The sequence below is a fragment of the Sycon ciliatum genome, chromosome 5, assembly GCF_964019385.1.
Source record: "Sycon ciliatum chromosome 5, ocSycCili1.1, whole genome shotgun sequence".
NCBI lineage: Eukaryota > Metazoa > Porifera > Calcarea > Leucosolenida > Sycettidae > Sycon > Sycon ciliatum.
In genome coordinates this window covers 14,099,409-14,165,003 of record NC_088647.1, presented here as the reverse complement: position 1 = coordinate 14,165,003, position 65,595 = coordinate 14,099,409, and the positions used below count along the sequence as shown (strand labels likewise).

At 46.7% G+C, this 65,595-nt stretch overlaps 3 protein-coding genes and 1 long non-coding RNA gene across 5 annotated transcripts in view; 2 read left to right on the top strand and 2 right to left on the bottom strand.

Annotated features, from left to right (window-relative positions):
• The first annotated feature begins 5,531 nt into the window (after window positions 1-5,531).
• On the top strand, window positions 5,532-22,509 carry LOC135817721 (basement membrane-specific heparan sulfate proteoglycan core protein-like). 2 transcript variants are annotated; one of them, XM_065330957.1, is made up of 13 exons: window positions 5,532-5,791; window positions 8,662-8,692; window positions 10,023-10,119; window positions 10,607-10,818; window positions 11,166-11,441; window positions 12,235-12,477; window positions 12,946-13,227; window positions 13,656-13,844; window positions 14,740-14,850; window positions 15,080-15,358; window positions 15,551-15,736; window positions 16,493-16,728; window positions 21,310-22,509. In XM_065330957.1, exons 1-13 carry the CDS (start codon window positions 5,657-5,659, stop codon window positions 21,646-21,648), a joined length of 2,616 nt encoding a protein of 871 aa, XP_065187029.1. In that variant the 5' UTR covers window positions 5,532-5,656; the 3' UTR covers window positions 21,649-22,509. The 2 variants fall into 2 exon arrangements, with proteins under 2 accessions (XP_065187029.1, XP_065187028.1); XM_065330956.1 differs by having other exon boundaries at window positions 12,211-12,477.
• Window positions 22,510-22,812: 303 nt separating this feature from the next.
• Window positions 22,813-45,645, bottom strand: LOC135817720 (ATP-dependent translocase ABCB1-like). The gene is made up of 27 exons (XM_065330954.1): window positions 45,255-45,645; window positions 42,099-42,216; window positions 41,510-41,767; window positions 40,967-41,100; window positions 40,314-40,485; window positions 39,652-39,776; window positions 39,314-39,430; window positions 37,786-37,840; window positions 36,957-37,181; window positions 36,176-36,301; window positions 35,808-36,014; window positions 35,368-35,538; window positions 34,548-34,709; window positions 34,117-34,159; window positions 33,660-33,850; window positions 32,940-33,125; window positions 32,283-32,399; window positions 31,909-31,986; window positions 31,355-31,438; window positions 29,346-29,549; window positions 29,007-29,107; window positions 28,124-28,264; window positions 27,701-27,857; window positions 25,583-25,780; window positions 25,009-25,215; window positions 24,647-24,793; window positions 22,813-24,081 (listed from the first exon to the last, which is right to left on the bottom strand). The coding sequence occupies exons 1-27, from the start codon at window positions 45,503-45,505 to the stop codon at window positions 23,866-23,868; spliced, it is 4,191 nt and encodes a 1,396-aa protein (XP_065187026.1). The 5' UTR covers window positions 45,506-45,645; the 3' UTR covers window positions 22,813-23,865.
• A 3,773-nt stretch (window positions 45,646-49,418) lies between these two features.
• On the top strand, window positions 49,419-51,277 carry LOC135816622 (uncharacterized). The gene is made up of 3 exons (XR_010553417.1): window positions 49,419-49,852; window positions 50,336-50,407; window positions 50,889-51,277. It is a non-coding gene; the product is annotated as an uncharacterized LOC135816622 (long non-coding RNA).
• A 2,770-nt stretch (window positions 51,278-54,047) lies between these two features.
• Window positions 54,048-65,595, bottom strand: part of LOC135817719 (uncharacterized) — a 15,128-nt gene continuing 3,580 nt past the window's right edge. The window contains exons 2-9 of the mRNA XM_065330953.1: window positions 62,712-62,983; window positions 61,754-61,905; window positions 60,364-60,512; window positions 59,218-59,280; window positions 58,088-58,123; window positions 57,408-57,494; window positions 55,372-55,460; window positions 54,048-55,130 (exon numbers count right to left, since the gene is read on the bottom strand). Coding sequence (XP_065187025.1) covers window positions 54,635-55,130; window positions 55,372-55,460; window positions 57,408-57,494; window positions 58,088-58,123; window positions 59,218-59,280; window positions 60,364-60,512; window positions 61,754-61,905; window positions 62,712-62,983 — 1,344 coding nt within the window. The 3' untranslated portion in view covers window positions 54,048-54,634. The remainder of the gene's footprint in view (window positions 55,131-55,371; window positions 55,461-57,407; window positions 57,495-58,087; window positions 58,124-59,217; window positions 59,281-60,363; window positions 60,513-61,753; window positions 61,906-62,711; window positions 62,984-65,595) is intronic.

The window sequence follows — 65,595 nt, the reverse complement described above, 5'->3', positions numbered from 1 at the left end:
GGAGGAGGAGGAGGAGGAGGAGGAGGAGAGGAGGAGGGAGAGAGAGAGAGAGAGGAGAGAGAGAGAGAGAGAGAGAGGAGAGAGAGAGAGAGAGAGAGAGAGAGAGAGAGAGAGAGAGAGAGAGAGAGAGAGAGAGAGAGAGAGAGAGAGAGAGAGAGAGAGAGAGAGAGAGAGAGAGAGAGAGAGAGAGAGAGAGAGAGAGAGAGAGAGAGAGAGAGAGAGAGAGAGAGAGAGAGAGAGAGGAGAGAGAGAGAGAGAGAGAGAGAGAGAGAGAGAGAGAGAGAGAGAGAGAGAACCCCGTGACGGCCATTGGATTTTGATGAGCACTGGATAGACTATTGAAAAGAAGAAACCCGTAATATTCCAGGAGTCAAATACCACGACAATGTACATGTACGTTTAGCTGTAAGCAATTCCCATTTGTCGAAATGCATGAATCACTGTAATGTACATGTACATACAGGGAGTAATTACAGGTACATGTATAATATCGGTATTTTACTACTCCCTGATTTGTATTTGTAGTACAAGTCAGGCACATGTATGTACATGTACATGATTGTATAGTAAAACCTCTCAATTCGACCTCCCTGTTAGGGCGACCACCTGCCCAACAGGACCACTACAACCAGGCCGGACCAAGGCCAGGCAGGGATGTCATTCCCAGCCAAATGACCCTGGATATGGAGACCACCTGTACACGTGGACTATAAGTCTACATGACTGTGTAAGGTCCCTTGAGCGGTCAGCTTTTACGACAGGTTTAGCTGCACAGTGCCAGTGGCGTGACACACGCAGCATTCACACGATTTGCAGAGCACCGATCAGCTACCTGCCGCATTCCTTGCCCGGCGAGACGACGATAACGTTGCAGCTGAGCACGAACTGGAGAGTAGAGTGTCTCTGTCTTCTCTGAACTCAGCTCAGTGTGGTGTTGTGCGAACGAACGAGGTACAGCAAGAATGGCAGTATCATTGTAGCCTGAGAGTATTCGCGACATGAACGAGCACTACAAAGATAAAGACAGCGGCCAGCAATTGACGGGCATGATGAACAACTCCCAATTTCGATGTGACGACATTTCCGCTCACCTCGCGGCGGCCCCAGTGTGGAGTGTCAGCCAAACGTCTATCTCCATTTCGAAACAGGGAAAGACGCTGTGACCTCCTCTGCTTGCCTTACATGTACATGTACATGTACATAGTCATTCTACTACTAGTACTAGTAATAGTAGTATATTTTACTCCCTGCTGTCGGTCTTGACGCTCTACTCCTCTAGATATACCGCGCGCGTCTGCCATGCCAATGCTACATCGTATCGGACGGGCCGCGGGATGATCGGTATCCTCATTCCAACATGGCATCAATTATTTATTGTTGTAAATAATGAAGTGAGTGTGATGCTGATTCATTGACAATCACTCGTGCGTGCCTCTTTCGAGCGGACGTTTGATAAAAGTAGAGACAGGGCAACTGAAGCAATGCTCAAAGGATCATGGCTTATCTGCTCGTCCAGAAGATACATATACAATGTTCTCATTCTGGATCAAAAGCCATGCCCACGGTCAACTGGGTACTCACAGCTCGGAGTGAGGGTAACAAGGATGCAGTTTACAGGGTTATGCCTTACGGGCCGTTACACGCCCGATTGGTTGAGAGACTCACCTACTCTCCCCTGACTCACTTGTGAGGTCTGCATTCGCCACTCAGGTGTGCAAGGCATAGGCATAGTGGTGGCCTGCGGAAGCGAAGGCTAGTTTGTGTGTTTCTGAACATTCAAGCGATGCCAACGCGAATCCCGCGAATTATCGCTATCATAATTATAGTATGCAGGTAACGCAGGTGACACCGTCATGATGGACACGAAAGGCAACATGACGCCTTCCACTGTTCTATCAACTCACTGGAGTCATGATCAAGGCTTTGGGTGTGGTGAAACGACCGGCAAGTATTAGTTGGCAACATACACAGTCATGTACATGTACATTGTACATTGTAGTACTTCGAAGTACATTATTGGTGCACATCCCTGCCCTGGCGAAACGAATGCTATGCAAGTAACAAGGACGATCTGCATCGGTCTTATAAAAATTAATAATGTCTAAGCATTTCACGAATACACAGTGGAGATAAATAAAGCTCCTTAGAGTATCACCCTTTTCATGATCTTCAGGCAACTGTTGACTGTTGTTGTTCTTTTAGTCGCAACACAAACAGGCAACTATGCCTTCTTACATGTGTGCGGCTGACTACATGAAGAAAATATTATGCAAGAAATGGAATGGAATGATGTTACGAACATACGACGATGCAGTTGCGAACATTATCTCAAGAAGTGTGAGTCTCGCTTGCACGAAGCAAACCACTTCATGATATGACTGTTGGTCCAGAACAGGTGCCTTCCAAATCTCCCCTTCTCCACATCTCCAGCCATCGGCAGCCTTGGCTCATGCCTGCTCTAACGTTTGGTGGTGAAGTCATCCCCCAGCAGCAACAACTGAAGCTCCTGGGAGTTACGCTTGACTCCATGCTCAGCTTTGGCGCCCGCCTCCGGACAGTTGCCGCCCGGGCGAACTCACGCATTGGACTGGTGTGCAAGGCAGCTCGAGTCCGGGACGGGACGGTCCTGGCAAGCTTGTCGTGTACCGTAGCTTGGTAAGACCACTTCTAGAGTACGCTCCCCTTGTCTGGATGGGAGCTGCTCCCACCAACCTCCAGCACCTAAGGCGCGTTCAGCGACGGGCGCTGCACATCCTGGCGCCCAACGTGCTGCTGCAGAGCCTCGAGGCAAGGCGGACATTGGCAACATTGTCATTCCTGTATAAGTTGCTGTGCCTGCCTGGTCCCCTCTACTCATATCAATGGTTCCTCCTCGTCTCGATACCCTTGCTGAGCCCGTAACTCGAAGGCAATGTCAGAAAAACGCTGGTCACCCATATCAATTCGCTAACACTCTCCCCTCAACTGCTCCCAATTCCCTTGAGCGCACATTTCCGCTCAACATCATTGACTCCTCGAACACGCTCCCGGCTTCTCTTATTCACCAAACCCCCAACCCTCAAGAGCCTCCGAGCTTTTAAGGAAAATGTGCACCACTATCTTCGCCGTAGCCATTGGCTTCGGGCCACTGACTCTCTCTCTCTAGGAACAGATATCAGTATGCGTACTCCCTTCTGGCATTAAACTATTTACATTTATGTGCTCCCGCCCTCCATCCCTGATCAGTCCACTGCACAGGGACCTCGACAAGACTGTGCAGTGATTGCGGAACTCTGGGGACGGGGACTTGGGGAGGCTAAGGAGGATGGCAAGTAATCGGAAGGAGTGGGCTCGAGTCACCAGATGTATCCTCGGAGACACTCCCAATCACCAATCACTGATGTTATACTTTGCTTACAGAACTGATATCATACCGGAGTCCTACTTCACGAAATGGTGGTAGCGACTTTGGCGATGATTTTTAAGGAAAGGGTTTGCTCCCCACACTGGAGCTCACGCTTTTCCGCTGGCTTGACACTTCATCTTGACAGACTCGCGACTCGACTGTCATCCAGAGCACACGAGAAGTCCATGGAACCTTCGACCCGGCGAACCTGCGAGAAAGCACCACTCCCTGCTCAATACACAGTGTTTCGGGGAATTCACCCCTCATCAGTTGAGCTTGAGTAGGCCGAGGAAAATTATGCCCGAAGAGCACCACTTATATAGCGCTCTCCAGGAACAAACATCACCAGGGATACAAACTTACAGAGACGCTCCATTTCCAGCGCGACAAACAGCTCGTGGACACCAGATAGCAGCGTGAGTCAGTGTCGCTCCTGGACGGTAAGACTGACGGGTGGTAGAGGAAATGTGGTGGAGGAGATGTAGAAAGTGGTGGAGGAAGTGTGGTGGGTAAGGAGGAGGAGATGTAGGAAGCGGTGGAGGACATGTGGTGGGTAAGTGTGGCGGAGGAGGAGAAGCAGCAGAAGGTGTACAACGTACATGTACTTGTAGATGAGGAGCTGGCGAACAAGATCAGTCTCCAGTTCGTCACAGTCAGCTGAGTCAGACTCAGGGGACAGTTACTACTACGCTCATAACTGTAGTAGTGTAGGTCTACTAACAAGTAGTCTATAGTCTAGATGTCATTCGGGTAGGATGGCGATCAGGAGCATTCGTGTATTCCTAATTCTACCTTGACAAACACAGAGATGCCGACATCAGTGAAATCACTCACGGCATCGCCTCGAGAGAGTTTTCTATGAGGCATGCGACAGCCTCCGCCGATTCTCGACGTCTCCCGTCCACCCATCGTCATCACTTTCCTACAGCTACTACGCGTTTATTGTACACAGTCGTGTACATGTAGTAGTTTGAATGTGGCACACGTACCTGTGCAATTATGTACAATTGTGCATGCAATTGTAACGATACAAATGACATTATGTACTTCGAAGTACAATGACTATTTATGTACATGCGTAATACGTAAATGTGCCGGTATGGACGGATCAGAACTCCTGGAGGCTACATACTAGTACTGCATACATGACTGTTGAGTGTTGTACATCATTGTGCATGTCAGCCATGTTGTCAGCCATGTTGTCAGCCATGTTGATAATACTGCAGGGGCGTAGAGGTACGAACCGAGCAGGGAGTCGTGATATGATACCGTGTATACATGTACCCTGATAGTGATAGTGATACGATTTCCATATCGATTTGCCTAAAGGCAACAGGATGCGTTCCACGAATCGCATAAACGTTGCGCTTTGACTCGTTCGAGGAAGGGATAATTTTAACTAGAATGTAGAATGATGCCACCATGGCCCGGGTCACTGTTTGTAGTGTCGCTTCTTTGAGTTCTTTGTTTGGTGAATACGGCAGTATTGGCACACCTGACATCTAATTCTAAACATTCAAAGTCGACCACAATCCGTGCGATTCTTGCTGCATGTACTACATGTAATGATGTAGTAAGCTGCAAGCACACGACTGTACTGTAGCCTTAGTGTAGGTATTACTGAGTCTGTAGTTGGGTCAGTGTCAGAGCAACAATGCCAACAACGTCAACGGCGAAAGCCGACTACACAGTAGATCTACACTGGCCACTTTTGGTATGTCAAAGTATTTCGTGTGATTCGGCGATCAGGTCGAAATATGGCTCGTCCCCACGCAAACCACGCAAATCAGCTGCTTCATCAGTCATCACACGACATCATCACACGACATCATATCAGTACTGAGTTCGTGATTCACACAGTTCAGTGCGTGGCTCTGTATGAGGTTGTGGCTAGGCTGTGCCTGTGCTCAGTGTGCTGTGGCTCAGCCGATCGGGTTCGAAGGTCGACTCGCAGATCGGGCAGAACGCATGCGCAGCGGGTGATCGAAAACTGACACCGTATCAAAAGACTACAGTAAGTGAGTGATACCGATATCGCGAGGTGAGTAGACCTGATGAGGAGTGCGGTCACATGCGGCGCTTGGCACTTGCACTCGTAGATGGTCTACTTGAGTGTGGATCGCACGATACATAACGCAACCAAACTGACGCACCGAATCAGATGTGTCAGGACTTCCACATGACCAAGATTGGCAAGAAGGCTCATTTCGTCTTCGGTTTGGATGTGGTTGGAGTAGCAGACGGTTGTCGTCTTTGTTTAGCTCGTAGAAGATGGAGTTCTTGTGTTCATTGCTAGTTTCCGATCCCAGCAGCAACCCGAAATGTAGTGGGCGTACTCGACCGCTGCTAGTGATAGCAGCACTGCTAGCGATTGTTTCTTGTGATCAAGTCGCCTCTCAAACTCCGGTACGTATCATCATCCGTGCGGTATACTGACCGCCTGCGTGCGTTCATTTCGTGCACGGGTCTGCATGAGTGAAGTCAGCTGGATGCTCCCATTAGTATTCTAAAAATGCATTGTGATGAGTTTGGCAAGGGTCTTTTTATGTTGCACTTGAGACTTGGTCAAGCGACCATGCCTGAATGCACAGTCAGTTTGAGCTATTTTCAGTTGCATACCGTGGGATTCCGAGCATAACTGTGCTTGGAGCATTGCAAAATTCTACCGCTCCTCTCCATTCTATACCGCATTATTGTGTTTCGTCTCTGGCAATCGTGTTGTGTTGTGGGTGCAGTATCTCTCTCAGCGTGTTACTGCTTCCGCGGTGCTAGCTGCAGCATTACATGGGTTGAAGGCGAAACTGGCTCAAGTGCTCACTGTCTAGCGTCGGTGTCCAAAGAGTGACAGTGAGAGAGACTGAAGTAAAACCGGCCGTATTCATCCCACTCACCGGCACGTCTATTTACTAGAATACTACTGCCGCTGCTGCTGCTGCTGCTGCTTCTGCCGCAGTTCAGGCTCCATCACAGCCTGGTTACGTATCAGCGCAGGCATACCATCACGAAGCGCAGTTTAGAAGCTTTCTCTTCTTCTTTTCCACAGCACTCGCTTCAGCTCGCCTTGCGTTCACTGTGACGTCTTTGGCTAGGGGAACGTTTTCGCTTCGCATCCATATCGAGCCATCGAACCCCATACCATTCGTAGAAACAGGTAACCTTAGAGGCGATTTTGTTTCACCATGATACGATGATACACGTACATCGCCACGTGAATGCCATAGACCTGTCACACAATACAGAGTACTCACAACTATTTTCGCCCGGCACCCTAGTACCCTCTCAGCTGAGGCCTCTGCCCAATGTTCCTCTTCGCGTCCTCTTCATTCCCGCAATGGAAGCGTGGCTGACGGCACCCCCGCGGACCATTTCGAGTGCGCAGCCCAGTGTCACTCTCTTATCGCAGTATCGTGGTCAGGGCAAGCTGGAACGCGGTCAAGCGCAGAGCCTCTGCTATGACTTGGCAACCTAGTACAGACTGTCAGTAGTAGCAATCAGTGCGAATCTTACGCACGGACATGTAGATGAAGGGAGAGACGATGGGCGGATGTATCCCCTGCGTAGAAAACGACAAAAGAAGCTGTCATTGATCATCGGCGAGTGCGCGAGTTGTTGGGTATTCGCAGCAGCCGGCTAATAACTTAGCTATTCAAATAAGACAGCAGTACATGTACAATCATGTAGTATCTTGTCATTGTTCCCATACCCTAGACTAAAACTACAATGCACTTGCATAGGTATGTCATTGAGAATTGTATTGTGTTATGTCTGAAAATCATACCGATGAGGCTCCCCTATCACTATAACACAACAAAACTAAAGTCTAGCGCAGTCAAAAGCTTGGAAGTGGAAAATCAAGTGCTTTTAGTGCAGGGTACCTTGTAATTAGTCCTTCCACATTGCATAGCAGAGCCAGTGAGCTGGTACAGGAGGCGGAAACCTGCCATGTCCTGTGCTGATCGAAATCAAGCAGCTCTTCCTTCCTGTGTGCAGCCAGCACAGTGAGAGGCCTGCAAAGTAGTTCACATACCACCACCACCACGTACCAGCCGCAGCAGCAGCAGTTTGTCATGGTTTTCATTTAATGGCAATGCTCCCTGGCGGAGCATTGCTGCTGCATCCCAGTGATCAGGATGTCATGATTGTACTGCTGACAGTACTGCGCTGCACTTTGCCTTTTGGATAATGCCTGAAAGTCGCAAGGTCAGGAAAACGTACTTCTGCTTGTGAAAAGCAGGCCATCGATCCACCATTGGACACAGTACAGCAGAGTACAGTGCAGTGGTGGCTGTGCTAGGAACTACAGTCTACAAGCAACATGCAGCACTAGAGAGTGTACTTGCAGCTGTGGCAACAACTGACCTGCTATCCAATTTGAAATTATCATGATCAGAATTGCCCGTGTGCCCAAGCGGAAGCCCACAAATCAGAAGCACTGCCTGCACACTATGGACCATGGTTGTAAAGAAGAGCTTCAGAAACCACAACTGTTTGTTATGTCACAAAACCACAACCCTTCCCGACAAAGAAGCTCCACCATATTGTTTGACTAAACATACTTGAAAACATTGTTTTGTACGGCCCACAACTAAGTGGTGTGAGCACTTAAGGTCTTTAGTGTGTTGTGCATGCCTGGGTATTGCTGTGGAGTATGATGTACTCGATGCATACAGTAATCATGTTCATGTCTCACACTCGCACATATACATGTCATGTGATCAGTACAGCAATCATCACTTGCATTACTGCAGCCAGTGTACAAGTAGTTGTGAGGAGACACAGGCGACTTCCTCATGCACAGTATCCCCCCTAGCCCAGGGCTATTTGCTGTTTAGTCTACCTTGCATCATACTGAAGTACTTGTATGTGGTGAATCATCTCAATTTCTACTGCAGTCTACACTGTGCATACCATAGCTCATTCTGTGATCTTCAAACCAAAAGCAATGGTCACAGTGAAGGTCACAATTGCCGCTTCAGTGAAAGTTTGCGTATAGACAATGTGAAGAGAATGTGTGCTTTCTTCCCTCCTGTTGCTTTGGTGTGCAAATTATGTACAGAACTATAAGTTATTGCTCAGCGAATTCTGTCTGTATGTTCATGCTGGCTTCAGGAGAAACATTTCTAATTCTTGTGAAGTCTGCATGCATCTTCAAGAACAGAAAACCCACGCCTTCACTCGTGTGCCGGTACGTGTGTGCGGGTATGTACGGGCACGTGTGTGTGTGTGTCGGTGTGTGTGTGTGTGTGTATGTGCATGCATTCTGTTTCATCTTGTAGGGTGCACCGGATCCTGCCTCGCCGACAGAAGGTAAGCAGAGCCATCATGATTGTCTTCCCAAGTCAGTTTCTCTAGCGGGCTTGTGCTTGCTGCCGATCTGAAACCTGGCCAAAGCCCATCCTGTGCCTCATGCGTCCATTCCTCAAATTGAGCTGTTTACTCATTTATAAACGAATGAGCGGTACTTATGATGTGTGCAAGGTGTGGCAATCTCACGGTCTCGATTTTCACGACGGTGGCAATTACGCTCTAGCGTACGGGTCAAAAGAAAAGTTACCCTTTCAAGACTATGATTTGGTATTGATGACCGAGCGTGTTATGTAGCATTACAGTGTTCTACACTTAGCCTGGCATTGCCCTGTAGTCTTGTAGTCTTGTAGTCTTGTCCAAGAGGCACATGCATGTAATTGTCTCCAGTGTTGCTAGTAGTACCTTGTAGATGTAGACCAATCCAATGATGAATTAGGTATCAGTATGCTGCAGCATGTTGTGCTGTGGGCCCTGCCCCAGAATAACTCAAGACTTTCCTTGATTTCATGTGACCAGTGGCACGTCATGGTTCCAAATCGAGCCTTACCATGCGAATCATGGAGGCATACTTCCTGCCCTTGTGTTGTGTGAGCCATGGTGCTGCACCATTCTGAGGTGCACATGTCACCAGGGGCTCTTCAGCATTCCCTCCATGTGCACCTGCCCAGCATGTAGTCATTGTTGAGTGCAGCTGGCTGTCAACACTCCCAGTCCAAGCCCTACAGCATTCCCCTGATTACAAGGTAGAGATTTGGAGCCAAACAGGCATACAGTCTGCCAGCCTGCTACACTTCAACACTCCAACTTCGGCTAAGTACTCATGCCATTTCACCTACAACCAGGTAACCTTAGGCATTGTATTGCCAAGCGTGACATCTTATCTATAAGAATGGTAATTATGGAATGACAATGCCCTGTCAAAACTAAGGCCTGAGCCTACAGTGTATAATATCCCCCCCCCCCCCCCCCCCCCGTGTGCATGCCAGTACCATCATGATGATGTGTATTGCTATCATCATCACCCAATGACTATGTGTGTGTGATCTACACATCCAGGGACAGTAGAGAGTAGACTAGTGCAGCTGTATCCTACAGGGATGAAGCATAACATCACTGTCCAGTCTCAGTGAAACTTCATGTAACATACCTCAGTGGATATAGAATCAGTGCTTTATAGCCAGGGCGCTCTATGTCCGAGTTCCCAAGGTCCCCTTTTGTTGCTGCTTCTGCTGCTGCTGCTGCTGCTAACCATTACTGCGGCCGACCGGCACCACCACTGCTGCTACTGCTGCTACTGCTGCTACTGCTGGTGATGATGTGTGCTGTACAGAATGTCCCAGGATTCAGATTGGCTGTGACCCTCACTCTGCATGCCGTGCACGTGGGGGCGGTCCAGATGTGGAAGCAGTCGGCCAGCATCAAGGCAGGTGAGCGATCTGAAATCATGCAACACCAGTTGACCCTTGGCAGTATTTCGCATGTTGCTTTGCGATCCTTTCGCTACATCGTTCAGTTCGAACGCTCGCAGTCATTTTCATGCATGCTTATTGCTGACCAGCATGCAGGAGATGACTAAATATGTGATGTACACATGCCTATCTAACACTGTCCAATTTTATGCAGTAGAACCTGCTGTTAGAGACCACCTATCTAATGAGACTGGTCATTTCAGAACCCATTTGTACCTGTGTTGAAAGACCACCTGTTTACAAAGACCAGGGTGGGGGAGAAGGCATTCTATGCACCTTGGTATGGTTGCTTAAAACATGTACTTACAAGTAGACGCCATTTTCAAGGGAACACTGTCTCTAGAAGCCTATTGACCATGCTTCCCAATATTGTTTGTCCTTTACAAAATCCAATCAGCTCTCCCAATTGAGTACCTCTCGGTGTTGTCTACTTCTGCGTGTCCAGGATCTCGTTTGTCTGCTCTGTACTTGGCACGCCGCAACCTGACATTTCCTGGAGCAGCGACAATGAGCAGCAGCTCAGCACGCGTACCCTGGGCAGCCTGTCCGTGCTGGAGCTGGAGAGATTGCGCAGTGATATCCACAACACCACATTCCACTGCCAGGGAACGAACACATGTGGAACGCGCAAGGCGTCGATTTTCCTCGGAGTTGGCGGTGAGAGGCAATGCCCCGGGCTGGTAGATGGGGAAGGGGTAAAATAATTTTGTTGCAACTTGGCGCTAGGAAATTTCACATTTCCAATCATGATCACTGATGTAGATACGGTCGACACACACACACACACACACACACACACACGCACACGCACACACACACACATGCACACACACACACACACTAATTAGATCTTCGGTGAGAGTTAGGAAAGGCTCAGCCACAAAACAGCTACTGGAACTTGAGCAGCAAAATCAGTGGGACCATCGGCTTCATTCCATATCTACGATACATATAGTATGGTAGCCATGTTTATAATGGCGTACTCTATACTCTGCTTTGCTCAGGCGTTGCACCGAGTGCACGGGCCGTGACACCGAGGATTGTACGATATGTTGGCGAATCGGCCACGTTTCGCTGTGACATCGACGGATACCCCAGTCCCATTCGGCACTGGACTAACGTATTTGAGCAGAGAGTCGTTGATGACAGCCGATTCGTCCTGCAGCCAGATGGGTCTCTGCAAGCATCACAGCTGACTGTGGATGACAACGGGGTGTACTTCTGCAGTGGCGAGAACGAGTATGGACGATCATCAGCTAGCGTTATGCTCACCGTGAAAGGTTAGTTTCTCTTGCTGTGTCCAAGCTTTGTGCATAATTTGCATAGGTGGTGTATCAAGCTGTGTCTGTACTGTAGGAAGAGATATGAAAAACTTCTATTTACATAATATCTTTACTGTAAGAATGGTGGCAATGATAGGATTTGTCCCAGCCATCTTGCCAGCAGCAAACGATTAGAGTCATCAGTGGGACACGGAAGTAGCCAGAGCTGGCCTAGCCTCCATTTCAATATGCTCTCGGGTGGGACTGTTGTGTTTGAGCTCAAGCTTGTTTTGATCTTGCAATGTGGCTGCCGAAGCCCAGGCCCCAATGAACGGTCTAGCATAATGGTTTCCAATGCCCCCCTCCCCACACACACAACAACAAACACTGGCTGACTTGTCATTGAATCACAGACATACCCTGGCAGTGTATCATGCCACTTTATGCATACAAATCTTACTTATTCTAACTTTTAAAACTGAAATGGTAACATTCCACTGATGTTCCCTTAGTGGTCTTCAAATACACTAATAGTTGATTGATGATGATGTCAGATGATACGGCTGATGACATTTATGCTGATGTCAAAGCTGATGCTGATTCTGCTGATGTTGATGCTGCTAATGCCATTGCTACTGCTAATGCTGCTAATGCTGCTGATGCTGATGCTGCTGATGCTGCTGATGCTGCTGACGCTGTTGATGCTGTTGATGCTGCTGATGCGTTTGACCCGCTAATCCACTGCATGCCAGCCCTGTGTTGCAGGGTATGTTTGTTGCGATTCCAGGTAGTATCCCGCTGGTCTTTGCAGTTATTCCCAAGGTCACCGTCGACTTTGGGACGCCGGCACTGATGGCATGCGAGGCAACGGGCACTCCACTGCCGTTCGTCACCTGGTACAGGACTGAGGATGGCAAGCGAGTTGGAAGCGCCGTCCACGAGGGACAATTCTTTGCGGTGGAGTCGACGCGCAAGGAAGATGCCGGTATCTACATCTGCAATGCCACGAACCAAGGTGGAATAGCGATTGGCAAAGTGGAACTGGTCGTTATTGGTACGTCACGATTGAAGTTAAAGTTCTGTCTATTGGAGTTTATAGAATTGCTATCAAGACCCACTGCACGCAATTACTAGTAGAGTGAAGCCTATCTACATGATGCCGACTGCTCAACTGGGGACTTTTCAAAGGTGGTTCCTGTGTAGAGGTCACTGGTGGTCTCCTCATCCAGGTTCATTTGACTGGAAATACCAAGCCTTGGTCCTAGATCCAGTGGTCCTCGGGGACAGGTGGTCACCTTATCCGAGTGGTCACATTGACAGGTTTTGCTGTACACCGGGTGGGTTGAGGTATCTCGGGGATCAGGGGAACTGCGGTACCTTTATCTGGGAAGGAGGGCTGATATAGGAAGATCGTGGCTTGGACAGCAAAGTGTGCTATCGCCGGTTCTGGATAGATACTTGGCTACGACCTGAAACTGATGGTGTTTAACCCATGTGGGTTGTTTTTTTTCATGATCTCCAGGTGAAAAGCCCACCAGCGACGCTGATCCGCGATCAGAGGTTGATGTTCGCTATCGTCAGCGTGTAGCGTTGTCGTGTGGCGCAGTGCAGGGCGTACCCACACCACGCATCACGTGGACAAGTCTTGTCGATACTCCATCATTCAATCTGAAAGATCGCGCAACGGAGATCGGCAGTGAATTGATATTCGAGTCGATACAGTACGCCGACCGCGGAGTCTTCATCTGCACCGCCACCAACACGCTGGGCAATATCACCGTCCAGATTGATATGAAAATCTTTGGTAAGCTCCTCGCAGCATCATTGTATCACCATATATGGGTACATACTACATAGGTAAACGTAAAAGAGGAATGTTGCTGTTGCTATCCACAGGTTTCAGTGGGACTGCACAATGTAGACTTTTGTGAACATGTTGTGTTTATCCTGGGCATAGTCCACAGTGGGATCGTTATGCGTATAAATGGATAAGGAAACACCTTCAGTGCACGCCAGTACCACAACAGCACAACATCAAGGCTTTCTGCTCCGTCGCCCATCCAGTCGGGAAGAACCGTATGATGGTCATTGGCCTGTTGCCCGTGTGTTGGTGACATCCTACCCATCCCGCCACCACTGTGTATTATCATATGATGTAATGGGACTGTTCATGACATCACTGACATCAGCATTATCCTTTTCAATGCGGTACGTGTGTGTGTATGTTGTCAGATGATGCTATGAGTGGCCCAGATCCTGCGCCACAGCACGTGACGAGTGGCTCGGGTGTTGAGTTAGACTGCCAGGCCAGCTCTCCCACCAATCAACCCATCTCCTACACGTGGACTTGGTCAAGTCAACGCTCGGACTCCCACAACCTTGCTGGGCCGATTCCATATGGCGCTAGTGTCACAAGGAGTGGTACGTACGAGTATATTAAATAGGTGTATTTATACTAAGAACGTACTATACTCACTATTCGTATTTCCCGCTCCTTCACCATAGCAATGAGAGCCAATCCAGTATAGAAGAGCGCATGCTCGAATGTGGATTCTCTAGTTCTGTATTTTTCTCTTGTCTACTCTCTTGTCTAATTTTTTTGTCCATATAATTATTCAGTGCTACAAAACCCCTGAGTACGATAAACTACATGTACGTGATACATGTTGTGGAAGTTACATCCGTTCATATCCTTGACTGGATTATGTTCATGCCGCTGAACATAATCTGAAAAAAATGCTTTAGGAGCTGCATCTGCGCTTTGATCCTTGAAGGGTGGTGGCGTTCCTACGGATGCGGAAAGCCCGGCTTCCAGCCGAGTCTCACGCGAACCGTGAATTTTTTTCAATGAGGTGAAGCGCCACAATATTTGAAAATAACACTCAGCACTCAGGGTGTGAGTCAGTCAGACAAGTGTTTCCGTTTCCATGGAAAGGATGAAGGGAAGATGAAGCTACTCCTAGCGTAGTGCATGTGTGTAAGGTGATGAGACCGGACAAGGTTGGAAGTCCCATCTGTTGCAGCCGCATGACCTGGATGATGTACCCGCGGCAGTAAATGTGTGGAGTCTATGAGTGAGAGGCACTAAATGGTCTATGCTCTCCAGTGGACTATTCTTTCACGGGAATTATACTTGTTTCAGAGTGAGCCTGATCTCTAATATATTCTCTATGCTTATTTCCCTCCCTCTCTCTCTCTCTCTCTCTCTCTCTCTCTCTCTCTCTCTCTCTCTTTCTCTCTCTCTCTCTCTCTCTCTCTCTCTCTCTCTCTCTCTCTTCCTTTCTTTATTTCTTTATTTCTCTCTCCCTGCCCGTAGGGAAGCTGCGCATCAACAGTGCTAGTCTGGATCATGGTGGTGTGTTCTGGTGCAAGGCCGAAGATGGGGTAGCTGTTCCTCTACGAAGATCAACCCAACTCTATATCTATGGTGAGAGGTACTAGTACTTGTTGAATGACGACACATGTGAACTGCTGCATGCCAACGGGTTTGGGGGCAAAGTTGGATTTGCAGCAAAAATTGAAAATGCACCGTGACTACCATACTAGTTTAGTAAATACAGCCTTAGCATGGGAATGAGTTGAAATTCCATGGATGGTCGCACATTAATTAAAGCTGGATACTGGTTTCCTCTGTTCAAATATGCACACTCCTGCAGGCGCCCCGGAGGTTCTGCTTGACCAGCCGGAGACACTGTACATATCCAGCGGTACAAGTACAGCAATACCGTGTTACGTGGCCGGCTATCCCACACCCAAGGTCAGATGGTTCCGGCACGATGGCAGGCCTGTACGATCGCCGCACCGGCAGAGAGGATCCACGCTGCACCTGCACAGGTTTTCTGCACACGATGCCGGCGCCTACACATGCGTGGCCAGTAATCGAATCCGATCGCAGAAGAGAGAAACTTCAAAGACCGTCAACGTTCTACTGGCTGGTAAGGCATGTGCTTTGCTCTATAGCTGTAACAAAACCAGGGATCAATGCATGACAACTAGCTAGGCACTCAGTGCAATGTCGGATTGATCTCCCTCATAATCGAACCTCTCTCTCTAGGTTCCCAGTCCGTGAATGGTGTCATGATGCCTGCTCAGATGCATTCAATGTTTTGCTCCGGTGTGGTTTATAGGTGAGCAACCGAGGTTCTTTGGAGATTCTTTTGCTGCCTACCCGACCATTCCATCGGCGTTCATCAGCTTCTCGTTACTACTGGGATTCCGCACTGCTTCTCCGGAGCGATCTCAGCTCCTGCTGTTCAACACACAGTCGGCGAGGGGTAGAGGGAAGAGGGATTTCGTGGCATTGTTCCTCCTTGGTAAGCAATGAGCAAGACTTAAGTCCAGTACCACTTTTAACGTAGGCCGTAATACTATTATGGTTATGTACAGTCAGACCTCGCTTTCCCGAACACATCAGCTTTCCACAAAAATGTCCGGATAGGCGAGGGAACCGGATAATCAAACACACATACTGTATGTATGCATGACACATGCTGTAAATCGGTAACCAACGATTTCCTTCCGGATGGCGAGGGATCCGGATAAAAGAGGACCGGATAAGCGGGATCTGACTGTACCCGTATCATCTTGTGGGTTTGGTTACCAGATTGGACAAAAATTACCCCCCCCCCCCCCCCCTCTCCCCACCCCTTTCCCCCAGGAGGCCCATCTGGGATTGGGTAGCTACTGACTTCAGTTAGGGAGGAAAGGGCAACAAGAGAGAGAGCCTGACTGCCTTCACTATGTCGAGCAACTAACTACTTGTTCTTGAAAAGAAGGTCTCTGACAGCTGCTGCCCCAATAGTCAAAATTCGCTATGGGGCTACCTTCACTTGCTAAGTCACATAGTAGATCTACGTGTACCGGTGTCAACAAACTCAATGTGGACTTCATGCGGAAAATTGAAGAACTTCTAATGCGAGTGGGAGTATGAATGTATGAAAAGTTAGTGTTGTATACAATCATGCTGGATGCATGTGATACAAGAAATGAATTACATGTAATCCTGCAAGGACGGCATCACACACTGTGTGTGTGTGTGTGTTCTGTACATTGCCATGCCTTACATACAGGTGGTCGAGTGCATGCAGCTGTGGATGCCGGTCACGGGGCTGTTCACCTGGCGCACTCAGCCAGAATACGCGCCGGAGCCTGGTACACGGTATCGATAATGAAGAAGCGACGGCAAGTCGTTCTGAATGTTGGCAGTGGCTCAGCCGTCTCAGCGCGCTTCGCAGGAAACCTCTACGGCTTGAACCTCAATGAGCCGATGTATCTTGGTGGCTATCCTGATCTGGCTGCACTGAAGGTATGGGGGATTTGTGTTGTTATGGGGGGTTTGTGTTGGTATGGAGGGTTTGTGTTGGTATGGGGGATTTGTGTTGGTATGGAGGGTTTGTGTTGGTATGGGGGATTTGTGTTGGTATGGGGGATTTGTGTTGGTATGGGGGATTTGTGTTGGTATGGAGGGTTTGTGTTGGTATGGGGGATTTGTGTTGGTATGGAGGGTTTGTGTTGGTATGGGGGATTTGTGTTGGTATGGGGGATTTGTGTTGGTATGGAGGATTTGTGTTGGTATGGGGGATTTGTGTTGTTTATTGTGGTCAGCTGTCTCCGCTGTCTACTGGTGTTGTGGTTTGACTTTCACCTGGATGTGATGTTTGGAGGTTCCTTGAGTTTGGGGTATTGTGTTTTGACACGTCTCGGCTCATCTTCTGTTTGAATCTTGCCATCCATTCGTCCTATGAGAACCTTCTATTTTTACTCTCTCTCATCTCTCTCTCTCATCTCTCTCTCCCTGTCTCTCTCTCTCTCTCTCTCTTTCTCTCTCTCTCTCTCTCTCTCTCTCTCTCTCTCTCTCTCTCTCTCTCTCTCTCTCTCTCTCTCTCTCTCTCTCTCTCTATATATATATATATATATATATATATATATATACTCAATCTGCGGACAGAACTGTTTCGTCCTTTGTGGACTCGTCAGCGCAGCACAGAGAAAATGAGGCCGAACCTGATGGCAATGGAAATAAAAATTTCCAATCAGGCCCGAACGTACCTTGCCAGAGTGCTCAAACTGACAAGTCAGTGAGCTCTGCATAACGCAAACAGCAAAGGCACTACCCCACGCAAGAGTGCTCAACTGCTACAAGAGCAGGAGCGAAATACTCAATCTGCGGACAGAACTGTTTCGTCCTTTGTGGACTCGTCAGCGCAGCACAGAGGAAATGAGGCCGAACCTGATGGCAATGGAAATAAAAATTTCCAATCAGGCCCGAACGTACCTTGCCAGAGTGCTCAAACTGACAAGTCAGTGAGCTCTGCATAACGCAAACAGCAAAGGCACTACCCCACGCAAGAGTGCTCAACTGCTACAAGAGCAGGAGCGAAATACTCAATCTGCGGACAGAACTGTTTCGTCCTTTGTGGACTCGTCAGCGCAGCACAGAGGAAATGAGGCCGAACCTGATGGCAATGGAAATAAAAATTTCCAATCAGATATATATATATATATATATATATATATATATATATATATATATATATATATATATATATATATATATATATATATATATATATATATAGAACAATAGAAGTATTTCTTGCGTCGGCAAAAAGTCTCTCTCTCCAATCTCAGCCGGAAGAAGTATATCGGCATCTCCGAAACCCCGTTCAAACTCCGGTTCAACAACCACACGTCATCGTTCCGGAATGCCCCACACAGAAACAGCACAGAATTGTCAAAGCATGCATGGGCATTGAAGGAGGCAGGTGAAGACGTCAACATCTCGTGGAGAATCAGGCAGAGATCCAGCGCCTACAAAAGAACCTCGAAGCGGTGCAACCTATGCCTATCGGAGAAGATCGCCATAATGAAGAGTGACAAGGCATCGCTCCTCAACACCAGATGCAGCCTGGTCACAAAATGTCGCCACAGCACCAAGTACCTCCTATCGGAGGTGACCTGAACTGTAGACTGCGCTTGCTATCTGTTACACATATACAGAACTCCTGCTATCTAATGTGCATGCATCCTACTTCACTTTATGCACACCACCCGGCCTGCGCGATTGCTCACACTACCACACTTGCCACATTTATCTTCACCTGTGATTCCCACCTAGACTGGCTAGCGTGCTTCTTTTCTCCACCTGTGATTCCCACCTAGGGTGCTTCTTTTCGTCTTTTCTGGTATGTAAAGGGATACTGATGTGAGAGAAGAGTAAGTTGCCTGAAGAGTGCTTTTGCACGAAACTCAGAGTAGCAACACTGAGAAACTTGGAGATCCTTTGTGTCTGAGTATATATATATATATATATATATATATATACACTCAGACACAAAGGATCTCCAAGTTTCTCACTGTTGCTACTCTGAGTTTCGTGCAAAAGCACTCTTCAGGCAACTTGCCTGAAGAGTGCTTTTGCACGAAACTCAGAGTAGCAACAGTGAGAAACTTGGAGATCCTTTGTGTCTGAGTGTATAACCCCGCTCTGTCTTAGGACATTGAGCACTTTTTGCCGACGCAAGAAATACTTCTATTGTTCTATATGTATAGATTATAGACCGGTTAGGAGGTCTATACAGGATATATAGACCGAGTAAAAGACCGAGGTCCCCCGAGGTCTTTTACGAGGTCTATATATCCTGTATAGACCAACTATGAGGTCTATAATCTATTTATCGTATTCTCCACGCAATAGTTTCTCTTCATATACGACATATCCTTGTAATTCTAGTATTATACTATAGCCTATACTGCATTGTACTGCATTGAAAGTCAAGATCATTGTTTAAACTAGGTTCAGCATCGGTAGCACAGTGGCTGGGTGGTAAGGAAGAGTGACTGAGATTCACAAGGTTGTGGGTTCAAATCCCATCTTGTGTATTTCTGCTTTCCTCAAAAATTTCTTTTTCGAAGTTGGAGAGAAAATTTCTAAGTCCAAGAAGTTCTAAGGAGTCAAATATAAGTAGTCAAATATATCGTGTATTTGACTAAGCAGTCAAATACGCGATATATTTGACCGCTTAGGTATCAGGGAAATTAGTGGGGTCAAATACTAAGAAGGCGATAAATATATATATATATATATACACTCAGACACAAAGGATCTCCAAGTTTCTCACTGTTGCTACTCTGAGTTTCGTGCAAAAGCACTCTTCAGGCAACTCAGAGTAGCAACAGTGAGAAACTTGGAGATCCTTTGTGTCTGAGTGTATAACCCCGCTCTGTCTTAGGACATTGAGCACTTTTTGCCGACGCAAGAAATACTTCTATTGTTCTATATATATATATATATATATACTCTATATATATATATATATTAACTGGTTTTGAGGGAAAGAGACAAACGGGAAAAGTCTGAAGAAAAAATCGACTGTCACCACCAGGACTCGAACCAGGGACCCTCGCTTGTAGCCAGCGATGCTCTAACCACTGAGCTATGGTGTAGTCGTCATCCAAGCAGAGACCGTTCAACGTTTTCTTCAGACTTCGTAACTCACACTTCCTGTGAATCCACACAGGCGGGTGGGACGCAGCCCTATAATATATATATATATATATATATTTAAATAGAGAGGTAGGCGAACAAAATTTATATACACACAACAACAAGGTTGTCAGTTTCATAATACCAAAAGCTTTTCACCCATTTTCATCAGTGGTTACATGGGAATGAGCAAGAACGAAAACGAAGCCAGAATTTATACTGGGGGTAGAGAATCAGCAAGAATATTCTTACGCGCCTCAAGTTCACACTACACTACCATAAGAATGTAACAGCAGCAGCAGAATGCAACAGCAGCTTCAGTGTGATCACACCAGCCCGAAACAGCGCGCACCGATTCACACTGGAGGCGCTGTACATTCGCAGTTTGAGGCCAGAACTGTGTCGACAAAAGAAGCACATCAAGGTGCTACGGCTGTTCAAGCTGCAACCGGACTGACAACTTTATCACGTGTTTGTTCTGGTACTGCATTCCCCTCATGTGTTGTTTCCCGCATTTTTCCACTGCTCCATACATTCTTATGGTAGTGTAGTGTGAACTTGAGGCGCGTAAGAATATTCTTGCTGATTCTCTACCCCCAGTATAAATTCTGGCTTCGTTTTCGTTCTTGCTCATTCCCATGTAACCACTGATGAAAATGGGTGAAAAGCTTTTGGTATTATGAAACTGACAACCTTGTTGTTGTGTGTATATATATATATATATATATATGCGCAGATTGAGTATATATATATATATATACACTCAGACACAAAGGATCTCCAAGTTTCTCACTGTTGCTACTCTGAGTTTCGTGCAAAAGCACTCTTCAGGCAACTTACTCTTCTCTCACATCAGTATCCCTCTTATCTTCACCTGTGATTCCCACCTAAACTGGCTAGCGTGCTTCTTTTCCCCACCTGTGATTCCCACCTAGGGTGCTTCTTTTCGTCTTTTCTGGTATGTAAAGGGATACTGATATGAGAGAAGAGTAAGTTGCCTGAAGAGTGCTTTTGCACGAAACTCAGAGTAGCAACAGTGAGAAACTTGGAGATCCTTTGTGTCTGAGTGTATAACCCCGCTCTGTCTTAGGACATTGAGCACTTTTTTGCCGACGCAAGAAATACTTCTATTGTTCTATATATATATATATATATATATATATCTTTCTCTTTCTTTCTCTCTCTCTCTCTTGCTCTCTCTCTCTCTCTCTTTCTCTTTCTTTCTCTCTCTCTCTCTTTCTCTCTCTCTCTCTCTCTCTCTCTCTCTCTCTCTCTCTCTCTCTCTCTCTCTGTCGTATCTATAAACGTAAATCACTCTCTCCCTTTCCCTTCTATTCGTATCCTACCCTGTCTCTATCTCCTACTTCGAAGTAATTTAATCTATCTTCTCTTCTTGCACAGGACATCACGGCTACAAACATAGACAGTGGTTTGGTGGGCTGCATGCAAGGCGTCTCAATCTCGCAGACTGCGCTGGATCTACGCGGCGACGTGCAGGCCAGTCACCGCGTCAGCCAGTGCACTGCATGGTGCGAGGACAAGTGCAGGAACGGCGGTCTCTGCTCATCGTCTCAGGTCGACAAGGCCATCAACGAGGTGCGCTGCAGATGCCGCGCACCCTATCACGGCACACACTGCGGTATCGCCGTTGATAGGCATCGCTTCTGCACGCTGGACGAAAACACCTGCTCGCATCGGCAATGTGACTACAGTCACGAGTGTTGCCGACCACCTGTATAACACCTGTATAACACCTGTATAACTGTATAACTGTATAACTGTATAACGCCTGCGTAAGCCCAAGTTATCACACAGCGTGGCAGATTCTTGAAATCCTGCTCTGGTAATTCCGGCATACCCATTGCTCAATCACTGCAACTCGTAAAGAGAAGGCACGGGGAACGGGTGACGTTTAGGCTTGATATCTTCTGAGAAAGCGGAAAGCACACACTTGTTGACCATGTGTACTACAAACATTTGTATTCCCATGACCAAAAGTGCCCGGTAGTAACTACTTCAAAGTACATTGATTACAATACCTATAACTACCTGCATGACATTGGTTACAGTACTGATCTACATGCACATGTACACTGTCTACACTGTACTAGCATACTAGATACCCAGAGATGTTGAGCTTTATACGTCTTTCCAGAATACCTGTTGACACCCACTACATGATGCGTGTGCATGCAATATGACTTGTACTGGCCGCATCTCGTGCATATTGCAAGCCGATGTAAGACAGTTTCTTTCAGCTTTCTACTACAAGTATGATTATAATAAATCATTCCTCTCTTTTGCATAATGGTCTGAGCATTGCCCCTTCAGCTATTATCGTAGACGATAACTATTACTCGTAGGTGATCATGCATATGCTATGCCCCGGCTTCAGGCTTGCAAAGCTAAACGACAATAACTTACTTACAGCGTACTGGCATTGCAGTGTATGGTCTCCCTGATCTCAACATAAATTTTTTTAAATTAATTTTAGTTGCATCTTTATGCTATAGATACATACAAAATTAATGATCATTGCATTCACATCATCATCATACAAAGACATGTATTGTAAGAAGAGAACTTGAGATGTAAACTGAATGTTTCCGACTGTGTGTGTGGGTTGCTATGAGAAGACACAGGTGCCAACCTGGCAAGGGAGCTGCTGCCAACTAACTGAACTTCATTGTAGTTGCAAGCCTACACGGGGGTAGGATCTGTCTTGACTAGTACTCATTTCTAGTACTACATCTCCGCAATAATGCTTTTGTGACCTCGGCTCGGGCCTTCGAGGCTTCATACATGACTTTTGTATAGCATTGTACACTATACACTCAGTATACAGTTAGCCCGGCCTTGCACTCACTGGCTCACTAGGACCACCGCGGTACATTCCGGTACATGTTTAGAAGAAGGCAGCTACTGACTATTTATTTGCTCACTGTGTTCAAGTACACACTAACTGGTGGGAAATAATACATGTAACACCATACGGCCCATAGAAGAACACACTGCAATGCAGTCATAACATACAGAATATCAAATACAGCCCTAGCCACATGCAGCTGGCAGATGATATAATCATTCTATTAATATGCATGCTATTGAGTGGAAGCCATGATCAACAACAACTTACAGTGCACAACAATACAGTGCACAACCTACAGAAAGCAAAGCAATCATACATGAGTTACAGGCAGTGGCTGTGCGCAGTACTACTTCTAGTTCTGCCGGAAACAAAGCTGAGCCGTACTGAAGGGCGCTAGAAAACCGGAAACACACTGGCAGGCCAAAGACAAGCATTGCGATAACACCAAAGAGGAATTCTAATTGAAGTTCTAATAGAAATACTCTCTCAAGTGGTCCGCTGGACTGAGTGGGTGTGAACAGTCCAATGGACTGATAGATCTGAGTCCGGGAATACAGTTGATCTGAGTGGAATACAGTACAGTATTTACTGTGCGCATTGTGCGAGCAGGATCTAACTGAAGAACTAGAGATGCAATTGGAACACTGGAATGCCGCTGACTGCTTGGCATCCATAGAAACCGTGCCACCTACTGTACCTCTACGTGGACTAAACAAACCATGGCCCGGCATGAGTATCCACCAAGTGGCAATAAACAGTGTGCACAGAACCTGAGCGCATCGCTTGACAACAGTGCCGCGAGAGATACATGTAGATACCGACTGCTGCAATTCGGAAGTGCCTAACATGCAAGTGAGTTATCTCCATGGTAACCATTGACTCCATGGTACCCAGACCTGTCTCCATGGTAACCAGTGCAAACCTAAGTATGAGTAGTCAAAACGGAAAGAAGGTGCTCAACTCCTAACAGAACATGTTCTTGCTCAGGAAATAATGCATTAGAGAGGCATCTACGGCTGGTGGCGGTGTTGGATTGCCTGAGTCGCCATCAAAAACTGTGGCACTAGCACGCTGGAGTGCCTGATGCCCTAAGCGAGGGTTGCTCCCTTGTTCTCCTCCTGTGCATTGTTCAGCTTGTAGTAGGCACCTTCCTTGGCCATGAGCTCAGAGTGTGTGCCCTGCTCCAGAACACCTCCACCACCGAGCACCACGATCTTGTCAGAGTTGTGAATGGTGGACAGGCGGTGGGCAATGACAATGCTGGTGCGGCCTTGACGGGCTACGTCCAGGGCGTCTTGCACCACCTGCAGCATGGCATAGCAACGCGCACACGATGGTCATTTCCCATTTCCCGCTTCAACAAACATACCTTCTGTTGCTGTTACTACTTTGACCACTCATGCCATGGCACATCTGATCTATATTATGCCATGGCATATCTGATCTATATTAGTGACACTACAGTATACAATACCCTGGATGTAATCTACTTTGAAGTACTTTTCTATTTGCATTGGATACCGGAATAAACAATAAAGCACCTTTTTCAGGATTCTGCCCATTCCTTTCCAGTCATTCGACCATGGTTGGCCAATGCTGTAGACAGCTGACCTCGGGCACACAGTAACTGTTACCTCGCCTACTAGTATAAAGTACTGATATGTACGTCCCTTGGAGGTACAGACACTAAAGGTTCAATGTACATACATTATGAGATGTCCCTGATTTTCTAACCAAGCCGCGTGACGGCTAAAGGAGAATGGCTAGTACATGCACTGCTGAATGTATTGTATTCCTCTACTACTACATCCACAGCTGAATGAATGGTAAGTTACTCCTTCAGTGCGTCACCAGTGCATGCACACTCACCTTTTCACTCTCCGTGTCCAGGGCGCTGGTCGCCTCGTCCAGCAGCAGGATCTTTGGATTGCGCACTAGGGCGCGGGCAATGGCCACTCTCTGTTTCTGTCCGCCTGACAGCTGCGTTCCCTTGGCTCCAACATTGGTGTCATAGCCCTGTGAGTACGAACAAGGGTTAATGAAGAAAGTAATTCAGATGGTGTACGTTGACAGGGAGCAGAATAGAAGAGTCTGCATGCTTTAGAAGCACCACTTGTGAGTAGTACTAGATGAGTACTACTCTAAGATAAGTATGCTCTAGATATTAGTAAGGTGAAACATGTTGAGCAGATCCTGCACTACTACTTGACTGCAATGTACACCTGACCTACCTCGGGCAGAGTAACGATGAAGTTGTGAATGTTGGCCCTCTTGGCGCAGTCATGGATCTCTTCAAGGCCGACTTCACGCTCCAGGTCGCCATAGGCTATGTTATCGGCTATGCTAGAGTCGAACAGGATGGGTTCTTGCTGCACTATACCCATCTGCCGACGCAGCCACTTCAAGTTGAACGTGCGAATGTCAAACCCATCAACAGTCTGTACACGAGGCGAAGAAAAAACATTGCACTGCTGTTAATATCATAAAGAGTTGCAGTAAGTATTACAAAATACCTCTATTTTCAGGTTGTTTGGGAGGTTGAAGTTGGTCTTCCATTGCAAGACGTGCACACAGGAAACTGTTCAGCTGCACTTCTTCAATGAGAGCTAGCGAAGGAGAGAACAACACGCTGATACACGTGTGACTTGGGCAGCCAACGAGAAAACCATAGTGGAGGTCATAAGAAAATGCAGCAGCCAGGAGCAATATTCTTGTGAACATGTATAATAAGTGATGTACAATCACGGCATCACCACATAACACAAACATATCCCTAGCTACTTGCACGAAGATGCCCACACTCACCACAGAGCCTGCGACCGGGTCATAGAAGCGCTCCAGCAGTGATACACTGGTGCTCTTTCCACAGCCGGACTGGCCGACGAGAGCCACGGTTTGCCCGTGATCGGCGGTGATGGTGGCGTCCTGCAGGACTTGAACGTCGGGGCGTGACGGGTAGTTGAACTTGATGTTCTTCAGGGCAATGTCACCAGAGACGCTACTCTGCAAAGAGGACATGTGTGTGCACGAAGAGTGGGAGTTGGAGAAAAAACAGCACAGCAGAGTGAAGGAAGAACCAAGAGCAATGCAGAGATGCAGATGGACCAGGGATGGGAGTACAGTAAATATCGGATATAACGTGCCCCTTTGATTTTCGAAAATGTATCACTATATCCGGTGCATCACTATAGCCGATTTGCATGTTTGACCGACACATGGCACATGACTGCACATGAAATGATGCGTACACGCTGGAAAAAGCATGCTGAAAGTGCATGCATGCTCCGCGGACTGTGTACCGGTGCATGACATAGAGCAGTGCATGGCATGCAGTGCAGTACGAGTACAGACTGTACATGTACCATGATGTACCGGTACTAGAACTTCGATTCATCATGTGGCATGGCTGCTTCTTCAGCGTGTTCTCCAAAAAAAGCCTGAGCTGGATCCGTGCTCACGTAGATCGTAGATCTACTCGGTGTCCAACGAGTTGCGTAGAGCCAGAAATAGACATGAGTGGCTGTGTACGTGAGTTGGCAACATCATCGTGAGAGGCAACACAGCCAGAAACGGACAAGAGCATGCAGAAAGATCACTCTTGATCATTATATGCGATATTTTCCTGTACATTTGATATGGTTTGCTTCCTGAAGGCCATCACAATAAGCGATATATCGGTATAGCCGATAATAGTGTATATAGTGATATTTTAGCTGTATTTTTTCAGATTTGATTTTGATTTTGACGTGTTCTATCACTATAACCGGTATATCATTATATCCGGTCACTTTATAAACGATACTTACTGTACATGAACTAAGAAAAGGCCAGTTACAACAAACCGTACTGCGCTTCAAAGCACAAACAAGTAATGCTGGAAACCACAATCATCCATCCCATTTTCAGTTTGGACCTCAGAGTCGACTCGAACACTGTCACTTAAAAGATGTATTGTATTTTCTGGACTATAAGCCGTACTGGAGTATAAGCCGCACCCCCCCCCCCCCCCCATTTTTGCCACGAAATACAGACATCCATCATATTTATCACCGGTAATTTTATAATCGGAGTAAAAGCCGCATCGGGGGTGAATTTTGAGTGTTTAACCCTTTCCGTGCTAATGACGTCTATAGACGTCATGCGCGCTGTACGCCAAACGGCTAGTGACGTCAATAGACGTCATGGGATTTGCGCAGTATATCGCTGTGCATAGATCAGTGTACAAACTTTCGTAACTCCGTCAAAAATAAGTCTATCGCGACAATCGATACACCGTTGGAAAGGTATTGAGCTCAGCTTTCCAGCAATATAAAGTTCTTCACGATAGGAGAAAGATTGACGGAGCGGCGACGGTGTGAACACAAAATTCACGGCACTGAGCGATCGTGAGTTTTTTGTTCGTGCATTCGCAGTTTTCTGCTGCGTGCCAGGGGATTTCCCTTTGGTACAGCGCATGCGTAATGGACACCAGCGGAAGCACGTGGATCTCAGCTTTGCAGCGCAGTTTGAATAGTGAAAATCGGCTGACCTGGAACAAGAAACCGAAAAAAGAATGTGAGATCGAGTTGCTGTGCCTTTCCGAGGCATCGTGAAGTAGTTTCGACAGGACATAGAAGTTGTACCGCCATGCATATTGACTTGAGAGCTACCAGGATAGATTCGCTTGGTCCTGATCTTTCCAACAAGCCCAGGATGATGAAAATCCATCCAGGTAAACTGAACTGAGAGAAAAATTCGTTGGGACCTGTGCGCGAAAACGACACCAGGAGAGTCAGTGCGCTTGAAAGTCAGTTTGCTGGAGTAAAAGGGGCCAGCACGGAAAGGGTTAAAGTGCGGCTTATACTCCAGAAAATACGGTCGCTTAACAGGACAAAGAAGTGAGATGAAAGTTCAAGGAGCTAGCTGTTGTGCTGTCGTCCTCACCGGCTTATCCCCTTCCTCAGAGTAGGAATCAATCGGTGGAACGTCGTCCAGCAGAGCGAAGATACGACCGACCGCCTTCTTGGCCTTGTTGATATCAGGTGCGATGGATGCAGCCTGACCCAGTGAGAATGCGCTGAACACCAGAGCACCGAACACCCTGGACAGCAGCAGCAGTAAAGAGGACAGCGCAAGACATTGAGCACACAAGTGTGAACACAACAGCTGCTGTGCCTGTAACTCTCCCCTTAAAATATCAAAGAAGTGACAACAGGTGCAGTGTTAAAACTTTTAAAGTCAAAAACTCAAAACCGGGCAGACCACAAGTATTTTCAAGTTGCTTTACTATGCATACATGCAGTTTGGTTTTGACATCAATCGGCATGCCGGTACTCGTACATCCTACACTGCGGGGTCCAAACTCACTGGAAGACATCTGCAAATGATGTTCCTTCGTTGGCGATCAGAAAGCCACCGAAGCGGAAGGTGATGGCGTAAACGACAAAGAACATGGCCTCGCCAAAGCCGACCGTCAGACCAATGATGTGACGCTTCCTATTGCCAGCCCTGAACAAAGCAAAACAATACAGCAGAAGGTCGTAGGTTTGATGACACATGCCATAAACAATAGCAAAGGCATAGCTGTGACACAGCGGACACAGTAGCTAGCAGTTACAAATTTGGATCAAAGTGCCAGCGGGCCTACAATCCACACAGGCATGCAGCCGTCATGTTGAATAATTTATTGACGATGGGGGGGGGGGGGGGGGGGAGCCCACGAAACAAGGATTATCAGCACAGTGAAATGCTCCTGAAATGGGAGGGAAGTGCTTTATAAAAGCGTACAGTCGGTATGGGGTCCCTCTACACGCTGCCCGTAGCATTAGGAGTGACGATTTGGACTACTATTGATGGAGAGGTCCATTCCAGCGACAGCGTACCACGGTGGAATGCTCTTCCCTTAGACTGTCGCCAGGCACAATCTCCCACAGTATTTGCTCATCCGATTAAATGCCTTCGTCTAGGGTGGCATCGCCTGTTGGGACTAGCCTAATAAAGAGTCTTCTACAACTGCCATCACAGCTTACCAAGCGTTTTCAAGATAGAGGACTATGCTCAGTATTACTGTATGTCTCTGTTGTGTTCTGATCCCCATGCACACAAGCATCCAGCAAGCACCAGTAGATTGGGGAAAAAGCGCTGAACAAGAGCATGCGCAGCGTGATCATGCTAGTGCTACAGAAGTAGATATATTACTACTATGTACAGTACATATTACTTTATTATAACAGTCTCACTGGCCACTTACGCTGCTAGTGGCTCTAGGACTTTCATGTAACGTGCCACAGCTCGGTCCTCCAGACCCAGTGCTACAACGGTCCTCACGTTGTCCACAAACTCAATGGCCAGCTGTAGACAGCAAGACAAAGCAGGCAAGGCAATCTAGTCAGGCATCGGCACTGAAGACATTGCAAAGAAACCGCAAACATTATCCGCCACCTCGGAATACCAAAATCATGCGGATTATCCACACAAGAAGCTCCAAGTAGGTGGAATCGTCTAGTTCAAGTCCAACGCTGAAAGGACTTCCAATGGGCATGTACTCTCGTGACCTGGGTGGCACCATTGACCATGTGGCATGTCCTACCTTGCCTGCTTCCAATTGTTCTGGTTTCTTGGCAGAGCTAAATCCAGCCAATGCCTTGGTCTGCACAGCAGCGCCTACGCCCACCAGAGGAATAACAGCAAGTAGTAGCAGTGTCAGCTGCCACGAGGCAATAAAGCTGATCACAAGAGCAGCTATCATTGTCGAGACGAACTGCAATAGATTAGCTATCTTGCCACCAGTTGCCTGCAGGGAAAGAAAAGGAAGGCAGGGCAAGTTAGTCAGACATCGGTACTGAAGATATTGCAAAGAAACCGCATGCATTATCCGCCACATTGGAAAATGCTGTGTCCAGGGACACAGTTGCACATAGTGACTGGTGCAAGTTAGTTTTAAGCATGTGTAAACTCATTTAGACTTGTTTGCTGTGAGTGAATCCTGAGTAAAACCAATTCAAACATGCCTAATTTTTAGTAAATCAAGGTAAACCCCAATCAAACCAGGCCTTGTCAGCGTAAACAAACGTCATACAATCATATGTTCCAACATTCATTCTTTTCATACGAATACACACATACAGCAACAATACTATCAGTGTTAATATTATAATAAGTGATATTATGACATCACATCAAACACTATAAGGGCACATCCACGTAGAGAAGTACTTTGAACTATAACCTATGTGCATGTACATTAGGGGTGAAACGAAGTAGTCGAAGGTTCGAAGGACCTTCGTTTTCCTTTGAAACGAACCTTCGTTTTTGATTCGAACGAAGGTCGACACGGGTTTAGTGCATGCATCAATGCATTGATCTTGTGCGATGTGCTGCATGCACTAGGATATGCTGTACTACAAGTAGGGGCACGGTCCGCGTGCGCACCGGAACTGAAGAAGTGACAAGTCAGTGAAGAACTGGCCCTGTTCCAGTCGCCAGTGTGTTCCCGTTTTGCGTTGGTGTGTAGATCTACCATGGTGTACTCATGGATCACTTTTTTGATTGTATTCGTCGAGTGTTTGGCGCTCTGCGATACTAACTACTAGTAGGAGAGTAGTTTTGCGATTTCGATCGTGTTTTCGCTCAGTTTTGCTTGTACCAGGAATATAGCTTGCTGTAGCTGCCGTCGATATCTGCTAGTGATGGTGTCTGGAGAAAGTTGTAGCAGCGATACGAGTGTAGTCTCATTTTTTGTATCGAAAATAAAAGTGTCCATCGCTGAAGCCATTGCAGTATCCACTCTCCCAGCAGCAGCAGCGAGAGGGAGCGCAGCGATGGCCTGGAATCATCGACACAGGTGAAGTTCCTCACCCAGTGACTATTCACTCTCCTCTCAATCACCAATGCACCCAGTGGATGCGAGCAGATAAGCAAAAAGTACATGTCCATATTTGACAATTTTTTGATGAAGTTGGGCATCTGATATTTACTACGCAATATGGCTCTTTTCCGTCCATTTTGGTGTTGTTCAAGCATGCAACTGGCTGTACACTAGAGCAGTACTCCTGTCGTTTTGTGTCACAAAAGCCAAGGCTTGCAAGTCTGTACACGATCCCACTGATCTAAATTGTCAGAAATATGGACAATTGACTCACAAACAGGTATTAGCAAGAGTCCATAAACATTGTTTATGCACTCTTGGTATTAGGTATGGCCTCTATCAAGAGTATGTTGAAACCTTGCCTCTATCTAAAGTTGTGTGCTCTACCAAAGTATTTTCTTACCTGGAATGGATACATTGATACCACCAGATTCAGAAACAAATTGCACATACAATATAAGTATTGGGTTCTGATTTTCTGCCCCCTTTTTATTTTTAAGATTTTTGAGCGTTTCCGTGATCATGCTAAAAAAGAATCCTTCGACACCTTCGTTCGTTTTAATAAAGAAGGTTCGAATGGGAATTTGAGACCTTCGTTTCACCCCTAATGTACATGTATTAATACGGCACTGGTACACATCACACACCCCTGTATACGCACGCGCACTCTAACGCACGCCAGGCACACGAGCACATGCACACACATCCATACATACACACAAGCTACTTACACCCTGAATGAGAGCGGCGTCGGTGGACAAACGTGTTGCCAGGGCACCAGTGCTGTTCTTCTTCTCATCAAAGAAGGCAACGTTCTGAGAAACAATGGAGAGGAACCACAACACGGCGTGCACACGCAGAGCATGACAGGGTGTAGACATGAACACAACTTCAAGTGAACATAGCAGGTAACTTATAGCAGGCAAATGTGCAATGTCCGCCGGAGCCTGCTAGCAACTCCGGGCAACATAACATGCAGGTTGCAGTTGAGGAAAGCTGGATGACACTGACACACTACCAATACCATACACTATCGGTACTCAACATATCCCTTCACTCCGGAGACTCCCTCGATTTAGGCTAAGGCCGGTGGAGAATCCATAAATACAAATACAAATACAAAATAGACTCCACATAACGTAGACCCACTAGCATAGTTAATCAGCTAACTTATATCCAAGAGGACTTTTATCCGATAACTATGCAATCGATTTTGCTGGCATGCAAATGGGTACAGAATAGCACACACACTGCACCCAAGGGTCTTCTATGACCCCCGGCCTACCTTTCTCAGGATAGACTTGAATGCCAGGCTACGCATACGCTTGGTCAGCGCCTCTCCAGCATAGGCAAAAAAGTAGAACTGAATAGATACACACACACGCACGCACACACGCACGTACGCACGCATACACACACACACACACACACACACACACACACACACACACACACACACACACACAAACGCACAATCGAATCAGCACATCAAAACAGGAGGTCACATAGTGGTACATTGTACGTGTTTCCAAAGGAAAGAACAATATTCTTTACGTTATGCACACACACTTTTTTAAATTACTATAAGACGGTGGTGGTGGCGGTGGCGGCGGCGGTTGTTTGGGGAGTAAAGAAATGTTGCATGAAGCGTGTGCTTACTTGGAAGAGCAGGACGAAGAATGCAGCAATACCGAGTACGGGAAACATGCCAGCCCAAAGATCAGCTTCCCTTCTGTATTCATCCTCCCGGCTTGGATCTTCGATGAAACGGAACACCTGTGGCAACGCAATCCAATAATAGCATGCACACACAGCACACACACACAGTACACAGTATCCAGCAATATTCCTCAAATAGCCACGAGAAAAATTACGTTGGTTTCCCTTACCTCCCTCCACTCGCATATACAGCGCTTTGCCACCCCACATCAGAACATCAGTACTTCAAAAGCTCAGTACAACATCACCATGATACAGAATAGTAGCGATGCATGGTGTAATTCATACTGCAGTGAAACCTGTCTAAGACGACTGCTCAAAGGACCTTCAAAACGTGGTCTCTGTTACTAGGTGGTCTCCTTATCCAGGGTAATTTTAGTGGAAATTGCATCCCTTGATCCTGATTGCAGTGGTCTTCTGGGACAGGTGGTTGCCTTATCCGAGCGGTCGCCTTGACGACAGGTTTGACTGTAGTGGTGCTTGTACTGACTGTATCTTCTCTCATCAACACTATCTGTAACCAGCCAGAGCTGGAAAATGGGTCATCCACGGTGTCACGCCGCTAATATTCCAGTGATCACATGCCGTATTGCTTACGTTCAACATTTCGGCGAAGATAATGCCAAAGGACGGGAACACGCAGCCGAACGCCAGTGCACAGATGCCACCGATGATCATGATGGGATACTCAGGTTTGTTGTAGGCCAATAAGCGCATGTTGGACACCTCTGGTAGGTCTTCCTCCTCTTCTTCCTCCTCTTCCTTCTCCTCCTTTGCTGTGGGCTAAGAGAGCAACAGTGCGGAACACACATGACAAATACAATATATCACCCATCAGTGTCTGTTCCCGAGAACCTCATACAAACACAATGCTGTATGCAAGCAAAGGGCCATGACACCGTAACGTCTGCTCCTGTTTATCGAAAAACACAGCCGGTGCTGAAAAATCAAGCAGACTCACCGATACAAGCAGTACTTGGTATACTGAAACAAAAGGGAAACAGGGGCATGAGCAGTCCTCAAAACAGTATCAAGATCCTGTGTGCGTCGATTCTGAAGCAGGACACTGCACCAGCCCAACACCTGCGCATATCCACTACGCGCATCCTGCTATTCTACACGTACTTGCAACGTCAGTGTTGTGTACTTGCAACGTCAGTGTTGTGTACTTGCAACGTCAGTGTTGTGTACTTGCAACGTCAGTGTTGTGTACTTGCAACGTCAGTGTTGTGTACTTGCAACGTCAGTGTTGTGTACTTGTACGTAGTCACTTCAGTTGACACCACGATTCAGCTGACTTAGCCTGGGCAAACTTACAGCCTTGCTGATGCCAGCAACTGATTTCTGTCTCTCTATGGTAGATGCCTGTCGGACTGGGGCTGAAATGGACTTGAGGCGCTCGGCAAATGCATCGTCATCACCAGGGCTGGTGATCGAGGCTTGTCGGAGCAGCTCCAAAGCACGCGGTCCAGCGCTGCTGGTTGAGCCCATGCGATTCAAGAGGAACTCTGCATGGCAGAGAAAACAGAAATTCGTACATTGATTCATCAAATCATCAAATCAATGGAGCTGGGACTTTATCCTTATAAATGTCATGTGATCTCTGCTGCCACGGCAACTACAAACATCCCACACTGACGTCATGTATGACATCATGACTCAACTCATGCTGGATCCAGCACAGCGGCCTGCACCACATGTTCCCAGAAAAAAAGGTGCTAGCCATACAACTGAACCACGCATACATGGAAGTATTGTAGTGCAATGTCCTTACTGGCTGCTTCGGCGTTTCCTTTCTCGGCTTCTGCCAGCGCATCCTGCAGGGCAATGACACAACAGAGGAGGATGAGCAAGCATAAATATAGTACGTCGGCGCATTCAATTGTCATTGGTTTCCACCACCCAGTGTTGTAACTGTAGCCTCACTCCCTTCCGACATACACTGTAACAGCAACTCCCTTCCGACATACACACAGTCACACACATGCACGCATCACTGTGGATAAAGCTGTTTTTTTTTTAAGAAGAAAAAAAGGCATTTAACAGCTCAATAGGCGCAATCCAGCAGCAGCCAACATAGGGTTAATGAGAACACACACCATACACACACACTCATACACACACACACACACACACACACACACACACACACACACACACACACACACACACACACACACACACACACACACTTCAGTCACTTGCCTGCATCATAACCAGAGCATAGTACAATCCCTGCTTCTCCATGAGCTCAGCATGAGAGCCCATCTCCGCCACTTGGCCATTTTCAATTGCAACAATACAGTCGGCATTCTGGATGGTTGTCAAGCGATGGGCAATAACAATGGTGGTACGTCCAGACCGAGCCTACAAGTTCCAGAGACAAGTAGCCCGTCAAACGGACCAGAAGAGAGAGAGAGAGAGAGAGAGAGAGAGAGAGAGAGAGAGAGAGAGAGAGAGAGAGAGAGAGAGAGAGAGAGAGAGAGAGAGAGAGAGAGAGAGAGAGAGAGAGAGAGAGAGAGAGAGAGAGAGAGAGAGAGAGAGAGAGAGAGAGAGAGAGAGAGAGAGAGAGAGAGAGAGAGAGAGAGAGAGAGAGAGAGAGAGAGAGAGAGAGAGAGAGAGAGAGAGAGAGAGAGAGAGAGAGAGAGAGAGAGAGAGAGATGGGGAATGAGAGAGAGAGAGATGGGGAATGAGAGAGAGAGATGGGGAATGAGAGAGAGAGAGAGATGGGGAATGAGAGAGAGAGAGAGATGGGGAGTGAGAGAGAGAGAGAGATGGGGAGAGAGAGAGAGAGATAACATGATTATTATTAAACGCAGCTGCTTATGAAGTGCACAGTCATCATTGCAGCAGCATCAGTTTCCCTGCCAATTCAGGTATACCACTCCGTCTCACAGTATGTTGTAGTGATAGGCTGACTGTCCGGCATCCATACACATGTACTGGCCTGACACATAGCTCATAGAAGTACAGGCATGCTATTGTTAACACTAGATAATTGTTGCAAGGATCAGTGTCAGCTTACAGCATCCAAGGCACTCTGCACGACTCTCTCGCTCTCCGTGTCCAGAGCACTGGTGGCCTCGTCCAGCAGCAGGATCTTCGGGTTGCGGATCAACGCACGCGCTATGGCAATGCGCTGCTTCTGACCACCCGACATCTGTGCTCCGCGCTCTCCTACTTGCGTCTCGTAGCCCTATGCGCATATCAAATACACATCAATGAGTACAGTAGTCATGCACATCCATACATGAGCACTTCAAGTCAAAATCGCTAGTGATTAGCCAGTGATTATACTTTGTAAGATAAGAAGACCCTTTGAAGGTGAACAACTGAGGCGTAACGCTCCCCCCCCCCCCCCCTCTCTCCAGTCATGCTTGCGTTGACTACACACATAGCACCACCAAACAATAAACAACCCATCATAATAGTGTATGCCAATTGCAGTAGGCGCACTCCACTCACATCGGGAAAGCCCGTGATGAAATCGTGCGCATTGGCCATCTTGGCTGCTTGAATGATCTGATCACGGGTGACCTCCTCCAGGTGGCCAAACGCAATGTTCTCGGCGATGGTGTCGTGGAAAAGCACTGGCTCCTGACTGACAATGCCGATCTGACTGCGAAGCCACTTCACATTCAAGTCGCGAATGTCACGACCGTCCATTTTGACCTGAATAGTAACAACCAGCATGGAATGAGAACAGAAGCTGACAATGGTACTATGAAAACACATGGAGCAACTACCTAATCCTACCCTCATCTAGGGTCTTGACTTAATCATATTCCAAAACTGCAACATGCAAGCCTTTGAACGAGAACTGAGTTGCTTACCACTCCACCAGCTGGATCATAGAAGCGCTGTAAGAGCTGCATCAGTGTGCTCTTTCCGCAGCCACTGGGGCCGACGAGAGCCGTAGTTGTGCCGCTTTTGACGTGCAACGACAGGCCTTTGAGAATCTATTGCAGTGGGAAAGTACATGGTGCACACACATTTACAATTACCACCGGCTTAATGTAGACCGGGTTCTGCAGGTGGCATCACAGATCACCAATGTACTACCAAATCGAGCAGATTTCATACACATAAAGGTAATTTGCCACCTTTTCATATTCCTTATAAGCGGATTCAGTTCCAGATCGTTATCCTGGATATCCCCTACAACATGGAGAAGACAACAGCTCTAGCGTTCCAACTTCCAAACACTTGGGGAAATGTGAGGGCATTACACTAGGTAGGAAGTGAAGCAGAAAATAGTGTAATGGTAACCAAAGGTATCGGTGACCTGTTTACGTTTTAGGCTGATTGAATGTTTCAGTCACTCTCTCTCTCTCTCTCTCTCTCTCTCTGCATGTACATCGCCAACTCTGGCTGGCTGGATATGTGCAGGTCTACAGGTGTTTAAGCATCGTAGCTTGTGATTCTCATCATGCTCCTGCCGCTTTGGGTAATGCTAAGCTAAAAACGTTATTAACAGTCCAACATACCCGCTCGACGAAAACATGTTCTGTGTTTTCACATGCTTGTGACAGCCAGAGAATGAGCACAGCAACACATCAAGGAATTAGCAGTACAATACAGTTAGTGCCGCACTGACTGCTATGTTAGCCATACCTGGACATCGGGACGCGACGGGTACGTAAACTCTATGTTCTCAAACTCGAAATCACCGTGGACCTTGGCCGGCCGCTCGCCTTCCTCGGACGCCGAGTTGATTTCCGGCACCTCGTCTATGATGTTGTATACGGCAACAGCCGCACCTCTTGCTATGGAGGATGCCTGGATGCCGGGCGTGGCGTGGCCAATAGCAAAGCTGGCAATGACCACGGAGAAGAACGCCTGCAGAGAACCAAGCCACCAAACAAGCACTACACGATTGTCTACCTAGCTCCGGGGAGCAGGGCGTGGGAAGGTGGGAAGGTTAACTATGCAGTCACCAGTTAACATGGCAATAGAGAGGTTATGCGATACACGTCATACAGTACGTTTGCCACCCCAAATTCTTCTATATAAGGGGTTTCTGTACCCCCTTTGGGCATTTTGCCACCCCAACTGGCTCCTATATGGCGGATTTGACGTTAGCGCATAACCTCTCCAAGGCACACAAGCAATGTATTGGGTGGTGCAGTTAACACTACAGTGAAACCTGTCCAAGACGACTGCTCAAAGGCACTTTCAACGAGTGGTCCCTGTTACCAGGTGGTCTCCTTATCCAGTGCCATTTGACTGGAAATAGCATCCCTTGGTCCTGGCTGCAGTGGTCTTCTGGGACAGGTGGTCCCCTTATCCGAGTGGTCGCGTTGACAGGTTTTACTGTACTCTAGATTATTCATGAGGTGGTGTCACACTTGTTACCAGCGCATATGTACAGCCTCTGCAGATAACCTCACACTTGTTACCAGCGCATATGTACTTCGAAGTACGTGCATGCTACAGCACTCACCGTCACCATCTCACCAGCAAGGATGCGTTTGTCCCAGACCAGTCTTGAACCATACCTACATACACACACACACACAACCCACCCACACACATACACACACGCACACGCACACGCACACACACACATAAAATAATATGCCCTGCTCGTCAGTTCAGGTTTGGCTGCAGTCCCGTGCCTTCCAAAGAGCCATGCCACTCCATGGCTAATCAATGTTGGCACATACATGTACTTGGTGGAGACTTCCCGCCAAGTATGCGTTACACACTTCCTGTCTACCATCTGTTGTCACACTCTTCACCCTTGACCTTTTGAGCACGACGCTACATGAATGCCGCCCCACGTCAACACCTGCAAAAATCGCGTTTTTCCTATGAAAGTAGTAGCTGTTCAAGGATCGATAACTTTACCTTTCTTTGGACGAATTCCACGATCTTGAGCGTCCTGCAAAGGTCTTGAGGCGAGGAACAAAATAGTTCCAAGCTCAGCTCGGAGCGACACCAAAAGCCCATGCTACAGTCTGGCAAACTTCACGCACGCGCTCGACAGACTTGAGCACGGCCAGGAGATCAAATCCTCAGCTGCCATTTCACTCTCCTTGCTCGTATCGAGCTCAAATTTTTTTGAGGACTCCCCAGATCCGCTGCCATCATTTGAATCTAGTTTCCATGGCAGCAGATAGCGCGAAAATGATCGAAAATGGAAAATACGCGTTCTGCAGAGTTCGCAAAAAAATCGATTTGAATTTGCCGTGTCGAGTCGCATATCTCAACAACCCGGGGTCGTATCGCTTCGGCGATTGTTTCTATCGCAAGCTGAGAGTTTTCTCTTGCAGATACATATTTCGATCGCGAGAATCGGCCAAGAATTGACCGAGTTACGATAGTTTGAACTCACGCGGTTCATGCAAATCTCGTTTGTACGCTATGTACACTCACGAAGTAATAATACGTCATGCGTGGGTGCAGTGACACTGTACGTGACGTATTAATACGTCATGCGTGCTCAAAGGGTTGATGTTGTCCTTCTGCCTACCCCCCCCCCCCCCCCCCCCCCAACACACACACACACATAGTGACATAAACCTGTCATCTCATACTTCTCCTTTCTTCCTACTTGTAACAGCTATGAAGCCAAGACCACTTTGGTAAGCTGCACAACCTAATTGGCACTCCAGCCTCTTCATCACAGAGAGTGAGTGACGTTAGCTTTATATGCACGCACGCACACACACCATTGGACCATTGGACGCCCATCGCCGGAGGCGATGATAGCGATGCTACGGCAGAAGCCATAGCAGGATTGCACCATTCAACAGCTTGCAAGGCTGAAGAATTGACCGCCACTATTCAGCCTGGTCTAAACCACACAGCTATGAAGTGGCTTTTTCTGGCCAGTGAATCCCTACTTTTTGGTCTTTTTTCATTTTTTCAAACACACACACACCATGTACCAAACACACAGCATTTCGTGAGTAACGTTATAAACGAGACCATAAAATGAACTCAGTTTTCAACGTGCAGCACCTTACCAAAAGGCCAGACCGTAGGTGCCAAAGACCAGGAGATAGGTCATTCCAAACCCAAAGCCGAAGATGAACCCCTTTCGTTGTCCAATCTTCTGCGCCTCTTCTAGTTCGTTTGTGTATCTGAAAAGACACGCGTAACACAAACATATCATGTATGCGCATGTAGCATAGACATACATGAACATACATAAGTTTCCCTCCGGTTGGGATAAACACAAGGATATCCTGCTGCGGTTCTTGAAACTCTCTTGACTCTATACTGAGACACCATCTTTTCAGCTTGTTGTACTATCGATGACAACGTATGTTGCCAGCCAATTGTCAGAATAGACGTCCCATACCGTTCGGCTTCCTTATGTTCGCCTCCGAAGGCAACGACAGTGCGGATGGATGACAGGACTTCCTCAGCAACAGCTCCTGCCTTTGCATACGCAGCCTGCTCCTTCGTACCAAACGATGCAACAAGCTGCAGTGGGAAGAACGGTGGGGACAAACAAACATTCAAATAATCAGCAAAATTCTTATGACAAGCAAGGACCCAGATTTCCTTTGCTTCTTCATCAAAAGTGAACACTACAACAAGTAGAGTTGTAGACAGCCACCGCTTTGCGTTGCTTTCCGATTTCACTCACTCCCTGCACTCGATGCCTGGTGTGACCGCTCGACAGGGAGCACGCAAGCCAGCTGAGCCCCAGCGATAACAAGCCCAAAGTGACTCGATTCGGTGTGACCGCGGCCTTAGGTATTACAACTGATCCCTACAGCAGCTAGGGAGAGATGCCAAAATTCAATTAGGAAGGGAAGCCAACTGTAACCGAAGTGAAAAGAGACAACCCTCTAAGGCACAAAGGATAATGGTTTCACTTCACATACTAGTATCAGAGTGTAGAACAGTCTATGACAGCACAGCAGCAGTAGCAGCAGCATCAGCATGATGCAGTCAACACGCACACACGCATACACACGCACATACACACACACACACACACACACACGCACACACCTTGGAGACGAATGCTGCTGCAATTCCCAGCACGGGCGTTACGGCCAGGATGACCAGAGTCAGCCGCCAGGAGTTGACAAATCCAATGACAAACCCAGTGATGAATGTGGACATCCACTGGAAGAAGATACTGTTCTTGTCCCCCAGACCATCATAGATCTTCAGAACATCACTGTACAGCACAGAAACAGAACACAGGAAAGTCTAGTATTAAGTTAAAGCCGGAATATCAACCCATACGTTCATCTTTCCCTCATACCAATGAATAATTCAAATAATTCGACGGGGTTCGCGTACCGGACAGGTCAAGAACAAGGAGTCGTACACCTCCCTGGTCAAGAACCACCTTTCCGCTTCCGTGGGACGCCACCACCCCATGATCAGGCGTCAGGTGCGGCTCCTAAACGGTGGGGGAGGATAGATCAGATCCACCAATGAATGAGTACGTTAAAGCCTAAGTGTTCTTGTTACATTCGAAATTAGATGTCCTACTTGCTGTGGTGTACATGGCCAAATGTCAAGTTATCCCATCAAGTTATCCCATCACTGCATCAGGCAGTCAAACTGAGTAGTAAGACAGGTATAACTAAGCCAGGCGTTCCTCTCTATCAAGAACCAGACTTTTGCCAATGTTAGCTACAGAGTCTCCTTACTCAGATAGTCGAGAAGCAAGCTCTCCAGTTTTGTGCGTGTCAAACCAGGATATGTCCTGATGCAGAATGGAGTAGAAGAACCTCCTTCGGACTTTGGTGATCATCCTCTCACCGACTGTAAACCAGCACAGCATCTGAGCGTGGACGTCAGACCAGAAATGGAACAAACACCCACCACAATCAGACCAGATCAGATTCGTGTTTAACTTGCATTGTGTGTCATGGCCTTCTGGGCCAGCAGAAAAAAGCAACATTTCCCATTCTTGTCGCCAAGAAACACACTTGTGTCCGGACCTGCAGAACATGATCTTATGGTTAATGACCACCGACCAACCTCCACACAAGCAGCAAACGCAAGATACTATGGCTGAATAGATAACAGTGCTGGTGAGGTTGTTACTCCAACCTCGTGAATAGTCGACAAAGCCGTGCTCCGTGCATAGCTTAGTGTCTGTAGTGCCGGGACCATGCAGGCCCGAGCCTGTTGCACGTGCGTTCACGACATTGCATTTCACTTAACGCCATCACCGGTGGCGTCCTTACCTGGAGATACGTCGCAAGCCAGACACCGGCTGCGATTGCTAAATAGTAGTACGCCTGTGTGGTCAATTCATCTTCTAGCTGGTTGAAGAGGACCTGCTGCTGCTCTTCACTGAGCGTTTCATTCTGAGTGCCTGTTAAAAGTGACTGTACGGTGTCTCCGAAGATAATCATAACTGACGGAAGGCCAACGCCGTGGGCACACGCCATGAGGCTGCCGAAGAAGATGAGAAACACTTCCCATCTGGAGGCGTATTGAAACTGCAGCAAGACAGAACACACAGAGCAGATGCCACAACGATGGTATGCACAATCTGCTCCCAAGCTGATGTTACATTGTTAGATAACCGCTTTACTCAATGAATTTGAATAATCATAACATCACGTTAGTCCCACGGGCAATTGGATGTGTTAATCTCATGACGTCACCTCCTCCGGGATGAAATTAAACCTCCATGATCGGCACGGCACGCACACTGCTACAATTAGGCACAGTGCTCTCTTTCTCATCACCACCATCAGCAGCAGCAGCAGCAGCATAGAGCGCTATCAAACTATGCACGCCCATGCACAACACAAACAGTAGCCTCACCAGGCGAACGACTGACACTTTCTCTTCTGACTCGGTCTTCTTGTCACCATCTTCTGGCGCATCATCTGTTGCCTTAGGTGCAGGCACCACCGGGAGGACAACACCATCAATTTCATCACTGCACATAAAGGAAACACAGAGCGTGTAACACGAACAAGTAGGGCGCTACGTTTGTTACGTTCGTTACGTTTGTTGCTGCATTGTCCAAGAGACGTCCGACTTATAGACAGTCATAGGAATGTCTTCAGACGTTGTGCAGACCAATTTGTGGATTACCATAAAGGCTAGATCGATAGGAATAGCATTGGTAGTGTAATACCTGGATGGATTTTAGACAGTTCATGACCAACTATCGTCAACCTTGCCAACTATCCAGGAGCAATTCAGGAGTTTAGCCAATACCATGTGACCATCATATTCTACTGTGTTCCAATAACAATATGCTCAGTAGCATGCAGACGTAGCGTGTGCAGGCATGCATGTGACTTTGTTGAGAAGATAGTATTACCCACACTGGTATTGGTACCTGTCAGCAGCAACATGCTCCTACATGCCATGGCATTGGGCAATCATTCGATTTTTGGCATGCTGAGTATCTGCAGTTCAACCATGAACCGACCAGCATACAAGTAAGGGATACTGCCACTCCCTGGTGTGCAAGTGTTGGAGCTACTGATGCGGCAATGGCATCATGTGATCAAGCCCAGAATGCCCTGAGCTGTCAACAAGTGACAGGCTATAGGCCTAGACGATTCCATCATTGCACCTATCTGACAGTGAACAGTGAGTTCATAAAGGTGTTGGCACCTTGTCAAACCCAGTGCAGACTGATGACATGCGCACAGACTAGACTCATGCCTAGGGACATACAATATCATGATTTCTAATCATCTACCACTTCTTACGTAGTACAGCAGTACTGAGAAGCAAGCTATACCATGCTACATTCCATCCTCAGGACATGACCCATATTGTACACCCTGGCTTTGTCATTATTAGACAGTCTAGCTTGAGTTGAGCAACCTAACTGAACTGAATCATTTTAAAATAATTTTCTACAAAATATTTTTTCCATGTACGATAACATTGCTGATCCCTACCAAGAGCACACACAGCAAGGAGTGGAGCTGTGTCAGGTATCCTACTAGTTGCAAAGGGCCCTGAGACACTGGACTACTACACGGGGAAACCTATGACTGTGATTGTTTCCATTTCGATTGCACCCAGTTCTCAAAGAGGACCTGTAAGGGAAGCAGACTGACAATCTCCAATACTAGATACTAGTAGTCGTACTGTGCTTTGCACACACGGTCCCCACCCCAGCGTAATGTAACCAGCAGTATTTAAATACACCCTGAAAAGAATGGCCCTGCGCAGTACTCAGAATCAGAGATCTTGCCACTACACTATTAAATTAAAAGCCAGTAAACTGTAAAGGCACAAAACAGGTAAACGTCCTTGACCACAAGTGTGCGGGTACTTCACAAGCTCGTGCCGGTATGTGCTTCGTCATTAGAAAGGGTTGTAAAATAAGTTTGAAGTGGCTCTTGATCATGAGGTACTACACCAGGGCTGAATACAGTACGGGTACTCACAGCTCGGAGTGAGGGTAACAAGGATGCAGTTTACAGGGTTATGGGCCGTTACACGCCCGATTGGTTGAGAGACTCACCTTCTCTCCCCTGACTCACTTGTGAGGTCTGCATTCGCCACTAAGGTGTGCAAGGCATAGGCATAGTGGTGGCCTGCGGAAGCGAAGGCTAGTTTGTGTGTTTCTGAACATTCAAGCGATGCCAACGCGAATCCCGCGAATTATTATTATTATAGCCAGTACATGTATAGCAACAGTAGCTGCTGTAGAGGATAAAGTAACATTAGTTGCCACTAGTAGTAGTAGAAGCCTCAGAATGTCTATTCGTCGGTTCCAAGACCTTAACAATCTATTTGTTTCCTTGAAATTTCATATACAAGTACTCCTATCAGACTTCTTTCTCTCTTCAATTCCTTGTGTGTTCATATCGGAATTGTTTTCTGCCCGTACAAGTGGCTTCTTCAGTGGAAGCCTCAGCTAATCGGTCTAGTGAGGTAGAGTGATAGGAGTGGGCAGCTGAGTCACGGAGTCTGTGTCGTAGTAAAAATTAATGATGCTACTTTACACTTGGTAGCAAATTAGTAAATTTTGCAAAACACCAACACACAAGAAGAGGTACCAGCACCTGGCTTTTTTAGTTGGGAATTCGTAGATCTGCAGTATGACTACTAATTCGAAGCAGCGCAGACCGTGAAATGAAACATAATGTTCTTGCAAAGAGTACAGAGCCGTATACAATACTGAATGACCACGGAGGCTGCAGTCAATTTCGTTAGCAAATTTGTGAAGTAAGTTTCTTCTATTGGCACCCAGCCTTGGTCAGAAACCGCAGTAGAGATTCCAGACAAATATACAAGTACATAACAATGCTAATACAACCAGCATACAGACTACAGTACAAGTCATGTACATCAGTCATTTAAATACTGACTGCCAGTTATATTTGCAGGACCTGTGAAAAGGAAACCTTGGACTTTTTTGTGAGTGGCCAGTATCGGAATCCATAGCATTATGTTGACACCCTATACGTAGAGTGCTCCGAAATTCGCTTCAAAGTCAGACCGAACAACAGCGGCAGATACGTAACTTGAAGGCAACTGTGTGTGGCAGAGAATCGCGCTCCGTGCTGCTCTCAATTCTTATCTGAATTGTTACTGGGGAAGGCCCGTAGTTCTAACTTACAGCGGTATTACCATCTGTGTGGACAGCTGCTAGTACATAATAATAAACACTACGAGTATGGGCATAGTGATTATACCCACAGCACGGACAACTAGCGAACGCTCCGTACTAGCGCCCATTGCACAGGCGAAGATTCGGAAGAAGCTCGAAAGACGAACGCCATGCATGATCGCCAGCCACAGTCGGCCCAAGACCTGAAGACCACCCGGATATACTCATGGCAACTGGAATGCAATACTGCCGTGCTGCCGTGCATGTACTTGAATTTCTTGCAGCAGTTTATATGATTCAGGATTCCTGCAAATATTTCGTTGGTTCGAGTGGAAACGAATACCTTGACACGTGTATCCACGCACAAGTAAAAAATGCACTCAGTCGCTTACCCCGACGCGGTGTCTTTCTTCAGCGCCTGATCATAGGAGTTTAGACGCTGAGCTTTCTCGTATGGCGGCGGGACATCACCGGCAGGTTCTGGGCCAACACCAGAATCACTTGATTGTGAGTTCCCATTATTGGTATTGGCAGGCCTAACCTCTACTGCCTCCAGTTCGCTGCCTTTGGAAGCGCCCGCTGCGGGATCCTTGTCGAGATTGATGGCACCGCTCTCTAGCGGCTGTGCCTCCACGTCCGCCATCACGGGCAGGTATTACAATTGGCGACAACAAATATAAGTCGACCTAGAGAGGTGAGCAAACTTTGTCACTTTCGAAAACCAAATTACTAAAATATCCGCATGCAAATTCACAAGTCGCGCACATGCTGCATGCAACTGCTTCAATGATTCCTCTCCTCGCTCTTTTTATTGATTTCGAGCCAGGGTAGCTAAGCTAGCTACGTAGACTACATCTGAACAGACCGTGCATGCTGCGAACCGTCACTCGCCAGTGCAGTACTGAGCCTGTACAATCAGATAATTATTAGATGCACATGTGCAAGTGGCATACCACGCACTACACTACAGACTAGTCGTCTCAGTACAGACTACAGACTTCTGATCTGCCTGGCGCGCGGCGCAAGAATTTCGAATACTAGTATAATGACTGTGACCGTCAGACTCATACTCGAGTCATAGTCATAGGATAGGCTAGGCTATGCATGGCATGCCATAGTATCGCCACGTGACTTGTCAGGCCCTGGCAGATGCACAACACAGCTCGCAGCTAGCGCTTCGGCGGTGACATTGTAGTTTGTATTGTAAATGCATTTGTTAGGAATGGATTTGCTCCCACAGTCCCAGTGCCTCCCACACACTGTCAAGTCGGCGGAATCGCGCGAGCTCCGGTCGCAGTGTGCATGTGCAGTGGTGTGGGAGCAAACCCATTCCTAACAAATGCATTTACAATGACATAAACATTGTATTACTTATTTTTTAATGTATTACTAGTACACACATGTACATGGCATGGCGCACAATGACCCTGTTTAGACCATAGTCCATATCAGTAAATAGTCATTGTGCATGTGGTGACCGACGGCATGTGTGGGAATCGAAGCTGGATGGGTCGGGCTCGTGCTTGTCTCGCTAGATCGGGAGAGACGACCTATCTAAAACATGCCTGTCAGACTGTCCGGACAGTCATTTATGCCTTGTTATGGTACTATGCTGTGGAATTGTTTTCGTTGCCTATGTCCTCATCTCTCTTCGTTTTGTTTTCGCTGCCTGGGCTCTCATTTATCTTTGCGTGCTTGCTTGCTTGTATTGCTGAGGGAACGTATGCTGGTTTGTATTCGTGGGTCCCCATGGTGCATGGGCCACGCGTACTCATCCGGCGGATATGTGTGAATAATAATAATAATAATAATAATAATAATAGTTTCCTCTGAGACAAAAATGCGATAATACTCATAAAAAGGACACACTTCAGGCTCATTACAAACATCTTGAAAGTTTTCGTCTTCACAAGTATACTTTCAAGCCTTCTCATCAGGTGAAATACAGGCAAGGGAAAAGGAACAGGAACAGTGGATTAAATACAGTAAGAAGGTGGTAAAACAGCGCAAAAAGAAAGAAAGAAAGAAAGAAGATAGCTAAAGTAAACAGCGAAAATTGCAATAATGACACAAAGGTGCAAATGCGAGAAAACTCAATAAGCGCGACATGTAGTGCGACAACAAGAGACAACCACTGGACATACATGTAACTAACGAGGTTTTGACGACCTACCTAACAGCCTAAGTGACAACACGCACCGCTACACCTTATTCCACAACACGCACGATCCACTCGACCACGGAGGGGACGTCCAGCAAAGAATCATCCTGGTACAAGATGGTCCAACGCAGCGGCATCAACACCAAGGAACGTCACCTCACAATTAACTAGACCACCAGAAAAACAACCGGACAAGACACCTACGTGCGTGGCAGTGACAGGAACCGCATCAACCAGAAGAATAACAAGATCGGCAACGGCGGCGATGGCAGCGACTAAAGCACAGACAGAGGCAACGGCTAGGGTCCACTCGACTAGCCATGTGAAATCGGATGTGTCCACCGCACATGCTGATTGTTCTGATGTTAGTTCTGATAAGTATGAGTCGTCCATTGCTAGTCATTTGTTTGAGCATCCTGATTGTCGTGCTGTGTATTCGGATGATTGTTTTTCGATTGTGTCACGTGTACGCAGTGCTAGATTGCTGAATGTTTTGGAAGCTGTATACATCCACACAAGGAAACCCAACCTTTGCAAGCAGAAACAAATCAAATTCACACTTAGGCTGTTAGGTAGGTCGTCAAAACCTCGTTAGTTACATGTATGTCCAGTGGTTGTCTCTTGTTGTCGCACTACATGTCGCGCTTATTGAGTTTTCTCGCATTTGCACCTTTGTGTCATTATTGCAATTTTCGCTGTTTACTTAAAGTCTTTAGCTATCTTCTTTCTTTCTTTCTTTCTTTTTGCGCTGTTTTACCACCTTCTTACTGTATTTAATCCACTGTTCCTGTTCCTTTTCCCTTGCCTGTATTTCACCTGATGAGAAGGCTTGAAAGTATACTTGTGAAGACGAAAACTTTCAAGATGTTTGTAATGAGCCTGAAGTGTGTCCTTTTTATGAGTAATAATAATAATAATGGTACATGTCCAAAGCTGGAGAGTGGAGTTACTCTTGTGTAGCTTGATGATGTCATTGCAAATATGCCTAGCTAGCTAGCTGGGGGCCTGGGGCTGCAGTGCAGTGCTGGGTACAGTTGGGGCAACCTCCAACATTACTGTGATAGCTTGCACTTGATGTAGCAAGGGGCTTGAGCAGCCAGATGATGGAATGTTTCACGGTCCCGGCTGCATTGCATGCTGCTGAAAAGTAAGTAACAAGTAGATTAGTAACTGTTAGTTTCGCAATCAAAGGAAAACAGTTTTCGTACCTATCGTCAAGTCAGCGCACTAGTAGTACAGCTAGCACTCAGTAGTAGTACTAGACTGGCAGTGTGTTGAGAAAGGGTAAAAGAAGAGAATACAACTTACAAGACAGCGTGCCCGCGATGTCAAGATGTTACGCCTGGGCTACTACAGTACTAGTAGTAGTACAGTACAGTGAGTAGTACTAGTAGTGTCAGTGTCATCGGCCCGGCCGGAACCGGGTCTCTCTAAACACTAAACACTAGAAAATATGCGCGGCTGGTGCCAGTTCAAGTATTAGTTGGCAGTTGTGTATCTATCTACGTACATGAACTCGACTGGTGTCTTGCGAGTCGCGTGTCCTGCAAAGACGCTGCGTCACGACTGCACGAGTGGTTGCTCAACCATCGCCGGTTTTCTTGCGCTTGCAGCCCACGCAAACTGAACGAAAATATCGGGCATATGTCATCAGGGGCGCGGCTTCAAATCGAAGTATTACCACTACGGGCAGTATTAGTTCTAGGCTAGGTTAGTAGTACGTGCTGTCGTAGATCTACTAGTACTGTAGTCTGCAGCAGCAAATGACTACTGGCGTACTGACAGTCTGTACTGAGTCTACCATGCATGGTCTACTGTATACGCCACTAGTACTAGTAGCAGTAGTATGTGGAGGAACGATGGCCGGCTATGCAACCATCTCTGCAGGCACGCACCTCCGCGGAAGTGTAGTCTACGTCAAATAATCAGCCTGGACAGCAAAACTGACAAGGCATCAAGGCCTGAGACATGTGGGAGGATTCCTTGGCCGCCCACAAAATAATGGAAGATGACTAACGTGCGGTAAGCGTTACAAGGAAACCTGGAGACTGGAGTACGTAACATGATTTTTAACATGATTGTACATGATGATTGTATAAGCAAAAGACAGTACGTCAGTAGCCATAATTATACATCTACAGTCTATGATGTCATAGATTGGAAGAATATGCATCGAGTGGGTCACTGATGTGAAATCAAAAATTCAAAATCATACATTCTTGATCTGACCAACAGAGTCATTACATAATCAATCATTCGGAGGTACGTCATGCACAATGCACAAACAAGGGCATGAGCTAATGACTCTACTGCGTACTATTGTTGCTTCCAAAACTCGCATCCCCTGCTAGCCAGCTGAACACAAAACGTTCACACCAACAACACAAAATTAATAATTTAAAGGGAAACTGAACGCCAAAAATAAGTATGGCTTATCCGAAGGAGAATTGGGCACTGATTCCGATGAGCTATGTCTCGAGCCGATCAGAGAAGAGGAACTGTGTCAAATTTCATAAATAACACCTCCCATATTTGGAAATTGGCCTTGATGACGTGCGTACTGCTTAGCTGTCACCATGCTGTGCATGTTCAGCAGTGTAATTGAATGGAAGAAAACAATTACTTTGGTGTTTTGCAGCTCTGTTTCGTTCCCTGACGGTAACCAAATCTAGATGTAGGAATATGTTGAGCAGGAGAGGGACACATGTCTTCCCGAAGGCTGTCCAGGCTGCAGTGGTGATGAAGAAGACACGATCATCACCCCGAGATCGATCGTAGCGAATTGGAAAACTCATGGTGAATTTGCTTCCACTCCAAGGCAATGTCGAGGTATGAAGGGTGCTTGTACTGCCTTCCAAAGTGAAGAGGAGATGAACATGGCTTTGCATAGCTGTTGTTCTATGCCAACTTACCTACTCTTGCTGGTACCGTAGTGGCATATTGCAAATTTCGTGGACGAACAACTCGAGTCACTACAGTAAGATCGGGCGCCGAAGAACGCAGGGGCTCGAGCGCAGCCTAGGAAAGTTCTTAAATTTTTGATTCTAGCCAGACCGTTCTTATTCACACGCGCGCTGCGAGTCGAGTGGTAACGTCATGACGTTTGTCATGTACATGTACATGTACATGTACGTGTAGTGCAATGACTTATTATGTAGTACTTCTTAGTGGGTGTCGTAAATGGGAATGACTGTACATGTAGCAGTTACTGTTTACACATACTGCACTCATGTGGAAATTCCAAATTTTAAAAGTGTTCTTAAATCTGATAATTCTAGCCTGGACTGTTCTTAAATTTTGCCGGTTTTCCAGCCTGGGTGTTCTTCGGCGAGGTGTTCTTCGGCGCCCGATCTTACTGTAGTGGCTAGTGAGCAACACTAACAGGTGAGATTTTTCAATTCGACAAAAATTGTTTTTGTTTGAGAACTGACAGTGGCAGTCATTAGACTCAGTAGGTGTCGCTCTGCTGCTTCTTTCCCTTCATCGGTAGGGTTGTGCTTGAAGTAAAAATAAATAGAAAATGTGGAACAAAAATCTGATCATGTAATTCGAATTTGAACTTCAAAGTATGTGTACATCAAATCACAAAAATGACTGTCAAGGTGGTGCTGTGCATTGAAAAAAACTGGGAGCTGGCAGCAATGGAAAGGGTAGAAACGAAACCAGTAATGCAGAGTATTCATAAGGTAGAGGGAGATGAAAACGGGAGAGGAGTAGTGAGCACTTCAGTTTGAAGTAGTGTCAATAGACAGCATCGTGTTGCATACGTTGTGAATATTGTGTGAATCTAATAATTGTCACGAAATTGATATCCAAAATTATTATCCCCTGTAGTATTATGGTGTTCTCCTGTGTTTACATGCAGAGCCTTGACGTTGCTGGATGAGCGACAATATACATTACATAAACATGTAGCTCGTGATGTGGGATGACTGCCGTATCGCATTGCCAACGCAAACCCATCCTGTGTCAGTGCAGCCATCCAGCAAGTTGAACTCCCCGGACCAGATGCCGCTGCAGCTGAACACCATGCCGATGGAAAGCCAGGAGTTGATAGCGAAGCATTCTGGTCTGCACAGTACAAGGCAAAGAACAATTATGAATTATAATGCATTGTAATCTTTCCCACACTTCTTTGTAAAAACAAACAAACAGTGCCATTATCACAACACTTGATCAAGCATCTTGATGGAGGTAATTTCCATTGTGCTGGCTCAGCATCTGCACCAGGAAGACCATGTACACTTACACGTATCTTGTGTGTGTGTGTTCGTGCGTGTGTGTGTGTTCGTGCGTGTGTGTTTGTGTATCTGTATGTGCACACGTGTGTGTGTGTGGGGGGGGGGGGACGCACATGTGTATGGGTAGGAATGTGTGTGTGGGGGGGGGGGGGTACACGCACATGTGTATGGATGTGCGCGCTGCATGCGTGTGTCTGTGGGATGGGGTGGGGCTGCACGCACATGTGTACATGTGCGTGCGCAATACAGCATGGGTGTATGTGTTCGTTGAACACAGGGTGTACTCCTGATTACATAAACTTCGTGATCATTGTGATTTCATGTGCTTTGAAGTTGAAATTCGCAATACATGTACTGATGCTTGATTAGATTTATGTTCCACATGTTCTATTTTTTTTTATTTTACTTCAAGCACTTGTACTATTCAAGCACAACCCTACCAATGAAGGGAAAGAAGCAGCAAAGACACCTACTGAGTCTAATGACTGCCACTGCCAGTTCTCAAACAAAAACAATTGTTGTCGAATTGAAAAATCTCACCTGTTAGTGTTGCTCACTAGCCACTAGTGACTAGAGTTGTTCGTCCACGAAATTTGCAATACGTCACTACGGTACCAGCAAGAGTAGGTAAGTTGGCATAGAACAACAGCTATGCAAAGCCATGTTCATCTCCTCTTCACTTTGGAAGGCAGTACAAGCACCCTTCATACCTCGACATTGCCTTGGAGTGGAAGCAAATTCACCATGAGTTTTCCAATTCGCTACGATCGATCTCGGGGTGATGATCGTGTCTTCTTCATCACCACTGCAGCCTGGACAGCCTTCGGGAAGACATGTGTCACTCTCCTGTTCAACATATTCCTACATCTAGATTTGGTTACCGTCAGGGAACGAAACAGAGCTGCAAAACACCAAAGTAATTGTTTTCTTCCATTCAATTACCATGATTACACTGCTGAACATGCACAGCATGGTGACAGCTAAGCAGTACGCACGTCATCAAGGCCAATTTCCAAATATGGGAGGTGTTAATTATGAAATTTGACACAGTTCCTCTTCTCTGATCGGCTCGAGACATAGCTCATCGGAATCAGTGCCCAATTCTCCTTCGGATAAGCCATACTTATTTTTGGCGTTCAGTTTCCCTTTAATTCACAATGCACTCCAGGTATCCGTGGCAGACCCAGGAGGGGGGGGGGGGGGGGTAACTGGGGTCCATGGGGCCCCTAAATTTTGCAAATGTACTACTGAAAACAACATCGTTGACTCTGAGACCCACGGTCGGACGAGCTGCCCAGGCCTCACCACCACTGCCGTTTCCATGCTGCCTTCTCGATACATACGTACATTGTACATGTATGTACACTGTATATCATGTGCACATTCACATGTCTGAAGGTTTGTGGTTTTTCAATAAAAAAAATAAAAAAATCGAAAATGCCATGGGGGCACAAAAGGACCCCTGTCCGATCATACCATTATACATGTACTTAGTACTGATTCGTGCATACAGCCGAAGATAATTTCACAAATTTTCCATACTCCAATCTCTTCTCTCAACACTCTTCTAAGTTCTAGCTCAGGCCCAGAGCCAGCTCCTGAGAGGGGGTGGGGCACTGGTATCTCCCATGCCCAGTGTCAGTGCCATAGCACATCTCTAGCTCTATGCATCATAATAATATCTGCTTGTTCCTCTAGCAACAGCTATGACAGCTACATGTATAAACACGGTCGGTAGACCAGTTTAGGAGGGAGACTCTAGCGAGGAGTATACAGTCAACTTCGCGTATAACGACACTCGGCGGGGCATCAGAAAAGTTTCCTTATTCGCGAAGTGTCGTTATACCCAAAGTCCCATTATGTATTACAGTTGGATGGGACTTTGCTCTGGGCATGGAAATTCTGTCGTTATTGGCGAATTGTCGTTATATCCGCAGTCGTTATTAGCCAAGTTGACTGTACATGTACATGTACATGATTGTACAAGTATCATCATCATCATCATCATAAGCCCATAGCCCTAAGGCCGCCGGGGCATCACAGAGCAAGTATGAGGACCGCTTATTACCGTAGTTGTACTTCCAGATACTAGTACTTTTAAATTACTAGACATCAATTGCGCAAAAAATATACCTGGTGCATGGGACCAAAACTACTACTACTACTACTACTACTACTACTACTACTACTACTACTACTACTACTACTACTACTACTACTACTACTACTACTGGTAGTCATCAAAAACATGTCTAAACTAAAGATGAAAAAAGTGCATGCATTCACAGTACTGGCCAGGCGCGTGCGCCGGTGCCCTTCAAGGGGGGGGGGGGGTTCCGCGGGGCCTCCACGGTAAATTTTTCAAAAAATGAAGCAAAATCCTGCAATTTTAGGGGGAAAAAGGGGGTTCCGGGCACTCAGGAACCCATACGGGGCACGCGCCTGCTGGCTCCTGTTGAAGAATAACAAGGTCTTGACACTTGACAGTGACTGAGTGAGGGACAAAGTAGGGTGAGTGAATCCTCCTGTCTGCTGAGTCTGACCTCCTTTGAAAGCCCAAAATCATAAGAGCTAGAGACATGCATGAAAGGGTGACCTGATTCAGTTGATGAAGTAAAAGTGCAAGGACTGCAAGATCATTCATTTGTCAAACTAAGGTCACCTGTGAATGTGTGTGTAATGCAACTAAGTTTAGCTGATCACCTGTCGGCCAGCACCAGCACCAGCGGCATCCCAACATGAAACACTCACGTCCCACAACTCATTAGCTAGAACTCAGTGACTCAAAGGTCCAGCAGGTATGCCACTCACTGGTATAATATACTAGTATACAGACAACACACACACACACACACAGGCGTCTGTCTGCTCTGTTTGAATAGCAGCAATAGAGAGATAAAACACAGCACTGCAGAGTGCTGTATGCCACATCATACCGTTGAACATTCATAAGTCTAATATATTGTAATATTACACCTACATCATTACACTGAGGCTACGGTGTTACATATCAACCTAACAAAAAAATGACGGTCAAGGCTCCTCAAAACGGGCTCCGCTCGTTCGAGCAGCATGCCAAAACTCAGTGACCAATGTACGTACATATACATACATGGATTAGAAATAGTACAGTTATGTGACTCAAGAACACAGTACAGGCTCAGGTGATTCTTCAAGGAAAATGCTGCGAAAGCGAACGGAAATTACGCGGAAAATAGGAAGCGGAAGAGTCAATGATAGATAGTTCAAGCCTCATGAATCAGCCAATAAGTCCTCTAAAGATGCATTTGCTGTCAATACTGACTGTAATGTCCGAGGAAGGATCTCACCTCCTACAGCAATCCCACAAGACAACGTGAGCTGCTGGAACTCAGAAAAATACAACCATGCTGTTGACTGCCTCGTCTTCGTGCAAGAGTGTGGACTCTTTGTTATTGGCACTGCTAGTGACTTGACTGGCACTGCCGACCAGGAGTGTATGAGAGGACGGCGGTGATGCATAGCCATCTGTGCTGTGCAGGTAGTTGTTAGGTTTGGGTGTTTGCGGGTCGTCGAGCATGTCGCAGCTTTCCTCTCCGTCGTCAGTGGAATCATCGTCTTCCCTGTCATCGTCGTCGCCAGCCGTGCTGAAAAGACGCGGCGGGATTACGGGCGGTGGCATGTCGTCTTCATCGTCGGCACCTTGAGTCCCTGAGTTGCCATCGGCTGGTTTCTGCACCGGTGATGTACGCGTTGCGATGGCGTACGTTGGCTCCGGTACGGTTTGTCGCCGTCGGATGGGCACGACGGCCTGTGCGTACGGTTCGATGTTGCTGGTGTCCACAGTGGCTACACCTGACTGTGAGCTAGATCTACCACTGCCTTGCCTGCTCACACAAATAGAGAATGCAACGATACACAAACAAACACACAAACAGCAATGAGATGCATACAACGCACCTGCTAAAAATGCACGTACATGTCCACACACAAGCCACACAGAAGGGGAGGAGGATTCAAAAATGCGGTCGTCCATGACTTCTCAGCACAACAAACAAACAAGCATAATTCTGCAGTGCTTGGATTCACGTAAATTTCAAACTTCATAATGATATTATCAAGGCTTACCACTGTGCACTGGCTGATCTTCTGGTCTTGCCTGATGCACGCTGGATAAGATGAACCCATGCGCGTGCACCGCTCTCGCTTTTCGCAGCCTAAAAAGAAAACAAGGCAAACTGACATCGTGAGCTATGGACCACCCGTTTAGATAACTGTGCATGACAGGGCATGTTACAATACATGTCCTCCATGCAATCATAACTGAACATGCTATTCTCTCTAGGAATCACTGACAGTGTTTCAGGGTCACAACTGAACCTTTTTACATGAAGAATCGTGCCAAATTTATTCAATGTAAATTGTCAAAATTAACAACAACAACAACGACAACAACAACAATAACAACAACAACAAGAGCAGCAGCAGCAGCAGCAGCAGCAGCAACAACAACAACAACAACAACAACAACAACAACAACAACAACAACAACAACAACAACAACAACAACAACAACAACAACAACAACAACAACAACAACAACAACAACAACAACAACAACAACAACAACAACAACAACAACAACAACAACAACAACAACAACAACAACAACAACAACAGCAGCAGCAGCAGCAGCAGCAGCGATAATAGTAATAATAATAATAGTAGTAGAAAGGAAAAGGACATATGGAAACGAGTTAAGAGTAACTCTCCACCACTGTAACTAGATACTATATACAGTCAGAAAGTGCAACAACTAGGCACAAAACTGACAGAGTACTGAGACATTCGACGTCCTGACACCTAGCTTCAACACATCTCCGTAGCGCTAACCGACAGCCTTCCAACTTGGAAGGTTCAAGGTTATGGAAAGACCAAAGAGGGGAAGGCTCAATACCCGAGTTTCAAATTGCACACCTGATAATAATAATAATCGAACAATCACCAGTCGGGGAGATGTCCTATCTAGGACATCGCACTCTGAATGAGCCTGATTGGTTACCTGTCCCAGAGTTGTCATGGAAGCATCGGTCGCGCACACGCGATGAAAAGAAGTGCTGCGTGAGCATTTCTGAATGTATGTGGAGGATGCACGATCGTAATGGCGATGGATTTCTTTCCGAATTGGTCAAGTTTGAAGGAATAGGCGGAGAATATCAGACATCGGCGGGGATTGAGGTAGTGTATATTCGATTCGTCATCGAATACCCGACCGAATGGCCGTTTTTGTTTGGGGATTTCATGTGGGGTTTCTCGTAGCCACGCGGCGCTTCTTCGGAAACGATTGGTTCTAATAATTATTTGAATGTTTTGCCTTTGGTCCTTTTGGAATGTTTCTTCACGCCCCGTGCGTTCATTTCGCCCCAAACCTGGCCACGCAGAGGATCTAGGAGGAAGACGAGGCAGCAGGCGCTAGGCCCGTAAATCACTACCTGGAAGATATTATTTGGCCAAAGCTTGCTGTTGGCGTTTTTGATTTCTTGGACACGACAGCTCTTGGCTAAAACTGGACCTTGGACGGTCTTTCTTGGATATCAACCCAGGACGTGGTGGTCATGGACGTATCGCCATCGCTTTCAGCCAGATCCTTCTGCTGCCTGAAACCAATGGCGAAAGTAAAAACTTTATTGCAGCAGCAGCTACTGCTCTGCTGAAAGTGCGAACACAAATTGCTTCGCCAATCCTCTTGTGCACTTGCAATTTTCAATGCGACCAAAACGATTCGCTTGCCAGTTCCTTTGTCCAGGCGTACTCCACAACGAGGAAAATAAAATTCGTGAAGGCAAGAGGCAAGATACGAATCTCGACTCGCTTGAGGCAAGCCGTCAGGAGAACGACAACTAATGCTTTTGAGACGAAAGGCCTTCGTTGCGTTTGTTTTGAGTGTAACATGTTCATCTTCCTCGGCCGCGACATAAAGTTTTGAGTCACGTGTCACGATTACTATGGGAACAGCATAGTATGTATGCTGGGGCATGCTGGGTTCCGTGATGTCCTATCTAGGACATCTCCAGGACTGATCACGCAGGATATCTGAATAGTAGCGTGTCTGTAGCTACACAATCATATTCTCAAGACCTAGCTTGCTGGCATTCAAAACTTACCAATATGTGACTCCTCTTGCTAGTAATGATTTCAAATGAATGGCCATCGGGATATGGAATAGACGCAGGATAGAAGACATCCATTACCTGGAAAACAACATGCAGCAAGAACAAACATGGATTTTTTCAGAATTCATAAGCCACGACCTAGTGCGCCATGGCATGCACAAAAGAACACGAGCTGGCAGGATGATACTAGGAACTCTGTTAGTAGTGAATGAGTGCGGAATGCACCTTAGAAACATCTAATACTATTAAAAAATTTAAAAAATTCGACGGGTTCGCGTACCGGGCAGGTCAAGAACAAGGAGTCGTACAACTCCCTGGTCAAGAACCACCTTTCCGCTTCCGTGGGACGCCACCGCCCCATGATACTATAGAATGATGAAAACAAAGATATTTTTTAAGGAATCCTTACTTGGTTTTGCTCGCGGCTGCAACGCACGGGGTAGTGAACCCAGGACAGAAGCGGACCAGGCATCATGACTTTGCACATCTATCGTTATGCTGCTTCATTACGCGACCTGTTTTTTTATTTTTTTATTTATTACTTGGACAAACCAACAAATACGCATGGGTGTATCCTATGCAGCCGCCAAGTCGGGCATGCCAACTTTCAAAAGGATCAAGAAATCCAAAACAGCTCCACATTGACAATAAACATACTAACAGCTACTTACGTCACTAGTCATGATCACCCGACTTGCAGCTGTTACCTACAAAATTGAGAAGCAAACAACGGCCGAGTTAGTATAATACAGACGTTAAGCTGCTAACTTAAAGGCATCATGAATTTCACATCCTAAAACGTAGTTCACGTACTTCAAGTTCATGTTTTCGGTTCGCGAGCTGGTTTTCATTCTGAAAAGCAATTGGAGCATGAGTCACGAATTCCTGTAGTGATACTCATGATACATAGTCATAAACTCAACGCATCGTATTGTCTGTACACTGGTACGACTTGTCAGCGGCATGCCAGCGCAAACTCTGCCACTTTGTTAGACTTTCATTGGAGCGCAAACTCGAGCATGGAATTCGTCCGGCTAAACCGGTCGGTAACGGAATATTTAATTTCTAAGGGGTCGTCCACAAATATCAATCTTTTTTAAGAAAGGATATTCGTTTGGGGGGAGGGGGTTTGGTCCCTGTTTGTCTCGTCCTTTTGAAAAAAATATCGATCTCTAAATTTGGGCGGGCACTGTGCAAACATGCAGTTGATGACCTACACAAAGACTTTAAGTGAACGTCAACCCCAAAAGTAGGGGTGAAAGTTGGCACTGATATCCCGAGTTCGAGTACTCTGATTTTTTCCGATCGAATATTCGAGTATTCGACTATTCTTCATCTCCTAAAAATTGCACACCAAGGGCCTTAACATCACAGTCATGATACAACCCTGATTGAAGCGAGTGCCAGTCATTTTTCTCCGGTATATTGTTTGGTGGGTCATGTGGGCTCTCTCTAGTCGTGAAGAAATGTTCACCACACAGTCTGCACATCAATATCTGGCGACTGCTGCTCTGAAACTGCAGATTTCTGTGGTTAATTGCATGTACCATGTATGAACGAGTACTCTGATCTATTCCGAGTACGATTATTTTTGAAAAAAACCGAGCGAGTACTCGAGTATTCGGTATAATTGTTTCACCCCTACCCAAAAGACATGGGAGACATGGGACACGGGAGACATGAACAAACATCGTCTTGAAATCGATATTTACGGACGGCCCCTGACTGAAATAGCATTGGTTATAGCGTTTGGTTAACATCCATTAATGTAGAATTCACGCTAACACTCCCCCTTTCTTACGTCGACAGTTTTGAAGAACGACAGCTCCGTCGGGTGAAGGGACACCCAGCGTCTCTTCCAGCTCTACAGACACACAGCAAAGCAAATGCACAGGTCTTCGTTAGTTTCCGTTCCAGCATCATTACTTCCCATCCATAGTATAACATTTAACGTCAAGTTATCCCTGATCAGGGGCGTCGGAACTGGTGCGGCAGGTCCGGCCAAAGCCGCACCAATAATTTCATCTTGTGACTTTTGAGTTTTGAAGCAATGAAATATGGGCTATTTGGGGCCCAATCTCCCTAAAATTTTCCCAGGGAGGGGGGCGGGGCGCCCCCCCCCCCCCTACTCACGCGGCTGCACCAATGTCGAATACCTTCCGACGCCCCTGCTGATACATGGCTAAGAAACAGAGAGTGCCAGGTTTGCATCCTCAACAGTGTACGGCCTCAGCAGCCCGCTTTGAAGGATGTTTCTGACTGTGCAACAACCCGCTGTTGATTAGTAAGCTTTAAAAATAATACTATTTTAATTGACTTGAGGGCTATGTGTATGCAGTGAAAGGCATGTTCAGCCTGTGACTACTGCATGCACTGGGCCGGATCAACCCACCCCACCATTGCATTTGCCGTATGTGCCTCCTGATCCTTGAGGGCAAGGGCATTCCTATGCGGAACGCAGAAAGGTCAGTCTGACCGACTCTCACACAACCTATGAAAAGGTTTTTAAATGATGGGGGAATCCTACCAACGCCTTTACATTGTCCAGGACATATGGGCTTATCAAAGACATGGACTATGCTTACAGAGAACAATGATGCAGTAACAACTAAATGATGGGGGAATCCTACCAACGCATTAACATTGTCCAGGACATATGGGCTTATCAAAGACATGGACTATGCTTACAGAGAAAATAACACCAACAATGATGCAGTAACAACTAAAACTAACTGAGCTCCACAGATTTGCTACACAATCTGCTACATATGTAGTCTACCAATGCCGAGAGGGGTGGTGGCGTCCCTTGAGAATGCAGCAAAAATTGATATAACTTCTCCTGCGACCAGTGCATTGTACAATTTCAAGTTCATGCTTGGACGAAGAACATTAGTATGGTCTTCACTCTTCAGTGACCAGCGACCGGTAGCAATAAGATGCAAGTTACCTTGAAGCGATGGCCAAGCTTCCGCAGGTAGTCCTCACGGCGAATCGGGCCGGTAAACACGGACTCGTCCACAATGGATGTCCCGCTGATCATCCTGGGTAGGCTGGCTGATGCTGCCTTGACACTATCCAGGCACACTATATCATAACCTGTCAACACAGAAGAATTCAGATCGGTCAACGGCAGTAAATATTATGGAGCTGGTCATAAACCTTTGATTGATGATACGGTACTGGATCAGATGTACATTTGACTTTCTGGGATATTCCAAACTTGACTGTAATTGAAGGTCAGACTGGCAGTAGAGGCTGCTTGCTGCACGTCGGCAGTAGGGTGCATTCACATCAGCCACAACATCTTTCCTCAATGCTCTCCACTCACTTCAATATTCAACAGTACAGGGGTGTCGGAAGGTATTCGACATCGGGGCGGCCATGAATGGGTGGGGGGGGAAGGGTCGGGGGTCCTCCTCCCCCCCCCCGGAAAAAATTAGGAAAATTGGACCCAAATAGCCCATATTCCATTGCTTCAAAAATCCCCAATATGAACTACGGCTCCGACGCCCCTGAATACATACATGTACATACTATTGACCACGCCCGCAGGCAGAGCTCCAGTTTTGCAACACACCGACAAGTGCATGATGTACCCATCATTCTACCTGAGGAGGTACCCATGACATGATTGACATTGTTCTCCACAGAACTAGCGATTGCAGATTGCCATCAGAAAGAGGAAAGTCCCGACCTATTTGTGTGTTCAAGTGCAAAGGAAATGATGGTAAGTGTCTTTGTACCAAATAATGAGCTCGAACCACGCTACTAGCAGCCATTCTGGCAGTTAGTACTTGATATTTACTGATATGTGTGTGCCATGCACATACCAGATGGCACACTTCTCAATTGGCCCAGCATCAGTTTGTCTTACCTAGAAACCTAGAGTGCTCATCAAGACATGACAGTGTTTTCCGGCCACCCTTTTCTGCCAAAACCAACAAGGTATTAAATGCCACGGAATCTGACTTCTATACTGAGATACTAGATATGCGCAACACCCTGACACTGGCTGGCAAGAGCTACACAAGCCCCCAAATTGTCCACAGCATGAAACAAGAACATTCCAACTGTGCAAGCCAAGGGACCCCCACAGAGAACGAGCAAATGAATCCAGTCAGATCTTGCTCAGCCGCACACATCCCCACATCCCCTTTCCACAAGAAAAGTCCGGATAGGCGAGGGAACCGGATAATCGAACACACATACTGTATGTATGCATGACATATGCTGGAAATCGGTAACCAACAATTATTTTCTTCCAGATGGCGAGGGATCCGGATAAAAGAGGACCGGATAAGCGAGCCACGGTCTGACTGTAACTCATTTAAACTCACCCTGGTTGCGATCCTCGATAGCCTCCTTTTTCTCCTGTTCCACCAGCGCTTGGCTCGACGGCTTAGCACAGCTGCTAATGGTGCTTGCCGGCGATGGAGTTTCAGTGGGTGTGGCGATCCCCGTGATGCCGTTAACAGGAAGGCGGTGAACACTACATGACAGGAACAGAGAAAAACAGCCAACTTTCGGTCTAGTCCAGAAAAAAACCCTGCTGCGAAGCGTACCATGAATTTGCCCTTCACTAGGAGACAACATCAGTGCACGCCAGCCTATAAAGGAATCTAGCTGCAGCCAGTGCCCATATACTGGCCTCTTAAAACTGCAGTAAATGCTGAACACACAAAAGATGTCACCATCCATACAACCTCCATACAGTAGAGGAGACGGTTTCAAATAGGAAATAGGTTGCAAACCGGAACGGACTCAATATTCACTTTCTCTCTTGGTATTTTGATTAGAAAACATAATTATGTCACAGTGAGACTACGATGTGTTTTACTCCGGGCCAAAATTTCATGGCTCTGCGATGACCAGAAGCGCCATACCAAGCAGGTGAGCTATACCAATGAAAACTAATGGAAGAGCACACAAGGCTTATTGTTACTCTGTAATGGCCGACGTGGAGCGACAGCAACTACCTAATTTCAGAACTCAGAGTGAATTTGACATGCACACTAAAACCTTTCCGGTTTGGAGCCACCTCTAATTTGAAGCGAAAAATTGGGCAACTTGGAGGCAATGGGCCAACACAAAGGAGTGGCTCAGTTCGACTGACTCTGGCCTCAGAGCAAACTTCAACATGCCAGTTTCCTTCCACAAACATATTTTTCGTGAACAATCCACGCTGATGATCGGTTTGGGTCTATACAAATTAGGCTGTCAAACCGTTCCGGTATCGAACCGTCCCCTCTACATACTTTGGTATTTGACAAGATGGTAACAAATCCAGCCCGTTACCTTCCATTTAGCGGCGTGGACGTTCGAGGTTGACTGGCAAACACATTGCCACGGCTGCATACACTTGGCAAGGCATAACCGGGCTCGGCAATCTCGTCGTCATCATCAATGCTATCGAGCGTATCATTGGACGGGCCTGACGATGACGGATCGGACGAGGTCGGCTGGATCTTGCCGTTGGATTTCTCCGGACCAGGAGTGCCGGCCGGTGATGGGAATGCTCGACGGGACACTCCCGGGCTCTCTCGCAGTTGCATGATCCTCATTTCACCCTGTGCACGGAGACAGAATGGTTAAAGGACAAACAAGAACGCTAAATGTACAGGTACATAATATGTGCGTGTTTCATTCCATGCTGCTGAGCAACAACCCTGCATGCATGGATATAGTGCTCTTTCTTAGTGCACTACAAAATTTGTGGAAATTATGTAATAGAAGACGAGTTTTCTGAAGTTGACAGCCACAAGGGCGTACAAACAACTTGGACATTGTCGGACATACTGATGATAATTATTCTTGTCACTATATACTGAGATAGGATGGGATTGTGTCAAGATCACTGATGAGTGATGAGGACATGTTTTTTTTGTGAACGACTTATCCAACAGGTCCCGGTACATGTGTACGCAGTGTATCAAGGAAGCCTCCAAACCCTATTCGTAAATTCCCCTTTCTTTTCCTCCTACTCCACGTGGCTCCAATTGCCTCCCAGTGGCAAGCTCCAGATACCGCGGCGCCCAAATTCCGTTCCCTCGTCAGACAGCACTTCAGTATCTTCTAGTAAACAAAATCACAGTCACCACTTCCGCTGCATAGCTCGCTGGGCATCCCATTGCTTTGTAACTTGCCTGAGTAATCCCTACCCCTTTTGTGTACGTGCTTTTCTTTTCTTTTTTCTCTTCTTCCGTGGTTGGTCTCACCCTCTCCTCAATTCAATTGGCTTTCTTGACATGCTACGAGGTGCAGAAATAAAAAATAAATGTTAACTGGTTTGAGGGAAAGAAAAATAAATGGTACCAACAAAAAGATGCGTACAGCCACGATCAAGTGCATGTAACCCCTCAAAACTGCAGTACGATGGTTGTCGCCGACTTTGACCCTGGTCTGTTCCCGATCACTTCCCTTATGTGTTCCCGTCACTTCCCTTCTCCAGAGCCAGGGGTCATTTCTCAAACTTCTACCGTAGTGTAGGAAATAAACTTATAATAAAGAGATACAGAGTAGAAGCACTAGCTACATCCCACCGTGGACTACCATGATCATACATACCGTTCCAATGTGTTCAGAATATCTGGACAGCTAATAGAAAGCTGAAGTATACCCCTCTCCATGGATCCAGTGCAGCTTCATGTATGTGATAACCATGCGGGTTGGTTCACCAGTACATGCAGTAATATTATTTCCTTTCAACAAGGCAAACACCAATAGCCACATTCTATCGCAGGGTTAGGTTTATCGAGCTGCAGCCAGCAGGCTAGAAGTGACAGTCCCAGTCCCAAGGTCACAATTCACGGCAACTGTCTTACCGCCGTAGTATGTAGGAGGCATCGCGAATGAATGTTTGTTTTGCAGTGGTGCATGCGGCCAGTTTGGAATTGTACTCACCCTAGCTTAGCCGAGCACCGTATCCCCCCCCCCCCCCGAGTTTGACTTCAATTTCTTATAGTGATTTAAAAATCACTATAATAATAGTGCCTTGCTATATTGACTGTTAGCCAAGGCTTATCAGTGCCAGTGGCTTATCACACAGAAACTTATGACTTGAAGCAAAGTAGTTAGCCAAGATGGCAGATTCACTTGTCTGTGGTCAGCATTTTACTTACGATTTTTAGACCACACATATGTGCATGGCTGGCTAGAATCTCAATGGCAACTGTTTTGCGTACATCACCTGGCACGTTGTTGAGATTTTTGCTGCTCTTGGCATCTATGAGGGTCCTGCGTCATAAGTTTGAACACCAGTATGGATGTTGCATAGCAGTGAGCATGCCATTGGCTATACGCCAATGCCATGGGCACAGGCTCGCTCATGGATAGCAAGGCACCTGCATACCGTACCTCCCTGGCTATCTCCCAATGCCATGGGCACAGGCTTGCTCGTGGATAGCAAGACATCTGCATACCGTAGTCCCCTGCTAGGCACTGGCAGGTGGTAGCAGCCATTCAGTCAAGAATGCCGCACACTCTTCTACTAGTCTTTCCTATTCAGAGTGACACTGCAGCCTCCGATTGGAGACCATCAATCATGCCTTACCCCACACCATCACTGAAAAATCACCAGTGCCTAAACCAACTGCATTAAGAATAGTGGAGTTGGATCCCTTTTACTTCCCTGTCAAGATACAGATTTCGGAAGGCTGGCTCCCAAAGTGTTCGAGTAGACAGGTTGTGTACTACGGAGGACAGGATTGCAGCTGCTCTCAAACCGTATCCTAATTCGAGATAGTAGTTGTAATGCTGGGTGCACTCGAAAGTAGCCAGTGTTTTCATTCTTTGAAAATATAAAGAAATTTTGAATCCATTTTTAGGGAAGGGCTGCGTTACTGTGTTTCCTACTTAGGGTGTGAGTGTAGACACCCCTTTCCACCTAATCAGTCATAGTTATTTATCACAAAAGTGTGAGCATCAATGATCAAATATAGGTTATTCAATGGCTTGTTGGAGTTGTTCAACAATTTCGAGTCTACACTATAGACGCAGGTAACGTTAGTTCGCGACATTCCATTTCCACAGATAAAGGCAGGTGCTAGATCCACAAAGTTGATTGCAGACGTGCCTCTTCCCAAAGACTACTACCCGCACAGACAGCAGCAGAATAAAATACATGGATCTGCATTGCATGGACTGAAGGCTGCATCCTAGTAACTAGTTCCTACACCATAAA

What these genes read in the sequence shown, in the direction of transcription:
- LOC135817721 (XM_065330956.1), top strand. Translation starts at nt 5,657, where the DNA reads ATGGAGTTCTTGTGTTCATTGCTAGTTTCCGATCCCAGCAGCAACCCG. An exon ending in CGTTATGCTCACCGTGAAAG is followed by an intron (nt 11,442 to 12,210) that starts GTTAGTTTCTCT and finishes TTGCGATTCCAG; the next exon opens with GTAGTATCCCGCTGGTCTTT. An exon ending in AACCCAACTCTATATCTATG is followed by an intron (nt 14,851 to 15,079) that starts GTGAGAGGTACT and finishes ACACTCCTGCAG; the next exon opens with GCGCCCCGGAGGTTCTGCTT.
- LOC135817720 (XM_065330954.1), bottom strand. Translation starts at nt 45,505, where the DNA reads ATGGCGGACGTGGAGGCACAGCCGCTAGAGAGCGGTGCCATCAATCTC. An exon ending in ACGCCGCTCTCATTCAGGGT is followed by an intron (nt 29,550 to 31,354) that starts GTAAGTAGCTTG and finishes CTTTCCCTGCAG; the next exon opens with GCAACTGGTGGCAAGATAGC. An exon ending in ACCCGGTCGCAGGCTCTGTG is followed by an intron (nt 25,216 to 25,582) that starts GTGAGTGTGGGC and finishes CCTCGTGTACAG; the next exon opens with ACTGTTGATGGGTTTGACAT.